The sequence below is a fragment of the Lycium barbarum genome, chromosome 1 (genome assembly GCF_019175385.1).
Source record: "Lycium barbarum isolate Lr01 chromosome 1, ASM1917538v2, whole genome shotgun sequence".
In the NCBI taxonomy this organism is placed as follows: domain Eukaryota; kingdom Viridiplantae; phylum Streptophyta; class Magnoliopsida; order Solanales; family Solanaceae; genus Lycium; species Lycium barbarum.
Window position 1 is genome coordinate 145,197,214 of NC_083337.1, and position 72,089 is coordinate 145,269,302.

At 35.9% G+C, this 72,089-nt stretch overlaps 3 protein-coding genes across 4 annotated transcripts; 1 reads left to right on the forward strand and 2 right to left on the reverse strand.

Annotated features, from left to right (window-relative positions):
* Positions 1 to 15,709: 15,709 nt before the first annotated feature.
* Positions 15,710 to 17,686, reverse strand: LOC132612696 (protein FAR1-RELATED SEQUENCE 5-like). Of its 2 annotated transcripts, XM_060326860.1 has the most exons (3): positions 16,349 to 17,686; positions 16,187 to 16,273; positions 15,710 to 16,092 (listed from the first exon to the last, which is right to left on the reverse strand). In XM_060326860.1, exons 1-3 carry the CDS (start codon positions 17,666 to 17,668, stop codon positions 16,051 to 16,053), a joined length of 1,449 nt encoding a protein of 482 aa, XP_060182843.1. In that variant the 5' UTR covers positions 17,669 to 17,686; the 3' UTR covers positions 15,710 to 16,050. The 2 variants fall into 2 exon arrangements, with proteins under 2 accessions (XP_060182843.1, XP_060182806.1); XM_060326823.1 differs by having other exon boundaries at positions 15,710 to 16,273.
* Positions 17,687 to 17,710: 24 nt separating this feature from the next.
* Positions 17,711 to 19,311, reverse strand: LOC132615646 (protein FAR1-RELATED SEQUENCE 5-like). The gene is made up of 2 exons (XM_060330264.1): positions 18,988 to 19,311; positions 17,711 to 18,554 (listed from the first exon to the last, which is right to left on the reverse strand). The coding sequence occupies exon 2, from the start codon at positions 18,548 to 18,550 to the stop codon at positions 17,711 to 17,713; it is 840 nt and encodes a 279-aa protein (XP_060186247.1). The 5' UTR covers positions 18,551 to 18,554; positions 18,988 to 19,311.
* Positions 19,312 to 20,254: 943 nt separating this feature from the next.
* Positions 20,255 to 33,279, forward strand: LOC132641800 (auxin efflux carrier component 6). Its single transcript, XM_060358895.1, has 7 exons — positions 20,255 to 20,858; positions 21,501 to 22,114; positions 24,791 to 24,992; positions 25,285 to 25,370; positions 25,511 to 25,668; positions 32,233 to 32,309; positions 32,857 to 33,279. The coding sequence occupies exons 1-7, from the start codon at positions 20,434 to 20,436 to the stop codon at positions 32,921 to 32,923; spliced, it is 1,629 nt and encodes a 542-aa protein (XP_060214878.1). The 5' UTR covers positions 20,255 to 20,433; the 3' UTR covers positions 32,924 to 33,279.
* Positions 33,280 to 72,089: the final 38,810 nt, after the last annotated feature.

A 72,089-nucleotide genomic window follows, 5' to 3' on the forward strand; every position in this document is an offset into this window, starting at 1 on the left:
GAATAACATTTCAAAGAGGATAAATACATGTCAGAGTACACCAGTTTACTTAATTAAACGTGTCAACTCTTTTTTCTTTAATCCTAATTTAATTATGATTTTTAATTAATTTTTCAACATACATTACTTGATTTATCCAAACTAAACTTGAATTAATTGCTATATCAATTTGTAGGAACTCTTCTAGTTAAAACAACCAAATATTATTTGCTTATAGTTGGGAGTGAGGTAAAATAATTTGCCTTTGAGCTTTGCGAATGATCCAAATTTGCTATATATTCGTATGGTGACGCGATGCTCTACATGAATCCACATTCGAAGGACATCATACCAAAGTCGTATTATTAGAACCCTAATATGGTTTTATTCTATTTAACGTATCCAATGTTATGTTCGTTTTTGCTCTTTTCGGGCTTCTTCTCATTCTTCTTTAACACCTATGGTAGAGATAAGAGTTATTTGGCCCCCTCGAACTTACAAATGGCCTAAATTTACCCTTTATGATATTGTCGTTAGCCCAAAAGGACAAGATTGAGACATTGTGGTTACGACATGGAAAAAATGAGACACTCTTTTGATGAAGGATAAATTTTCTCTAAATCATATAGTCTACAGATATATTTGACCCCTTGACCTTCTTTATATTTAACTATAGGAAAAATTATTGGATGCATAAATATTAGTAATTATATAATATATAATAAATGAGTTTGGAACTAAAAATGTGGTTAAAATTATTTGCTTAAGTTAGTTAGTAATTATACAATTATAATAACAGAACTACTGAACATTTCAACCAATAAGAAAAAATATTATTGAATATTTGAATTTTTTAAAAGTAACTAGTATTAGTATAAGCATAATTGCAGATAATAATTATAGAATATTAATTATTTTAAAATTATGATTTAACTTCAATTTAAATAAGCAAAAATGTTATTAATGTATTGGTCTATTACAATTTTTAATAACTTAATAATTATCATAAATCTAATTAACATTAACAATTAAGAATTTAGTATAATTAAAATGGGAGCACAAAGACTAACAATATCATAATTCAATATTGAAAAAGTATTACATGTGAGTTTTAGTTATAGTTTAAATAGCTATGTAATTATAGTTATCGATAAATTAGTAGACTTAATCTTTGTTGCTAAATATATACTTTAATTTTTTTTTTTTTGACAAACATATTTCAGAATATCATTTATTTTCATGACAATAGTTAATTGTTCTATTCTATTTAATGTAACGTATATATTTATAACTTTTTTGACTTTTTTATAGGTAATTATTTAGCCATAATTGTTACTAGATATATTTACAGTTATTTAGTACTTGTATATACAAAGTAAATAAAAAACGTAAAAAGCAAATAAAGATATAATACAAGAAAAGGATGCCAATTGGCCCAACCAAAAATCCCCTAAAACCTAGCCTTTCCAGCCGCCACACCCATCCCATTCTTCCCGCTTATGAATAGACAAATAAGCGGTGTAATTTTCCAAATTTCAAAAATAGTCCTAAATAACTTCCCGCTTCAAAGCCCCTCCCTTTTTTATTTTATCTGCACTTTAAAATCCCTCTATTATCAGTTTCTAGAGTCCGGAACCAAAATGCCCAAAAAAAAAAATATTTTGAACCAAAATACCCCAACAACAAAAAAAAGTGACCAAAGTACCTTTAGCGCAGTAAAATACTGCGCTATAGCACTTCACGGAGACGGAGCCGTTAAGTGCTATAACGCAGTATTTTACTGCGCTATACAAAACTTTCTCTCACCTATAACGCAGTAAAATACTGCGCTATAGGAGTCCGTCATTTTCAATAACATCACATTTTCACTTCTCTTTACGTAGTTTATCCTTTTTACGTAGTTTAGCCATATATTAATCATGATTTGAGATTCCGGAACTTCAATATTTTATATAGAACTCTAGTTATATTTGTACAATTAATAAAATAGGCTCAACACATCAAGAATACGCAATACTTTGGATTGTCATTTTAGTGCTTGAAAAGTGCTCGAAGTCCTTTTTTATTTGAAGACTTGTTGTCATTAGCTTTAAGTTATTTATCTTTTAGGGTTTCGTCTTAGTTTTAAATTAATGCTTAACTTTATTTCGAATGTGTCACGTTTTTTTTATTATTAATTTAGGATGTGAAACTATAAACGATAATAAAGACTAAGATAATATTTATAAATATGCAAAAAATATATAATATTTACGATAAATTGTACAACACTAATGTATATACACTATCGAGGATGGGTCCCACATGTAGTATGCCCGAGACTATCCCTAGGCCTCAGGCTCATACCATCCCCACCGCCCTCGCCATCGTCTCCATCGCCCTTTTTCCTCTTAATAACCGGGCGCTCCAAGTGATGATCATCTCTTCTTCCCCTAGCCCTTGCGCCCTTAACTAGAACGTGCTTCTTCTTGGGATCTAGTCCCGCTGGTACGCTCAGAACCTCAGGCTGAGCTGGGTCTGGAAACTCGACCTCTTCCTCGTCGGGAGTCGCCACTGTAGGCGCCAAAGGATGAACCTGAAAAGTATATAAATATTAGTACCATTTCTTATTTATATTGAATACATTAACGTTATTTATTTGATCAGACCTGTGTCTCAACGGGCGCCTGAGTAGGCTCCTGAGATGGGTGTGGTGGTGAATATGAGGTAGTCTCCTGGACGACATGCTGTTCGAAGTCCAAGTAAAGGTTATAAAAATTAAATAAATATTTACCTTATATTGAATAAAATTAGTTTTAAGTAAAAAACTTACATGCGCTTCGGTAGTCTCATGAGAAGACACCTCTGCCTCGGCAGGCTGATGAGAATGCTCCGGAATGGGCAGCTCGTGTGGACCCACTGGCGCCGAATCCTAGAAATGAAAAAAATGAAATAATAAGTACTTTAAATGATCAAATATGTATATTAAATATTGACCTTATATTGAATAAAACTAATTTTAACTAAAAGCTTACATGTGGCTCGACAGTCACATGGGAAGACATCGCTGGCTCGGCAGGCCCATGAGAAAATGCCTGAGTGGGTGGCTCTGGTGGACCCGCTGGCGCCGAATCCTAAAATATAAAATAGTACTAAATAATGAGTAACATATATTTATTTAAAATAAATAATTTAAATGAACAAATAAGTATTTTAAATACTAACCGGGATCAAAAACTCATCGAAGTCAAGAATCCGGGCTCCCTCTAAATTCCTCACAGGCCGCTCATCAGCTAATGAAACGCGTAACGCCGCCCAATCAACGTTATCACGCTCCTCCATGTATGCATTCTGGCTCGGCTGTGATGAAGACCTGGGTATCTCAGCAAGTAAGAGCGCCGACGTAAACGTAAGTGAGTCCCCGGGTGAGCTGCCACCGGCCTGGAACAGCTGCGGATGGACTAGACCGTGAACTCCCTCTGGAATGGGATCGGCCTCGTCCGCCTCATCTACCAGATGGTGTCCTCCACCACCAGGTCCTCTAGCAGCAGCGTCGCGTCCTCTACGCGCACGGCGTCCTCCGGCAACACGGCGTCCTCTGCCAGCACGGCCTCCTCCTCTGGGAGCACCCGGTGCTGCCTGATACTCAGCCTCCGGAACAGGCTCCGCCATGTGCCTAATCTCGCCTGCCTGCCGGATACCATCCTCGGATATCCTAACCATCTCCGCGGCAAGCCCCGCAAGCCCAGGGTAAGGCATATGCTCTAACCCCAAGATGCGTAAACGTTGTACAGCCACCAGCTGCATTTGTGTTTAACAGAAACAAAAAAGTTTATTTTTAAAACGTAACAATTAATGCAATTAGATAAATCTAAATACCATAAGCTTACCAATGCCTCGTACTGCCCCGCGAGTGCTGAGTATCCTACATCCCTAGGGGAACGCAAAGCTAGGTTGCCGATCAATCCGCGTGTAATCTGATGATACCAACGCATGTAATGCTCAATGGGAGTCAAACGGCCGACCACCGCTAAAGTGCCCAACCTGTTCTCCCAACGGTGGAGCTGGACATCCATGAAAGCCAAAAAATCATCATCAACGGTAGCCCGATCTTCCTGCCGGTAGTGTCGAAGCTCATGATGGAGATCAGGGGGTATACTCTGTGTATGCCCAAACTGTCGTAAGACACGCTCGGGCATGTGATCCTCTACGATGTCCAGGTGTATCAGTGGACACCGCGACCTCCAAACCCCCTGACGTGCCCCACAGAAGGGGGCAAACCATCTAATATAGCATCGTACGGCGTCCATATAAATAGCTGCATAACATATAAATACAAATCAGTGATCACCAAGTAGAAAAGACGTTTAATTAAATTATTAATTATAATTGAAATAGTTTTACCGCATTGTCCGTCATGTAATCAAGCTGGTCCCGGAATGGAAGAATATTGTGATGCGTATCGACATCCCTGTCAAACCCGATGTCCACCTCCTCGCATAAGGCATGTAAATCTCGAGGTGATGCCTAGGCACGGGCTGAAAAGGCAGCATCCTCTCCCACGCCCATAACTGTAAGCGATATTAGAAAATAAGATTTTTTTAGTCGTCCTTTCAAGAGGTTTGTTGACATTAAAGGAAGGCACACTTAAAATATTACCTGGGGAAGAGCAATAAATCCACACACATCTCTGACAGCACCAATAGACGCTCAGCACAGGCATCTGTAAAGATATGCCAAAACAGCACCGCCCCAGCTATAGTCTCCCAAGCGGTCCAGATGCTCCAAGAAAACCAAGTAACGTAAACTGACAAAGGCACCCGATGAATTCGGGAACAAGATGCCCCTAAATATAATAAGCAGGTACAAACGGGCATGACGATCAACATCGTCCTGCGGGGTGTCGTCCACAACCGGATCCAGACCCTCCAAATAAGTGCAGAGTGCACTAAGCTGAACCCGACTCTGTCCCGATATCTGGGCCGCGACATCAGGCACGAAGTGGGTGAGCCTAGTCAACTCTGTCATCCACGTCTGACCAGGAGGAGGCTCGTACCGAGTGTACAGTGGCTCTCCATCTACCCGTAATCCAAAGAGGACCTCCATATCCTCAAGTGTAATCGTGGCCTCACCAGTGCGAAGATGGAAGGTATGTGTCTCTGGCCTCGACCGCTCAACCATGGCCGTGATGAGCGTCCAATCATGTTGTACCCGACCAACGGACACGCAACGGTAGTTGCCGCCCCGAAACAATATCTCCAACACGCGAGGGTATGGGGGGTGCTCGCGTAAAAGAGCCCACGCTCTCTGCAGCCTACGGGGACGGAGCCTAGTAGATATCCCTATAGTACCGGCCCATAATAACTCTGATCTATGATTGTCTTGCAAAGACAATATTGATCTATCAACGGGCCCCGGGTGATCATGGGGCCCCGGGTGAGCATCGGGCGCCGGAGGAACATCGGGCCTAGGGGGAACATTCAGATCCATGAAAGAGTCCGGTCTGTACAAACTAAATTAGTCATTATTCTTGAAATGAAAGATAAATTATATTAACTAATTAATAATTTGTATGGAATATGTGAATTATGTAGTATTATATCTTGTGAATAATTAACATGGGATATGCAGTAAATTTAATATGTGATAGTAAGGACACATATGTGATGACAAAGATTTTTAAGTTAATTATTTTTGAATTATGTGATGGCAAAGACTTGTTAAGTTAATTAGTTTGGGAATCGAAATTCAGCAGTAATATTTGTTTGGAACTCTATTTTGAATATGTGATATATTTTTAGTTGACCAAATAGCCAACACAACAACGATAAAATTAAACTAAAAGAGTATATTCGTCGACCACATATTTTCCTACAAACTTTACATTTTTTTTCGTTAGATTATGTATTTATGAAAAGAAGAACTTTAATTATTCTTTTTAAGATAATATTTTTTTTATTTAACATATATATTCACGCTTTTAAAATTATATAGATTAACATTTCATAATCATTTACAACTTGTTTGGATGGTTGTTACCTATTGTATTATATTATGTTGTTAGTTTAAATAAAATGTTTGCTTTGATTGCTACTTTAATTTTATTGTTATGTAACGACGAAAGGTCCTATTTTATGTAACCACTGATTTGGTCCTATACAATACAATACAATACGATAAATGTCAAAACAATACATAACAATCATCCAAACAAAGTGTTAACAACATAATAATTCATTACCAATCAACTTCTTTCAATTCATAAAGAATATTTAACAAATATTCAATTAACAAAATAATAATTCATTAACAATTCATAAATAATTAACCAAATTAACAACTCATAAACATTTAACAAATTAACAATTCATAAACATTTAACAAATTAACAATTCATAAACATTTAACAAATAATGAATTAAACAAAAAAAAAAAAAAAAACGGAACAGTGGCATAAGCCACTGCCCAGCCCGATCAAACAAAAAAAAATGATTTTTTTTTTTTTTGGAAATTAACGACGATTAAATGTTAAACATGCATGCAATATAATGTATATAATAAAATAATAACAAAAGTTCATAGTAGAAAACCTTAATCGAAGATTTTTTGTAGAGTTATTTTAATCGAGTTGTACGTCCCTTTTTCTCAAAATTCGAACTTAGAATCTTGCTCCTTGACTTGAATATACCGAGAATCTAAACTTTCCGGACGAAATTTAATAGAAAACGACGTTTTTTGGATGTGGGGACCACCTTGGCTCGCCTCCAATGGCATTTTCAATTTGTTTTTTGCCACTGGAGGGACCAGTGGTGGAACCCGATGGGGGGTTTTAGTGGGGTGATATAGCGCAGTATTTTACTGCGCTATAGGTGAGAGACAAAGTCCTATAGCGCAGTATTTTACTGCGTTATAGGTGAGAGAAAGTTTTGTATAGCGCAGTAAAATACTGCGTTATAGCACTTTACGGCTCCGTCTCCGTGAAGTGCTATAGTGCAGTATTTTACTGCGCTAAAGGTACTTTGGTAACTTTTTTTTTGTTGGGGTATTTTGGTTCAAAATGTTTTTTTGGGGGGCATTTTGGTTCCGGACTCCAGTTTCTATCATTGTAGTTCTCCCTCTGTTAGTGCCCGAAAAAACCCTAATATTTTGATCAAACAACCGATTATACTAGTGAATTCCACCGTGGTATGTTTCTCACAAAAGTTAATACTTCATAATGTGCCATATATCTATGAAATGCTATAATATCTAGATATTTCTCATGTGCAAATCTAATATTTCTTCTCAGGTTAACATAATCAAGAAGACTGGAGTTGACACAAAGAAAAAAGAAATGGGTAAGTTTAAGAAGATTACGAAATACATTTCTTTACTATATATTATATAGTTATAATTTTTTATTTGTAAACTTTTTGTGCAGCATTTTTGAAGAGAATGAGATCAATTATTGACAACGAAATGCTTGACTTGCGGAGATGTGGTTTCATAAAGCTTTGTTGAAAAACTTATTGTAGAAGAATTTGAATTAGGAGTGATTTTGATGTAGTCAGATGTTGAAACACCATCGTTAATTGTTTAGTTAGGTTTGAATTTTACTTGAGAGAGAACAAATCATTTGATTTGACATTATTTAATTTGTTCTAGGTACTTGTATATTGTTACTTTGTTCTTTGGTTATGGTATAAAAAAGGGTGTTTACTTGACATGTATTTCATGTTTGTAAAGATTGACAATTATAAATGTACAAATTGAATATAAATATGCCAGAATAAAATAAATATAAATTCGGAATATATTAATTGAAATGTTGAAAATTCTAAAGTGACATTTGCAATTTTTTTAAAGAATGTCATTAATTTTTTTGACATTCACGTAAATCTGGATACGACATTTCGTAAATGTAGTAAATTTGTTATATTGATACTGACCAAAATGTCAAATTTTCTTGTGACATTTTACAAAAGGTCACAAGTAAATGTCGTAAAATTTTTACCAACATTAATCTAAATGTCAAAAATTTTAAGTGACATTTTATATATGTCGTAAATAAATGTCAATTATTTCTTACCAACATTTATTTAAATGTCGGAAAATTTAAGTGACATTTTATATATATCATAAAGAAATGTCGTTTATTTCTTACCGACATTTACTTAAGTGTCGGGAAATTCCCGACATTGAAATTTACGACATTTGATGCAAATGTAAATTAAATGTCGGTAAACGAATTTGTGACATTTAAACAGCTTAATACGACATTTATATAATGTCGTCGTATCTCTACTTTCTTGTAGTGGTAGGATATAATACTTTCCTCTGTTTCAATTTATGTGAAATAATATTTTTTTAATTTATTTAGAATAAATATTGTATTTTTTATATTTAATAATTTTTTAAGTTCAATAATCAACGTGATCATATTTAAAATATATGATTTACAAAGTATTTTAGTACATTATACATTTTTGTAGTTTAAGATAATATTTTTTTTAAAAAAAATAGTTACTTTATTAAATTTTTCATAGTCAAACTAAGATACATACTCCCTCTGTTTCAATTTATTTACATGAGGGTTGACCTATTTGGGGAGTCAAACAATTTTTTTTGACTCAACTTCAAACATAGATTTTTCAAGTATTTTATAATAAAATTTACATATTTGAAAGGGAAAAGGGTCAAATATATCCCTCTACTTTAGTTTATTGGCTAATATTGCCCCCCGTTAGCTAAAGTAATCAAATATACCCTTCCCGTTACAAGTTGGGGTCAAATATACCCCTACCGTTAGCAAAATTTCAAACATGTTCCCACATAAGCAAGTCTAGTCATTGGAAATTGGGTGACATGGACGCCACATGACATTTAACTTATTCTATGTGGTGCCTTCGTGACAACTTTTTTTAAAAAAATCTAGAAAAATGATTTTTTTTAAACAAATCTAAAAAAATGATTTTTATGAAAAATCTGAAACTTTTTTGTTTTAATAAAATCCATTTTTTAAAAATATATTCTTGAAAATTGGATATTTTAGTTAGAAAGTATGGAAAATGATTTTTTTAAAATCTGGAAAACTGTAAAGTATTTTTTTTATTTTTTAAATCTGGATTAATTTTAAAAAATCTGAAAAAGTGATTTAAAAAAATCATTTTTCAGATGTTTTAATAAAAAAAAAAATCCAATTTTCAAGAATATCTTTTTTTAAGAAGCTGGTTTTATAAAATTAAAAAAAAAAAATCAGATTTTTAATAAAAGCCATTTTTAACATATTTGTTTCTAGAAAAATCAATTTACCAGCCTGTTTTTAAAAAATTGTCACGTAGGCACCACATAGAATAAGTTAGTTGTCATGTGGCTTCCATATCACTCAATTCCAATGACTAGATTTGTTTATGTGGAAATATGTTAGAAATGAGAGGTATTTTTAAAACTTTGCTAATGGTAGGGGTATATTTGGCCCCAACTTGTAACGAGAGGAGTATGTTGGACTACTTTGACTGACGGAAGGTAAACTTAGCCAATAAACTAAAGTAGAGGAGTATATTTGACCCTTTTCCCTATTTGAAAAGTACATAAAAAATACTGTATAAGCCTGCATAATTAATAATTCACAATATATGAAGGAAGTTGGAGAAAATCATAATAAAGGAAAGAAGTGTTTGACTTTCTAAATAGGTCAACCTTTATATAAATTGAGACAGAGGGAGTAAATAAAACGGAAGAAAAAGGGAGAGAAATGAGAGACGAGACAGTGACAGATGGGTGGGTGCAGCCGAGCAGCATGCGTGACGGTAGTGGTTAAGTGTTTATATCCACTGCAACTATAGGGCCATCATCTGTTTGTTTCACACTTTCACTATCAACACTAAACTTATGTTTCATCATAAAAATACAAACATTGCCGGCTCTTACCCAACATCTCTCCCTATTCCAGCCATTTTGTTTGTACCAATTATTTTTTTAAACATTCTAAGTAGGCGTTTGGCCATGCCATGCTTGGAAACTATGGTTTCAAACTAGCATTTGGACATGCGTTTGAAATCATGGTTTCAATTTTTTTTTAAATATAAAATTTAACTCATAAGTTTATATTTTGTGAAAAAAGACCCATAAGTTAGTAGATATTTTTAACAATTACCCACATCAATCATTTACCAATCTCATTAACTTCCACCAAATTTTATTTATGTCTACCAACCTTTTAATTTTGTAAGAAAAGACCCATAGTTTAATTTTATTTATTGAACTAAAATTTGATCAATTGATGTTGTATTTTTAGAAAGGTCTTCTAGTATTAATTTTGAGTCGGTTGTTATTAATTAGCGTATTAATTTTGTTATGAACTATGACTTGCTCATTTGGTAAGATTGTATAAGAATTGAGAATGTTTTGATAGTTTTTACAACTTGTGGGTTTTTATGTTTATAAGAGAAAATACTCCTTAAAATATCCAAATTGCATGTCCAAACATAATTTCAAACCATGGTTTCAAACTATGTCCAAACGGGGCCTAAAATGTTCGAGGAATTATTTTATCATCTTATGTGATATAATTTTACCTAATTAAATTTGAAAACTCAGATTGTAGAGTATTTGTAATTCGATAACAACGAGAGGCCGGTCTGTTTACCCGAAAAATGATTCAGTTAAATTTGTGTTCGTGATCAATGACACGTGGATCAAAATGATCAGTAAGTAGTGTATTGCGCAAGTAAACTAGATTAAAATGAAATAAGGTAAAGCAAGGTTAAGAATAGCCTGAGCCTCGATTGAGCCCGATGCTAGTGCCTCCGGCCAAACTTGTGATTGGCAACTTAATAAAGCAGAAAAGAACTTAAGAATGAAGCTATTGTATAAGAGTGCTATGTATTCCTCTTGAATTTCATGTGCCTACAATTGGAATGACAATCCCTATTTGTACTAAGAGCTAGGGCCACATATTCAATGTATTATGCCCCTGTCCACAATGAGCATTAATTGACTAATAAGAATGAGCATTAAAGAGGACTATTAAGCCTAATAACACCAAGAGATAACGTTCAACCCAATCTGTAACAGCAGCCCGTTGAGCTCTCCTCCGGAACTATTCCAATAGTCTCCCAAACTAAGCGATCCCTTCGGTATAATGGCATTTATTCTGGTGGTGGCACTAATGTTGACTCATCCTTTGACTTATCCCTCTAGCCACGTGGCTCAACGGTATTGATTCAGCTGTATTGTACGAATTTAGCTTAATACACGATCATGACTTGAGGCTCTATTTTACTCTGCATACTTGGATATTGAGAAAACTCACTGATAGTTTGACTAAAGGACTTTTATCTAATAGTTCTAGAATCCAATATTCGTAATAAGTTGGTGGATCGAAATAGAATTCCATCTAAATATCAACAAGCGGGATTTGATTTTCCTTATACGTGTCGTGATGTAGCGAAAAAGAGTAGCTCGATTAGATATTCCATCTACGGTGAGTACCTTTATATGTATGTGTGCACATATCGTATCATATTTTATGATTATATGTAACTGTATTATCATCATATTTAAATTTTATTAATGGTCGAATACATGTACAACCCCTTAAACTTGTCTCATTTTTTCATTTAGACATCTAAACTAAACTTTGTTTCTATTGAACACTTTATCTTATTAGGAGTTGTACCTATTGAGCACACACTATTGACCTGGCACAACGTGTGTAATAAACTCTCTGAAAGGAGAGTGAAGAACACTATTTTTTAGGCCCCGTTTGTCCATAAAAACCAAAAAAAAAATTACTTTTTTTGAAATTTTGGAGTTGGAGTTAGAGTTGGAGTTCTGTTTGGCCATAGTTTTTGAAATTGTAGTTTGTGGTGAAATGTAGTTGTAAAAAAGTGAATTTTTTTAAAAAATAAGTTTTTTGAGTTTTTGGTATTCCGGAATATAACTTCAAGTTGTATTCAGAATTTTCATGGCCAAATGCCGATTCTGAAAAAAAGTGAATTTTTTTTTCGAAATAAAGTGAATAATTCTTATGGCCAAACGGGGGGTTATTTTAACTTTAAGCTCTTTCAACCTCAATTTGCTGCCACCATCTCTACCACGCCGTCACACCAATCCACTTCAAATTCGTCATAACCCACCACCATCCACTCCTCACTCCTTAGCCACCATTATCATCTCCAAAAACAATATACAGAAAAAGTCATCAGCCATAAAAGTTCACAAGACCATTAAAAAAAAAAAAACATTATCCATGAATTTGACTGCAACTAAATAGTTTGATGGGGGATAAGAACAATAAGAGAGGAAAATATCACACATTCAGCTTCAACAGTCGAACACTATCAACTAACCAACGTCTTCTTTGATTTTCTGGTTAATAGCAATCTATAATTTTGAATCAATTTATTATTTCTCATATTGTTAAATACTCTCAATTTGGACTTAGTGAATCTAGATTCAAGTTCATTAACATAAACCAAGAAGTCCTAAAACCACTAACGAACACATCCCAAATCAAACAAAGAGAAAAATTAATGGATAATAGCTATGCATTTTTTTTTAAATTTAGTAATTTTATAATTCCAACCGAAATAGATAGCAATTTGTTGGGCTAAAACGGCCCAAAGATACTCTTAACATGATGTCATATTGTCCGCTTTGGGCCAAGCCCTCACGGTTTTCCCCAAAAGGCCTCACATCATAAAGAGTATCCAACACCTTATAAAGGGTATGTATGCGCCTTCAAAGCTATGAGTAAATGTTGTAAACCAGCCCATAGACGGGCAAGGGCACTAAGCTGGGCCCCACGCCACACTCCGTCATCTTCATACTCGTCCCGCCAAACAATTGGCGCTAATACCAGTTTTTGGGCTAAACGGTCCAAAGTTACTCTTAACATGATATGATATTGTCCACTTTGGGCCAAACTCGCACGGTTTTACCCAAAAGGCCTCACATCATTAAAAGTATCCAACATCTTATAAGTAACTTTTTTTTTCTTTTCAGCTACCAATATAGTACTTTATTCGCACACTTAACAATTTTCTATATACTTAAGATGTTCAATAGGTACAACTTTTAGTTTAGGTGTATAAATGAAAAATTTGAACAAGTTTAAGGGGCCACCTATGTATTCAGCCTTTATTAATCAAATGTATGACTTACCACTAATCAAGTAGGGTTGAGTCTTCCAAATATGCTGATTTCAATGGGAAGTATAATCACCTTGTGCTGTCTTTATGCCTCCCGTATTTTCTCAAACATCATTCACAAATTTCATTGACTTTTACGTGCTATAGCTAAAATTCGAACTATATAAAAATCTTTCTAGCTCTGTGCTGTAGGTGCATTTGCAAGATTATATTTAGCAGTTAGCAGGTCTTGGAGTACTGATATAACGTCATTGAGACTGAATTTGCAGTCCACCTTTTCCCCATACTCTGTGTGATCTCATAGACCAACTGAAGTGAAAATATCCTTGCTTTCATGGTCTAATAGGGGTGTTTATATGATTCATTAGTTATTTCATAGGTGTGGTATTGATAGAAAAGAAAAAAACGAGAACCACTATTGTGTTTTCTACATCATGTATGACTATATGTGTACTAAATGTAACTTATACCGTGTCACAAAATTTTAAAAAGAAAAGAAAAACAATAAAAGAAGGAAAGAATAAGATAGTGCGTGGAAAAGCTCTGCGTCGTGTTAGAAGAAAAGATTGACCTAAAAGATGGTGATCACAATTGATAGGTTGAAGGGCTAAGGAGTCATTTGGTACACAGACTAATTATTTTAGGATTATAATTTCGAGACTAATTTATTTCATTTGTGAAATGAGATAAAATAATCCCAAGATTAATGAGATATGGTGGATATCTCATCCTTAAGTTGATAGAAGAAATATCCCAACTTATACCGTGTACCAAACTGACCCCTAAAAGTGTAACAAAAGTTCTACGAGTCTCAAAATCAAAATTACCTCCCATAATAAGAAAAAACAAAAAATGAAAAATCCAAAAAGATAATGAGTTGATTGATATCAGTCAGTACTTTCTGTTTGTTTTGGTTGTATTCTCTTCTTTTTTCCAGATTAATTTATCTACTTAGAAATTATAATACCATGTAATACTTTTCAAATTCTCCTTCTGACTTCAAATTAAAGATCAGTTAGTAGTATATAACCTTTTTTCTTTTTCTTTTTCTAGATATTATTCAAATCTTGCAATTTTCAGATTTGGATTTGGAAACTTAGGTTGAGCACTCTTTCTCTAATATTAGCGCTACGTTGACTATTCAAATTATTTCTGTCGCTTAAAAGGCTTATTCAAGATTCTAACATGTGTGCTTAATTTTTCTTTATGAATCAAATAAGTGATTCCTCTCCACTCCCCCACCCCACCCCCTTTTTGCGTTTTGGGTGACCATGAAATTTAAACTCAACATCTCTTGCTTAGTCTAGTTCTATGTTGAAGTGTACGATCATATTTCATCTAATACTTAAACGGTAGGGAAACTAACACTTTCAATTAATTAGTTATGCTACATTCTATTGTCATAGCTAGCTACAGTTCTAATATATATATAACATTTAAATTTGATGAACATAGAGACAAGTAAACGTGAACAGAAGAAGTATGTTTTCCCACCTGAAAAATTATCGAACATATATGAATGAGGAAATGTATTATCCCAATGTGCCTCTTAAGTATTCTGATGGCCAGTTTGTCGGCCGGAGAGCCATTTATAAGAACTATTCAAGAATGAAGCACTGATTTAAGTTTCGTGATGAGTGAATTTGGCTATTAATTTCCTGTAAGAAAGCAAATTAAAGTGCACGACCAGAAAACAAGGAATGGATTAGAGGAATCTAAGGCACATGATTAAGGACTTGGCTCCGCTCCAGTATAGGGACTGTCCAGTTTGTCAAGTAGACCTTTAATCTGCTGACATCTGGACACTTACAGATCTAAGGGTCATTAATTGTTCAACCAAAAAAGCATCTTAAACCATGGTTAGGCCACACACTAGTTAATATTTAATATTTTCTTATCAGCAACATTATTATAGGCGAGAATCATGCTACTTTTCAGTCTTCTGATTTTCTTTATTCCCAACAAAAATTGAAGATATCTCATTTCATGATTTTTTTAAAATTTTTATTTTCATGATCTTTCTTTTAAGTGTCTGTTATTTACACTACCAGGTCTCCAAATATTGTTAAATTTCCGCCCAAAATTTCAACCTCTTTCAAATTTAACGCGCCATTATTTTCATAGATTGTCCAGAACTCATAAACTAAAAATATTGCATCCGCGTATGTCCGCTCCACACTTTATTGGATGCTAATATAATCTTAAGTATTCGTTTTTTCTGTTATTACTACTCCAACTATCCGAAAAGCATGATCTTCTAGTATTCATTTCTCAAAATAATCAACCAAACTACTAGCCACCCCACGTTTCAAACACAATATAAAAATGTAGTAAAAAAGGGGACGGTATTGTTAACAGTGTAACATATAAAAAAAAAATGTCTTAACATAATCTTCCTTGGTTAAACATCTTGAAAGGTGTTACTGAAGCATGAAAACAAAAATCTAGAATTCTATCACCTTGTTTCATTTCAACTGTATTTGCAGTCAGAATTCCCATGAAATAAAAATCCCAAACTAGTCTTGCTGATGAAATCCAAGCACACGAAGCACCTTTCTCTTTCCAAATATATTTGTCTTGATTGCATTGGCAATTGCCTTTTCTCTTGCTACCAAAAAACAGGGTAAATATCATGCAACAAATGATTCAATGCAGTTGCACAACCAAATAAGCATCAAAAACATTACTTTATTGTAGTTTCAAAGTTGAAGATTGTTCAGATCTTCGATATAAGGGAAATTGGAATTGAGAAGAGTAAACTCAAAACATACTTCTATAAGGGACAAACAAATTCCAACATCCACAGGTGGGTTACAACCTTGACATGAAAAAAAAAAAAAAGGCTCAATTCACATTGGCGAATGTCAATTGCACACTAGTAAAAAACCTATGAACGGAAACAAGCTACTATGCCGGACACGATCACCATGTAACCTCTGCGTTCACGAATTTGCCATAATCAATGTTGAGAATACTTGTTTAAATCATGAAATGAAACATCCTGCAATAGATATAAAAAGACAGTTTGTGATAAATAATAGTACTTATTAGAAAAATATATACGTATGTGAAGTATTAAAAAATTGTTCACTAACTCTTAAGAGTTGAGTCAAACTTCCATTAGATGACCCTTGAGACAACTGTGGAGGGCACAATGGAGGAAAACTTCCTTCTGTCACACCCTATTATTTAAACGATTGCATGAGTTTTTAAGTTATAATAATAAATAAGGAAAAACATTAGATGTCGTGAGGTACCATATCATTTGATGTATCTGATAAAGGTGTACATGGGACTTGAAGACAGGGAAGGTGATCTAACTGCTGCTTAGTTTGGCATTGAAGAGATTTTGGCAACGAAGTCCTACCTTTCTTCTTGGACTTTTCCGTAAAACTCTTTGGCCGAGTATTAGAGCGACGAGTTGGTTCCTTTCTTTTTAACCCGGTCACCTTTGTGACATTTGTGTTGTCAATAAATATTATTTCACTCGGTTCGTTCTGAATACTCTTGCTTGGAGCCAACTTTTCAGGCGATTCATTTCTCTTCTTGATATCCTTTAACTTGGCAATTATCTCATTCGCACCTTTTGCGGCCAATTCATACCCTTCTATGGATTCTGAAGCTTCACTTGAAATTTGAACAAAAGTATGGCATAAATGTCTGTACCTTGCAGTAACTTCAACTTTTGGATCACTATCTTTTTCTACTAGATCGATATCTACCTCGTTCATGTTAGAAGCATCTTTTGTCCACCGCTTTAATATATAATGTACCGGAATCATATCCTTCACATTTAGTAAATCCAGAATCTTTAAAGCATGTCTACATAGTATACCCAAAAATTCAAACAATTTGCAGCTACAAGAAACTTGAGTTACTGATTGCTTAACAGTTACAGCATGCTCCTTAACACTTCCAAGAGTGCTAACATTATAGGTACATAATTCTCCTTCACTATAAGAGTCCTTTATGGAAACCAGTAGTGATCTTTCCCATTCATTTTGGAACATATCAAATATAGTTGGGGTGTATACTTCCCTAGCATGAATCAATAAAGGAAGTTTAACCTTTAAAATAGGTATTCTTTGAGTCATGTCAAAATTTGACTTATTCTCATTGGCACGCTTATCATCAACTGATCTTTGAAAATGCTTAAAAAATTGAACAATATCCAAATCAGATTTTAAATATCCCCTTAAAGATCCATTAAAACTCTCACTTAATTGTGTACTTCGCATACCTGCTGAGAATGTATGTCTTCCGTATGTCATGGACCATTTCTCTCTTACAACAAATGTGTTTTTCAACCAACTATTATCCTCAAGGTCATATTTCTCAAGCATTTCCTGCCATGCACTTAAAAAATCCTCCTCATACTCATAATCATAAAGCAATTTGCTAAAATCTCTTGGAAATGATTCATTAGCTCTAAAGATATGATTAAGATGTTTAAATGCATTCTTTTCCAAGTGCCATACACAAAGGCGATGATATGTTTTGGGCATTACAAATGATATAGCAGCAGATATAGCGGGATCTTGATCAGTGAAAAATGTTTGTGGTTTATCCGCAGACATAATCTTAAAGAATGCATTAAAAAGCCATACAAATGATTCAGTTTACTCTTCGTATAGAAGGGCTGCACCAAATATAACCATTTCCCTATGGTTATTTAAACCAACAAACAACGCCAAGGGTCGATACTCTTTATTTGTTCTATATGTTGTATCAAAGGACACAACATCTCCATAAATCTTAAAATCTCTTATCATCTTTCCATCAGCCCATAATACATTAGTTATCAAACCATCGTCATCTAGATCTAAAGAATACCGAAAAGCAGGATCTTCTAGTATTTGTTTCTCAAAATAATCAACCAAACTACGAGCCACCCCATGTTTCAAACTATCTTTTCTTTTATCCCGAAGATAATTCTTCTGATCTCTCCTTGTGTAACCTAGAAAAGATTGTCCTCCAACTTGACGAGCAGCATAATCAAATGAAGCTTTAGGGCATATTCCTGAATCATCTAATAAGTCAATTTCATATGCTTGAGCAACTTTTATCTTTCTTTGTGAGGGTAACATATGAGCCAAAGAAGAAGGAACAAGAGGATGATTATGTTTCTCTTCAAATGAAGTGATGCGAAACATTCCATTTGATTGACGACTAACACTAAAATGAGCTAAGCACCCCGTCCTAGTTTCATTTCTATGTTTTTGAACCATCGTATCTCGTTTGTGTTTATCTCTATAACCTTCTTTATAACATACCAATTTTCTTGAAGTCACGTACCCTCGGACTTTATTTTTGTTAGCATATTCTCTCCTTACGCTAAAACCAATTACACCAGCGTATTTATTGTAATATTCATATGCATGCTCATCTGACTCAAATTCCATCCCAAGTTTTATGAGCACATTACATCCACTTTGAGACTGACTAGATCCAATCTCCATAAATCTAAAATACAAAGAATATAAATAAGATAAATAATCAGTAATCTTAAAATTTTACGAGTTCATTATCAAAAAAAGCATACACAGTGATGTAAACAACCAAAATACATAGTAGCAGCAACATGTCACTTCCAAAGCAAGCTTAATTTCATAAGGCATAGTACAGTGGTGATTTTTCAGCAACTTCAAGGTGTAAGTCTACAAGGACTATTTGTGTGATATAGTTTTGAACTTTATTCAATTTATGATGTGTGCAAAAATTCTCACATTTTTGTTATTCATATTTACTAAGTAATATTCTCAAAAGGTTCTGGTTGAGACATTTTATCAAATACATTGTTGACACTTTTTCACATTGACAATTGTACCAACAAAAAGTAAAAGGCTTTCACATTGACAATTGCAACAAGAAGAGGAGTGTAAGAGCAATGAATAACCTGTATTTGTGTCGTCACTTCTTCTCAAGAAAAAGAATTGTTCATCAACTGATTTTCTTTTTCTTTCGGATCTTTTGTTGTTGTGCCTTGCAAATGATTTAATTTTCTCTGTTTGCTGAGTCTTACATCGTCCCTCTCTTGAGCATATAATTTCCATGGTAAGAAAATCTTTTTCCCAACAAGAAGGAAATTCCTACAGCAATTTTGTCGGATATCTTGCAACCAGCTCCGAAAATTTTGAAGCGGGATTTTAGGATTTTCTTTTATCTGCGTTTAACCATGGTTTAAGAGGCTTTTTTGGTTGAACAATTAATGACCCTTAGATCTGTAAGTGTCCAAATGTCAGCAGATTAAAGGTCCACTTGACAAACTGGACAGTCCCTATACTGGAGCGGAGCCAAGTCCCATGATTAATGAAAGGAAAGCTACATACAATATCCTCATGCTTATAAAAAACTTTTTAATTAATTGACTTGGCTAATAAATGACATTTTATAATTTCTTAACTACCGCATACACACAAACACATGTTTGGTAGTATTAAATAAACTTATACTATTAAACACCCAGTACATTCAAAAGATTAACATATTCTTTTACATGGACAGTATCTGCATAGAACCAAGTGCTTTCACTTTCTACACACTGCCACTATCATCTCCGACTTATCGAATGACTTTCAACTTTGAAAATTAAAAAGGAGACCACATTAAGTCAAAAAGAAAAAGAAAAAAGTACCAGAAAGGTTAATTAAACTTTCATCTTAGTTTGACTCTTGAGGGTTTATAATGCCTAGACAGAGTGAGTTGAATGTGTACTACCTTTTATTCCGAAAATAAGATTTTCAAATTTCGGAATTATAGGAAGATGTTTTACTTTTAGACTTTTTTTGTTCAGAAGCTTTTGCGTTTCCAAAGAATACAATTTGTTTTTCAAATCATCGTTCTAAGATTCGTTTAAAACTTATAATTGCGCAATTTTTAATCATTACGTACAATAACAATGTTATTTCACTTGTCAGCGTACTACATATAATTCTCATTTAATCAAGATTACTCACGTCACTATATATAATTCACTTAACCTTTATAAATTGATATAAGTAATTTGGCGTAAATATTCGGTGCCAGTTTGAATTAACTCGATACCATTAAAGAGTTTTAAAAGCTTTATAGTACATCGTTTCTTTTGTTGTTTGAAAAGCAAAATAAAACACTTGCCGCCTTATAAGAAAATTTCTCCATCTAATATGTTAAAGAACCAATCATTGAATCTACCAACCACTAATCCCAGTGCAAAGTAGTAATTTAAGAATCTCATTAACGTACATCCAAAGTTTCAAAATAGGCAATTTAGTCTTCAGTATTCTATATAAGCTCATTTCACTTTCCTTGCTATTACACCCAAAGGGGAAAATAGAGAAGAGACATACTTATAATTTAGAAGATGATAGGTGCAAATGATTTTTACAAAGTAATGTGTGCAATGGTGCCATTATACTTTGCTATGCTGGTAGCATATGGTTCAGTGAAATGGTGGAAGATATTCTCACCAGAGCAATGCTCCGGCATCAACCGTTTCGTCGCGGTATTTGCCGTTCCGGTGCTATCCTTCCACTTCATATCTCAGAACAATCCTTACCAAATGGATACGAAGTTTATATTGGCTGATACTTTGTCAAAGATTTTGGTTCTTGTGTTGTTGTCACTTTGGGCTATTTGTAAAGGGCAGTTGGATTGGTTGATCACTCTCTTCTCTGTCTCAACTTTGCCTAACACTTTGGTTATGGGCATTCCTTTGCTTAATGCTATGTATGGTGATTTCACTCAAAGCCTCATGGTTCAGCTTGTTGTCCTTCAATGCATTATCTGGTACTAAAAATCCATCTCGATCCACTTTATATATGTTCTTCTTTACCTCTTTCTAGTTAATTTTCTTATTTTTTGGGGTAAATTTCATGTCTAGTCAGTCTCGTCTTTAGGGAAAGTAATACTCCTACTAAGTTTGGCCAAACTTCTAGGAAGCCAAATTTTTCTTTAAGAAAGTGTATTTTAGAAAGTTAAGGTTCAGATTAAGCTTTTACGAAAAAAACGAGTGTTTTTGAGTACTTTTGAAATCTTAGCCAGCACAAATTGCAGCTATAGTATTGACAAAGTGTTTCTCAAATTTATTAATCAAACACAAATTGCAACTTTCCAAAAGTATTTTTTTAAAAAACACTTCGGACAAAAAATATTTTCAAAATAAAGGTCCTACACGAAGTGTCTGAGGATATGATGATTAATGCATCGTGGAAAAAAATATGTAATGGAATTAATGTCATAAACTCTTCGAATCACAAGGATTAATTCCTTTTTCTGAAAGAGTTTTAGATTATTTCCTCTATACCGTTTTATACTAGCTAGTACATCTATGCATGTAGTAGTATCTTCTCTTGGATCCTTTTATTCCTTCACTTGTTTTAAATTTGATTAAAGAAAATTAACATTCCACCCTTTGGTGGTTTCATGCAGGTATACTTTACTGTTATTCCTGTTTGAATATAGAGCTGCCACCATACTAATCAAGAACCAATTCCCTGGCAATGCTGCCGCGGCCATAACCAAATTCGAGATCGACAACGATATCATCTCACTAGACGGCCGTAGTCCCCTTTGTACAGAATCAGAAATCGACAGAAACGGACGTATCCATGTCCGTATCCGTCGATCAACATCCTCCGCACCAGAATCCGCATTTTCATCCTCCATAGGCATCACACCTAGGGCATCAAATCTCTCCAATGCCGAAATCTTCTCCGTTCACACGCCTTTACAGGATATCCCGTTCGGACACGGGGACCTGGGCGTCGGGTTTCGTGCACCGAGTAGTCCTAGGTTGTCCGGCGGCTACGCGTCGTCAGACCCCTGCTACTCGCTGCAGCCGACGCCAAGGGCGTCCAATTTCAACGAGTTGGACACGACTACGTGTACAACAACGGGGAATACCCCGATGTGGGTGATGTCCCCGGTGGCGGGGAAGGTGCTCAGGCAGCCGTCTCCATCAGCTAAAATGGCCGCGTGGGAGTCGCCAGGGAAGTCATGTCTAAATGGAGTCTCCAGACAAGGGTACAGAGATGATGTTGGAGGTACGCTACCGTGTTGTCAAATTATTTTTGTTTTGGTCTCTGGCATTGCTTTTTTTTGCATGACTCATGCAGGTGGTTTTCTTTTGTTATTCGATACCGCATTATGGTCCCTACCAATCAGGATTTGTGTCGCACGTTAAAAGAGAAAATGCTTTCTCTTAATTTTTTTTTTCTATATACAAAACTCGAATTTGAAATTTCTAATTAAAAATGAAGAGATTCAGTCTATCACACTATAATCTTTATTACTGGTGAATCATTCGGATTGTAGTCATTAGCAAACTTTTCGTTTATTAACACTAACAATACATCCATGTAACACAAAAAGAATGTGTCTTAGTTCCCTTTTCGATAATTTACTTAATTAATAGTACATGAAAATTCCAAAAAAAAAAAAATGTAAAATAAAATAATCTTGTGTTGTTTTAAAATCTTTAAATCTTGTATTATATATAAGTATATATCACTTTTTTTCTAAAACTAATAACAATGATTAGGAAAAATTATGCAGGTACTCCCTCAGTTCTAGTTTGTGATAGTTCCTTTACAATTTGTTCAGAAAAGAAAGAGCGTTTTCTAAATTTGAGAACGAGTTAACTTAATATTTTATTCGTTATGATAAATTTTTATAATTACACAAACCTTTATGAGATATTTAAGACTTGAAGCTTCAAAATTGAAACAGAGAGAATACTATTTTTAGAGCATCTCTTCAAAAGAAGTATACATAGCAGTAATATTAATTATAACCACGTGACTAATTACTTTTAAGGAGGAAGAACGAAGAATATGAACAAAAATGAAGCATGCTGATCCCAAGAATGCAATTTTTTTTTTTTTAAAGAATGTCGCTTAGGCAAATATATTAAATCAAGATTCAAGGGTTCCCTTTGACTGGCCAAAATATATAACATAGATGTGTTGCTTTCTTGTTTGCATGCCTAGAATAAAGTTGTCCCCATATTCTCAGATGTTGTCTCGTTCTCACTCTCTCATATTTCTTACTCTGTCCACCAGACATATCACCTCTGACCTGACCTATCAATACAACAAATTGGCTGATTCTTATTATGAGTCAAAAATCTTTAATAGATTCCACCTGTCAAAGTACCTGAATTATTATACTACTCTGTTTTCTTTTTTAATTAAATAGAATTTACCAAATTGAATTTGTATATTATTGTTTCAAACTTTCAATATAATCCGTGCATAGTATTTATATGTCAGATAAAATTGCTATTCCCAATATGTTGTATACTTTAATTGGTTGGTCCCATCCCTCAAAATTTTCACTTTTCCCGTCTCAATAAATATGTGATACTATTAGTCTGGACAAAGTTTAAGAAAAAGTGAAATTTCGAAACTTTTCATCGAAAACAATCTTTAAACATTTACATGACGTTAGATCATCTTATTAATGAAATAATGACAATACAAGGGAGACGCCTCCTCAAGGCTAAATACATAAGAAAAAGTATTGAATATTACACTAAAGGTAAAATGAAAATTTTAAAATTAGCTTATTTTTAAATATAGAACTGTATATAATATTTTCTCTTTGGGACGACATGTAGGAATAATTGAAAAAAGTCCAAATTAGTTGGTGAACTTAGTAATAGGAGACTAATATCTAGCTTGGTTTGGGAGTATGTTAAATATGTAATTTCTCAAAGCACTGAGTTAATAATATAGTGATGATATAAGTATCTAGGCCCCCTTCTATTGAGAAGTGGTAACTCGAAGAGTTTCTTACTTGAACCATTGATACAAATGTACAAGGCTAATTTTCACGTGTCACTTTTTCTATTTTTCCCAAACAGGGACTTGTCTGTCCTGAAAACAGTGCAATACTGCAACCAATAGAATCGATTTTTTTTTTTTTAAAATAAACTATGGATATAAGTAAAAGAAAATATAAAATGGAAAAAGCTAAAAGGGAAATGAGTCGACAATTAATTGCCCAAATAATTTCCTCTTAAAGATATAATGGGCAAATAATAATTGGACCAGACTTCAATATATAGACAATATCATTACTTTAAAGCACGTGTGTTTTGATGGAGAGACTTATTTGATAGAGCGCACTTGCAATCTCCTACTACTAAAACACTTTGATGAATGATGATCTCTCCACTCCAATATTGTTGCCGGCCTTTTCTTACTCTTTCTAATTACCTGCTTCGTTTTTTCAACTATACTTACGTTTTGGGTTAACATATATAAGTAATAGTACTATTGTGTTGCTTTTAATAATTTGATAAAATTATCTTGTGTAGCCATCAAGGGTTATAATGGGATGGATGAATTTTTGTACACTTTTAATTCAATTCGGGTTTGACCGTTTGAGCCCGAGAATAAAGAATTTTCTAGTAGGGAGCACTCCTCCTTGTCCGTGAGGGCACAATTGGAGGAAAAAGATCCAGAAATAGCTACTTTTTAGCGTTTGTAAAATTAGTTATTACCGTGAAGTTTTAAATTCCACAAGTGAAACTTCATGACGTTTTTGGTGTTTTACTTGTGGATTTGAAACTCCTAGTGGCTACATTTTAAAGATGAAAGTGGCAATGAGTACTATTCTACGAATTTGGATTAGTCAGGCCAATAAAGCATACGAGATATAGTTACACAAAAAAAATTGTTTATCACTAACAGCTACTTATGATTTGTTTAATCCAGAAAAGGAAATTAGCTTCAGAGATATTTCAAATTTCCCAGTGCAAGGAGGAGATGTAGATTCAGCAAATAACATTAAACAAGAAATGCCAAATGCTTTAGTCATGCTAAGGCTCATTATTGTTATGGTTGGGAGAAAGCTTTCACGTAATCCAAATACTTACTCCAGTATTATAGGACTTCTCTGGTCTCTTATCTCATTCAGGTAAGTTCGTTAAACTCCCTTGTACAGTTGTTGTACTAGTATGTAATATAAAAACTTAATAATAAAGGTCATTTAATATTTTTACATAAATTATTTTTCAGTTAAATTGCTTGTTTGGCATGGTATTCAATAAAGGGTCATTTTCAGTTTCCATGATGTCAAAGTTCAAATGATGGTTCTACCTGTTCAGAAGTCAAATAGAGGAACTAAATTTTAGTGTAATCAGAAAAGAAAAGAAAAAGTCTTTTACTTTTCCTTGAATCATAACAAAGTTATCTAACTTTTTGAGCAGATGGAATGTGGGGATGCCAAGTTTGGTGAAATATTCCATTAAAATAATTTCAGATGCAGGTCTTGGAATGGCAATGTTCAGCTTAGGTATGTCACATAATTACCAAAGTTTACGTCAATATATCCCAACCTTTTGTGATTAGTAACTTGGTATTTAATGACATTTTTGAACAACTATTTTATAAAATGTGATAAGAATATTCAACATGGCTATGAAATTTTTATAGGGTTGTTCATGGCACTTCAACCTCGAATAATTGCGTGTGGCACGAAAATGGCAGCAATAGGGATGGCCATAAGATTTATAGGTGGACCTGTAGTAATGTCAGCTGCTTCTGTAGTCGTTGGCCTTAGAGGAGTTCGACTTCATACTGCAATTGTACAGGTATATTATAACTATGACTTTAATTTATATACATCAACCGATAGTGTATATGATTTTTTACATTATCAAGTCACTCAAAAGATATTTATGGGAACCTTTCATAAAAAGTAAAATTTGTATTTTCGAAATAAGACAAGTTACCTACTACAATAGATGAATGTGATCTGATAATGTAAAAACTTTTAAATTATTGGTGTTGAGTTCGCTCTAAGTTGAACATTGATAATTGACTTAAATGGTTAGAATTGGATACTTTTCATTATGCATAAGCTATACAATATATAGGATTACAAAGATATGGGAAGATATTTACAATCCCAAAGAATATGCTACTACAATCACATAGAATATTCTAATTGATTTATACTTAAAAACAGATCTACACCTAAAAGGAAAGCCAACTAATTTCCCTAAATAATGCTAACACTCCCCCTCAAGATGGAGCATAAATGTCATGTATGCCCATCTTGACAAGTGAGTAATTAAAGGCTTGTCTGGATACAACTTTAGTTAGAACATCAGCCAACCGCTCTAAGGTCTTCACATATGGAACTTCAATTGTTTTATCCTCAAACTTCTCATATATGAAATTACGGCCAATCTATACATGTTTAGTGCGATCATGTTGAATTGAGTTTTCTGCAATTTTAATAGCTGACTGGTTGTCGCAAAACAGTTTCATAGGTTCATCGAGCGAAAAACCAAACTCCCCCATAAGTCGTTTCAACCACAGTAATTCTTAGATACCTTTGACCATTACTCTGTATTCAGCTTCCACACTAGACAATGAGACAACCTTTTGTTTTTTGCTCTTCCAAGTAACTAGGTTACCTCCGACGAAAGTGAAATACCCGGTTGTTGAGCGTCGCCTTTCTCCTTTTGCACCCAATCCGAATCATAATAACCCATAATTTTTGTATGGTGATTCTTAGAAAACATGAGGCCTCTTCCTGGTGCTAATTTCAAGTACCGCATCATTCTAATAACTGCATTCATATGAACGTCACTTGGATTATGCACAAACCGACTTACCACACTAACCGTGTAAGCAATATCTGGTCGTGTGTGTGATAAGTATATCAAGCGTCCCACTAATCTTTGATATCTCCCTTTGTTCGTAGGAACTTGATCAGGAAGTTCCTCTAAGTTATGATTTTGTTCAATCGGTGTATCAATAGGTTGACAACCTAACATACCAGCCTCCTTTAACAAATCAAGAACATATTTGCGCTGAGATAAAAATATTCCTTGTTTGGACCTAATAACTTCAATACCCAAGAAATACTTTAATCTGCCTAGAACTTTCATATCAAACTCATTGGACAAGCCAGTCTTCAATTTTTTCATCTCACCAACATCATCACCAGTAACAATCATGTCATCAACATAGATGATAAGAAAGTTATCTTACCATTTTGTCTCTTCAAAAATAAGGAATGATCCGCGTTGCTCTGAGTATAACCGTATTTATTCATCGCTAGTCAGAACCTTCCAAACCATGCTCTAGGCGATTGCTTCAAACCATGCAATGCCTTTTTTAGCTTGCACACTAAATTTGTATTGCCCAAAGTGTTGTAACCAGGAGGTATGCTTATATAAACTTCTTTCTATAAATCTCCATGCAGAAATGCGTTCTTCACATCATATTGCTGTAAAGGCCAATCAAGATTAGCAGCTATAGATAATAGAACACGAACAATACTTATCTTTACCACGGGCGCAAAAGTCTCCTAATAATCAACACCATAAGTTTGGGTAAAGCCACGAGCAACTAGTCTTGCTTTGAATCTATCAATTGAACCATCCAGCTTGTGTTTCACTGAAAAAACCTATTTGCATCCGACTGGTTTCTTCCCTTCTGGTAACGTCACGATATCCCATGTATGGTTTTTCGCTAGTGCTCGCATCTCCTCAGTCATGGATTCTGCCCATTTGGGGTCTTTCAATGCTTCTTCAAATCTTGTAGGGATTTTAACCGATGACATCTGATTCACAAAGCCTTAGATAACACTTGGTAAGTGTCCACTAGAAACATAATGAGCAATAGGATATTTGACTTCCTTTGGATTATCAGGGGAGTGTCTCTCTGGTGCTTTCTCTCGATTGGTCCGAGGAGGTAACTGATACCCATTCCTGTTATCATCACTAGAAACCACTGGTGGAGTGTCATCAATTAAATTGTTAGTATTAATTTCCTCAGAATTAACATATACCTCAGGAACACCATCAACAGGAACATCATTGGGGGGGGGGGGGGGGGGGGGGCGCTATAGGTACTGCAGAGAAGGATTCTTCACTCTCTTGTTGGTACTGCTTGGCCAAGAATGCCAAGGTCCGGAGTTGTTGAGCTAAGCCATAAATCATCTAAAGTTGTACCACCGTTATCAGGTAGTAACACCATCCAATTATGCTCTTCAACCTTATTCTCCCCCTGAAGAGAAGAATTGGATATCTCCGGAGAGAAATACATCTCTGTCTCAGAAAAAGTAACATCCATAGTCACGTACAACCTTTTGGTAGGGGGATGATAACATTTGTAGCCCTTTTTATGAGGTAAATATCCAACAAAGACACATCGTAATGCACATGGATCAAGCTTTGTACGTTTGTGTTTAGGGAGATGAACACAAACAACACAACCAAAAATTCGAGGTTCCAAGTTTAAGGTAGATGAGAGGTTAACAAAACTGGAGAGATGATTTAAGGGAGTCTTAAATCGGAGAACACTTCTAGGTACACGATTTATTAAATAAACAACATAAAAATTGCATCCTCCCAAGATGCAGGTTGCATATGAGAACTAATCAAACATGCACATGTGACTTTCAATATATGAAGTTTTTTCTCTCTGCTACGCCATTTTGCTGAGGTGTAAAAGAGCATGTTGTTTCATGAATGATGCCATGATTTTGGAGATAAGATTGCAAAACTTGATTAACAAATTCTCCACCATTATTTGACCTAAGAACTTTTATTTTGGCCGAAAATTGAGTTTGTATCGTCTTATGAAATGAGCGAAAGTATTCAGAACCACCACTTTTATTCTTCATTAGATAAAGCCATGTCATTCGACTAAAATCATCAACAAAGATTACAAACCACCGATATCCAGATGAAGTAGGAATTAGAGAAGGACCCCACACATCAGAGTGAACCAATGCAAATGGCTCAGTCACCTTACTAGATTATTTAATTGTTGAGTTACTTGAGACACAAACAATAGATTATTTGATACTGCAACAACAACAACAACAACAACAAGAAGCCCAGTATAATCCCACCATGTGGGGTCTGGGGAGGGTAGAGTGTACGCATACCTAACCCCCACCTTGAAAGGTAGGGTGGTTGTTTCCGAAAGACCCTCGGCTCAAGAGAGGAGAACAAGAGAGGAAAAACAAGACAAAAGGTCAGATAGGACCAAGCATATCGAAAACAATATGAAAACAAGGAATAACAAAAGCGAGAAAGTCATGGTAGAACAGTCCGGAAAGAAAGGAGCATTAACTACTATAGATAAATAAGATAACCAAAGTACAATGGCCCAACAAATATAAGCAACAATCAAATGCAGAAATCAAATGGCAATAACAAATGAGCAAAACTACAACTACTATGGTGAAAGGATAAGCCACCTAGCCTTCTATCCTAATCTGAGTCCTCCACAACCTCCTATCTAAGGTCATGTCCTCGGTGAGCTGAAACTGTGCCATATCCTGTCTAATCACCTCTCCCCAATACTTTTTCGGCCTCCCTTTGCCTCTCCTGAAACCGTCCATAGCCAACCTCCGCACTGGGCATCTGTGTCTCTCCTCTTCACATGCCCAAACCATCTCAGCCTCGCTTCTCGCATCTTGTCCTTCACCGATGTCACTCCCATCTTGTCTCGGATATCTTCATTCCTAATTCTATCCCCCCTAGTGTGCCCACACATCCACCGCAGCATTCGCATTTCCACGACTTTCATCTTCTGAACGTGAAATTTCTTGACTGGCCAACACTCCTCTCCGTACAATAAAGTCGGTCTAACCACCACTTTGCAGAACTTGCCTTTAAGTTTTGGTGGTACTTTCTTATCACACAGCACTCCAGAGGCGAGCCTCCATTTCATCCACCTTGCACCAATACGATGTGAAACATCGTCGTCGATATCCCCATCTCCCTGTATAATAGACCCAAGATACTTGAAACTTCCTTTCTTTTGAATAGCCTGGGTACCAAGCTTCACTTCCTCGTCAGCCTCACGCGGTAGGCCACTGAACCTGCACTCCAAGTATTCTGTCTTGGTCCTACTCAATTTAAATCCTTTAGACTCCAACGTCTGTCTCCAGCCCTCCAGCTTATCGTTAACTCAGTTGCGAGTCTCGTCAATCAGGACTATGTCATCCGCGAACAACATACACCAAGGCACCTCACTTTGTATTTGTCGCGTCAATTCATCCATCACCAGGGCGAATAGAAACGGGCTAAGAGTTGATCCCTGATGCAACCCCATCATAATAGGGAAGTGCTCTGAGTCTCCTCCTACCGTCCTTACCCTGGTCTTAGCTCAATCATACATGTCCTTCATCGCTCTAATGTACACCACAGGTACACCTTTAGCCTCCAAGCATCTCCATAGGACCTCTCTTGGCACTTTGTTGTAGGCCTTTTCTAGGTCAATAAATACCATGTGCAAGTCCCTCTTTCGCTCCCTATACTGCTCCACCAATCTCCTTACAATATGAATGGCTTCTGTAGTCGAGCGCCCCGGCATGAATCCAAACTGGTTCTCTGAAATAGACACACCTCTTATCACCCTCATTTCCACCACCCTTTCCCATACTTTTATAGTGTGACTTAGCTGCTTGATACCTCTATAGTGAAGAACATATACTGTATGCTCTAAAGATAAGGAGGGTGTCAAAACAACAGTTCCAGCACTAGTAACCAGAGATGATACACCATTTTCATTGGACACATGTGAACGATATGGTTTATTAGGAGCCTGTAGAAGCGACTGATCAAAGGTCAATCACCCATCCCGTGTCTTTGTCAGAATCCATATTAATGTGAGCTGATCCAATATTACCTGATGAGTGGCTGACTATATGTAAATCAGAATCACCAGTTTTAGTTGAAACCAAAGCCGTTCCAGCAGTTGGCAATGATGTGCTAGATGAAACCATTACAACAACTTTTCAGTCATATTTGTTACTATCCTTTCGTCGTTCCAGAGACTTATTTTCATTTAAACCATCCCACTAATCTGGATATCTATGTAATATAAAATAATATTCAGCAACATGTTTAGGATTGCCACAATGAGTACAACCCTTTTCACCATTGCTATGAGCTTTTGAATGGTAATTTCCATTATGGGTCAAAGAATTAACTTTTGCTGCCATAGCCATGATGGGATTTGTATTATTGTTTAACATAGTGTTCCTCCGTTGTTCTTCACTTCGAACCATAGCAAAAGCAGATTCTGAATTGGGAAAAGGATCTGTGCAAAGAATATCACTTCGAACACGATCATCAATATCATCCAGACCAGCCAAGAAGATATACAGACGTTCTTCTTCAATTTCCTTCAGGCAGCCTTAACAACATCAGGTTGTGTGAAAGAGATTGGCTTACGATGATCCAATTCTTGCCATATTTTGCGCAAATCTGCAAAGTATGTGGAAACTTATTTTCCCTCTTGTTTCATACGCATTTTTTGACAAGATAGATCATAAATAACTGATTTATCAGCCCCTTCATAATAGGTTTGAGACACGGTGTCCCAAATATTCTTGGCCGTCAGAAGACGAACAAATAAACTCATAATGTCAGGTTCCATGGCACCGATGGGCCAACTTTTAACAATAGCATTATCCATATTCCACTTTTCATACGTGGCATCACTGGTGGGAGGCTCTTTAATATTTCCCGACAAATATCCCAATTTTCCATGACTTGCAACAAACATCTCAACAACTTGAGACCCAAGAGAATAATTTTTGCCATTGAGTTTCACACCAAAAGGAATGGCTTGTAATATATTTAGGATACAAAAGGATAATATCAGAGAATAAACAGTTGCTACTGATACTAACTTAAATGGTTAGAATTGGATACTTTTCATTATGCATAAGCTGTACAATATATAGGATTACGAAGATATATATGGGAAGATATTTACAATCTCAAAGAATATGCTACTACAATCCCACATAATATTCTAATTGATTTATACTTTAAAAACAGATCTACACCTAAAAGGAAAGCCAACTAATTTCCCTAAATAATGCTAACAAATTGCGTTATCAAATTTAATTTAAACAGTCATGACATAGAAGTTTGGACATTTATGTTTAATAAATGTACGTGCTACATGTTTGTTTCCGTGATCATATGGATGATCAGTGATGACTTTTACTTTGTTATTTGTTCAAACCTCAAGGCTTTTAGTTATTGTCGCCCAACTGTAGAGAAATTTTCACTAGAAGAACTTTGCAAATATCATAAGTTTAAATAAATGAAGGTAAATTGCATATAATAAAACTCTAATACAAATCTAATTTTCTACCAAATATTGATCAGGCAGCTCTTCCCCAAGGTATCGTTCCATTTGTCTTCGCAAGAGAATATGGATTGCATCCCGACATACTAAGTACTGGGTAAGTTGATCTTATTTATTATTTAGAAAATTAAAAGAAGATAATATTAACAATGTGTTCTTATATTTCAAACTACTAATTGTAAAGAAAACCTTTTTGACAACTGGAAGAAACTATATTAATTAGGCAGCATCATTTAATTAAGGGTAGTTTAGTCTAAATACCTATATTTTTTCTAGAAGTTAATATTTCTTAAGGGGTATGCAAAAAGCTAAATGAACACTTATTTTGAACCGGAGTTTCATTTTTCACTCGTTTTCTCCTACTCTAGTTAATTGCCATGTCTCTAGCCTGTGGTAGATTTAAATATATTCTTAATTAATACGGTAAAGTTAAGATAAATTTATCTTTTGAAAATAAATTAAAATTTGGTGAATGGGAGATCTATAAATGCGAATTTCTTCATGACATTTTTCGCATCTCAATATAAGAAAGGAAAAATCTTAGTCATATTTTAGCATATGATTAACCAAAGAGAATTAAAAAGTGATAATTTCTTCGGAAAAGAATTATAATTTTGAAATGACTTAATTCTCTTCTTTTACAGGGTTATATTTGGGATGCTGGTTTCATTACCAGTAACCCTCCTTTATTATATACTTTTAGGGCTATGAAGGAAAATGTGAAGAAAATCAAGAAAATCTTTGCTCCCCATGCGGATAATGATTGTGTATTACTTTGACCTAACCAGCACTTTGACAAGTAGTACTAATTATTTAGAGTACTCATACATCGATCAAGTTCCTTTTGTTGGGTTCCGATTTTGTAAAAGCTATGGAGATTGACTTATTAAAAATCATCACTATTACCCATTATTACTGTCGACTTAGATAGTGATAGCAAAATTATGTAAAAGATCTTTTTGGCCAAGAAAATTACTTCTGTTTTCTCTAGTGCAATATAGGTTAGTGGTAACCGAAAGGGAATAAATTATTATTATGTTCTTGTAAGCATAATTATTTCTCTCTGATATTCTGTGTCTTTTTGAATGGCTTGATTATGTTGCGTACAATGATGAAACGCTCGTTCAAATATTCGGACAAAGAAGTTTCAAAGGCGTATTTTTTTCTAATAAACAAGTAGCTCATGCTTGACATGACGGCCTGCTGTAATTAAAGTTAGTTGTTATAGCATATTAGTCACTTCAATTACTGTTGTTGCATTGTTTTTTTCTTTTTTCTTTTTAATTTCAAAAAAGTTATTTTTATTACACAAGGCGGGTGGGGGAATGGAAAATGGAGAGAGAATTACAACGCGGGAAATCAAACCCTTACCAATAAGGTGAACGTTCAGGAAGCCAAATAACTGAGCTACTAAAATCCTCTTGTTGTTGCATTGTTTGCTTGTGCTATAAGCTCAAAGGTTTTGTATTAGATTTCTACAGAAAAATAACCAAAAATCTTTTGTTAAAACGGCAAGCATGTCCTATGCTTTGTATATGGATTTGGGGGCATTTTTGTAATAACAATAAATGGATCAGTTTTATTGGTGATAGACATATAGTAGCTTGGTAAAAACTTACCCACACTGGGAGTACACCAAATCAATTGGGTGTCTTAACGAATTTGACCCTTTTACGACCATCAACTTTCTTTTCCCTTGTTATAGCATGTTTATCCAAGCTTTTGATAGTAAAAGTGTTTATTTTTCTAAAAAAGAAAAGTAAAAGATACTTATTTTAGAGAATGGAGGTGTTTGCTATGTTATACTGGTGAAAAATAAGTGATTTTTGAGTAATGGTAAAAGTCGTTAATATAATTATCAGCTTTTAAGTAGAAGTTGCCAAAAATAGTTTATTCCAAATATAGGTGCTTTTGAATTTTTTTTTTTAGGACAAGATTACTCATATAAAAATTCAATTTTTCCAAATTAATTAGTAGTGTTAACTTTTTTCGTAGTTTAACACTTAAAAGCACTTTGAAAATACTAGTCAAACACATATTAATTATAACAAAAGCACTTCTCAAATGATTTAGAAAAACACTTAAAAAATATTAGCCAAATACAAACAAACTAGTTAATATGTCCGCGCTTCGCGCGGTCGTATAAGACATCTTTAAATCTACAAAATATATCAATTTGTGAAAATAGTCGAGATAGAAAAAATAAAGTTTTCAGCAGATTTTGACTTTGAGAAGACATAAAAGCATGATACGTAGCCATAGATGATATCTTAGAGCTTTAGACGATCTGTTGGAAGGTATGATCCCTGAACTTCTTTACAATGCAAGTGACCAAATTGGAGCTAATTCATTTGCAACCAATATCAGAGAAATATAAACATTGTTCACTTTACCCAGTGAGTTCAATGCTTACTGTAAATAAAAATTGAAAATGAACATATTCTTTTGGAGGTGTTACTAAAGAATAATGCATTCACTTATCAAATAATAATGACACACATTTGTTTGGATTACTTGATGTGTGTACATAAGCTTTTCTCACAATACCTGCGTCACTTTAGTACTCACTGAGCTTGTTCAATGGCAATAAATGAGCTTATCTTTTAATAACAGTTGCAAGACTTCTTTGTTACTCGACACACTTTTTTGTAAACCTTTCATAATATGTGTAACTTTTTCCTGTAGGACTATTACCCATTTCACGGTGTCTCATATTTGCAATCTTTTGTAGTTGCATTGGAGGGTTATAACTTGAATGTACAGCTGTACCTGCACTAGAATCATAATTGTATTATTACTAAGAGGCACTAACTTCATACTTGTAAGACTACAATACAAATATGCTGTACATCCATATTCGAAACAACAAATGGAAAATCAAAAGATGTTTTATACTTCAATATTGAGTGCAGAATATTTTACACCAAGATTAATAAGACATAGTTAAGGTAAGAGAAAGATTCTCAATCATCATATCCAATTCAAGGAAAACCTTGTCAAAATATAAAAAGTGAGTAGAACCTAGCACAATTTACAAATGCATATCAAATGAAAAGTTGATATGGTTTTCCCGGAAGCACCTGCACTCTAGTTGATCAGATACTTGTGCTATAGGCACCCAAAACCGGAAGCAGGCTGCTGGAGCGACATGTCTTGTGTGTCTCTTGTGTCATGTTGCTGATAAATGAACTTAAAAGATTTCTATTGGGGTGTTGACGGAATAAAATGATCTTCACAATCCGAACCTATTAGGAAAAATTAAAAAAAGTAAATGCAACATGCTAGCATCTTTTGTTCCAGCAACAAAGTTTAAAATTCTTATAATCTTGTTCCACCGCCTTAAGCAATCGCTCCTTCCATATATGCTCATCTCCAAATATATGGTATTGACACGTCTGTCTTCAACTTCAAAGAACACAATTAATTATCAAGTACTGCACAAATATTAAACAAAGAACTCTAAGCAAGGAATCACAATTTTTTTGCCTGAAAATTTTTCAAACTTTTGAGTTCAAGTTCAACCCTTATTTTAAACATGAAATCAATATAAGGCTGGAACCAGACCAATTAGACTGATCATCCATCAACCAATCTAGTGGATATCTAAATCTTATATATGGATAGAGCTACTAATAGTTTTTATTACTCGTGTGCCTAATAAGTCCAATTCTCAAGACTCTGCAATATTTTTTTTTGGTTCAGACATGCAAACTCAATGCATGCACTTTGATATAATATCTGCATTTAAATACCTTGTCCGCTATTCCCCTTTGCAGTTCTAAGTGAATTGATTGACTAATAAATTTGGCAAGGTATCTCCAAGGCAATGGCAACCAATAGAAAGAAACATAAAAGCAGTTTTTCCCAAATTCACTCTTAGCTTTTGACGAACTAAGAATCTTAAACAGATAAAAAAGATTTTTCTTTTAGGATTTTCCCAAAAGGTTTGTACTTTTATTTGAACTCTCAAATTGTGACACTCCTAACAAAGGTGAAAGATCAGATCAGACAACTTCGGAAAATAACAATTTCATATATAGTTCTGTTTCTACAATAAAGATCAGATCAGACCCGTATGATATAATTACTTAAAAATGAAAAATCAGATCAAACAACTTCAGAAAATATTTTTTTTTATAACATATAGCTCTGTATGTCAGCTTTGAGGAATCAAAAGAAACTACTACCGTGAGAATTTGTACAAACTAACAATGGGTAGGGGAATAAGAATCCAATAAAATTAGCAAAGAAAGGTAAAACTTAAGAGCAGAATTGAACCTTTTGATAATCCGAAACCTTCTTGAGTTATTACACACAGAATTTTCAGAGAATTAAACAATGTTGGTAAGCATTTAAAGTGGTAGTTTCATGCTGTATTTCCTGTCATCAGAAATAGTAGATAAACATATAATATAGCAATTGTTTAATCATTTTATAGACTTTAACCTTGTAGTCAAGTCATTGTGAAAGTTAACAGACATGCTTCTAATCAGTTTATGTTTTTTTTTCCTCCTTCAAAGAGTCATTTTTTAAATCATAATGAGAAGTAATGAAAGAAAAATGACCTCACAATCATCAGATGTATAGACATTTTTCTAGGTCAAATCCTCTCATTTAAAGGAGACCCCTTTTCAAAAACATGTAAAAGCTTTCTGCCTTTTGCTCCAGTGACTATGAATAAAGAGAAAGAGGAAAAGTTAGAAATACAGGCATACAAAGATGCCCAAACTCCAAGGCCGGCTAGGAGTAACATATTGTCACGACCCAATTTCACAAGGTCGCGCAGGCACCCACCTATCCTACCTTGGTAGGCGAACCCTTAATTAAACATTCACAAATCCAGTATATCTATATAGCGGAAGAAAATAAAGCAACGAAGCCTGTCATTTGTATATATAATAAATGTGGAAGTAATCATAAACCACCCCAGTATCTAATCTGGTCATACAAGAGCACTAACTAAATACTACAAGTCTGAAGATGAAAAAATCTCATAATACAATTGTCTCGAAATAAGAGTAAGACAAGTAAGTAAGGAAAAGAACATGCGGGCAGCGGCCGTCATCGTGCTCACCTTGGAATGACTCTATAGCAACCTCGCCGATCAGCTGCGAGGGAAAAGAGTGAACCTGTCTAATACTCTGCATCCATAAAAGAATGCAGCAAGCGTAGTCAGTACAAAACAACGGTACTGGTAGGTATCATAGGCCGACTAAGACTAGTTGGCATATATAAAGACAATAAGGTAAACGAAAACAAGTAAACGATAGAGTACAAGTCATGCTTTTCCACGTAATCACCGTTCATATCCAACCCTATGTGATAGCCACTAATCTCAATTGTCCCAACTATTCACCTATATCAAACAAGTCTACCAGTACGAGCCAACCAACGTAGTCTAACTCATAAACAACCAAGAAGTATAACCAACACCATAACCAAGTCATTGTCAACCAAGAAGTATAATCAAAGCAATGTCATATGTGGTATGAATGCAATGTGATGCAATGCAATGCCTCTACTCTTGTACTCCGAAGGCAGAATACCTCCACGCCTCAGCAGCACAATCCATGGGGGACCCGCGAAGTCCAAGCACTGTCTCTCCGCACACAGCTCAGAGGACCAAATATCCAAAGTCTCATAATATCGGTGTTCCATATCAGTCACTCCGCACACAGCTCAGAGGTGACTCAGTATTCAATATGTCTCAGAAAATATAGGTCACTCCGCACACAACCCAGAGATGACTCAGTATCTAATGCAATAATGTATGCAGTATGAATATGATGCAAGTACAGTATCAATGAATCATGTTAGCCAACTGTGCCACACAGAGGTGCACAAGTAATATCATCATCAAGGCAACAAGATAAACCACAATGGAGTCACAATTCTCAATTCTACTAATAATCAAGTCTCACAATAACATAGTCATCAATGTTTCCTTCTCATTTCTATGATCAGTACCAATCACAAAGCCTAACAATTTAGTATCAGTATTTCCATCTCGGTCATTTCGTATCACACAGCCTAGAATGGCCTGTCATCCCGTGTCACAAGCCTAGGATGACTCAATAATCTATTTGCTATGAATATGAGTAGGAATATGGGACCATGCAAGTACAATCCGTGAATAATATCAAGTACAAGACGTTCCAAACATAGTGCACCAATATAAAAAATGATACACAACCGTGTTGTCAAAGCGCACCAATATCATCAGTAATGATCCACACAGTAATCATAATGAATATCCAATTTCCATAACAATAAGGGCCAAATATCCCAAGATTGCTATACCAATAACAAGGCGTACACTAAGTACTAGTATCAATATCAAGAATATCATTCTTCCGTTTGACTGCCAATCACAAACAATCCACCAATTAATACACAACATACCAAACAAGGTCCTATGGAGTCTACAGGCCACAAGTCCGATCAAATAAGTCACAAGCAATACCAAACCCTAAGGCAACATCCAACCCAAACTTAATACCCGAAGGTTTACATGAATCTCCGACAATATTATCTAAATATATGCTTCGCTAGTCGAAGTCTCACCACAAAGGTAAGCCGTAACCTACCTGGCAGGCCGAGCAGCAATCTCGAGTTAAACTTGTGCCCTTCCTTTATGTTGAGCCTCAAGATAATCAAAGTCTACCATATTCGAATGTGGAATTAGAAACAAGAAGAAGACATTTAATAAACTTAACTCTTATTAAATCCCCAAATTCCAACCCATAAACTAGGGTTCATAAACTAATAAAGTAAAAATAATAATCTAAAGCTCTCACCATGGAATTAGTATTCTAAATGTTCAATTCCCATTAATAATCAACTAATTTAGTTAACAATTACTCAAAATTCGGATTATATAGAAAACCCCCAAATTTGGGTATAAACCCTAGCCTTTAATTCACAAATTAAGCCTTCGAAATGGAAGATTCAAGTTACTATAGCTATTATCCATCAATTTCATGCTTAATGAAGCTAACCCAACCAATAATATAAGATTTCAAAGCCAAAAACTCATTAGGAGGAAAAACCCATAAAAACCCCTCTTTTAATCTTAAGCTTTTTATGGAAAATATGAATCTAGCTAGTTTGTTCCCAACATATTCAAGCATATTCAACATTAATCTTACTATTTAGGAAGATTCTAGGAACCAAAACGGATTTAGAGCTTAACTCAAGAACCCATTGAACACCCATTAGATTTTATGAATTCTAGGTTATGTTAGATGATTAAGAGAGGTTAATGGAATCACAATAAGGTAGGAATGTTACCTTAAGGAAGAAATCACTTTAAAACCCTCCAATTCGCCTCTACAAAGCTCTCAAGTCGGGATAGAAAAATGACTAGGGTTTTGGGGTTTTAAACTTATAAAATAAGGTCAATCTTAGTCAACACCGCTACAGCGATCATATAGCCGCTCCAGCGGCTGCGCAGACCGCTACGACGGTCCTGGCCAAAATACATACTGCCGCTACAGCAACTATCCCACCGCTACAGCGATGCCACTGCAACGGTGCTAGTGCCGCCCCAGTGGACACCAGACACCAGAATTTCCCAACTTCCACAATTTCATCGCGAAATCTGGCATTCACCCGAGACCCAAAACATACAAACCAAATATGCAGATATACATAAAAATGCGCTACGAACACACTAGCCTCAAAATTTCCATCACAGGTCTCGTTGACCGAGTCAACCCCCGATATCTCAAAACTAACTTTCTAACCCAAGTCCCAAAATGCACCCGACTGCATTGGGAATCAATATGAATATGCACATAAGTTCTAAACGACCATCCGGACCTCTCGGAATCGACAGATTCCCAAAAAGGTTCGTTTTCTCAAAAGTCAATTTTGAGTCAACTCATTTTTGCTTAAAACCCAATTTTTCTAGAAAACATTCTAAGGCCCACAACGATTCCTAGAAAGTCATGCCAACTATATCCTCAGGTCAAAATAGTTCTAACGAGACTCGGGAATGGGTCAACGAAGGCAAAAACAGAATAATCACGATAATGACAGAACGGGTCATTACACAGACACACAAGATAAACAATATTTCCTTTATTAATATATTCAGTTTTAATACTTCCTAAGCAAGTAAAGACATGCTTGTGTTAGCAATATGTTAGTTTCAGAGATTTTACATTTCAGAAGGAGTAGAATTTATTATATTGTTATAGAATAAGCAGGGCTAAAATGCCTCCTCTCTTTCCAAGCTAGCTCCGATGCAACTGCTGTTGGAAGGAGGCCTTCTTCGCCTTCCAACTAAGCTGTGCAGGAAAGGCCCATCTCTTTTCCATTCAAGAGTTCTTATGCATTTCCACGCCCCTTTGAGACCGAGCTGCATGAAAAGTGGACAAGAAATCTTTGGTAGCTGCAAGTTGGATCCTAGGGTAGATTCTTGTTGTTGAATGGTCGACTAGCGTGGAGACCTGGAGGGTCAGAAACCTCAACGGAAATGCTCAGCATGTACATCACTTACAGTGATCTTTCAGAAATTATCATTCATCCAATAGGCCTATTAGTTTGTAGAATTTTGAATCTTTATCCATAGTTACAGACATTATGATCAGTATCAAATATGTGAGACTCCCGTTATTCTATAATTTCTAAAATATCACTGTAAAAAATATGTCACGACCCAATTTCACTATGTCATGAGGGCACCTACCTTTCCCACCTCGGTAGGTGAACCCTTAACGCAATATTTCTTAAACACATAAATAGATAATAAACAAGAGGAAGAAAATAGAATAACGGGAGTCTCACAGTAATAGTATAAGGAAGCAGAAACAAAAGAATAACATCCAGTATCTGATCTGGTCATACAAGAGCATCTAACTAAATACTACAAGTCTGAACAATAAAATACATCAATAGTCTCAAAACATATGTCTTAGAACAGAAATAAAGACAGAGTAGATAGAGGAATCTTCGAGCAGCGAACGTCCCCATGCTCACCCTGAAAGACTCGAATCAGTAAATCCTCGAACAGTCAGCCAGAAGGAGTACAAGTCAATCCCTCCTGATACTCTGCATTCATAAAAGAATGCATCAAGTGCAGGCCAGTAAAAATAACAAGTACTGGTAGGTATCATAAGCCGACTAAGACTAGCTAACGTATATAAAGACAACAAAGCAAGATAAACACATAAACCAACAAGTACAAGTCAACAATAAGCCATATCCAAAGTACAAGTCATCACCTATGTTGTAGCATCTAAACCCAAATGTACCAAGTCTCAGTATAGCAATCTGAATCAGTACATCACAATAGTATCACAACAATCGACAATAATCAAGATACAATGCAATGCAATAATGTGTGTAGGATGAATGCAATGCATATGTAGCTTTGTACAACATGTCCTGGACGGAATGACTCCACGTCTCGACGATCATGACCCATCGGGGACCCACGAAGTCCATGTACCACTCGCTCCGGAATGTGACCTCGGATCACGAGCACACTCTCACAATCCCAGCAAAGACCTTGGGCATCAGACCCTTCATCGTTCCCAGCAAGAAACCTCGGGCAACGAACACTCATCTCTTTTTTATGCTCTCTAGCAAAAACCTCGTAGGCTATACTCTCTCACATATCATCATCAGTACCAGAACCATACATATGTCAGTATATCATGGAAATACGTATGAATATGATGAAATGTGACATCAGCAACCAAATCTATCTGAAACAGTACCACACATGGCACTCAAGTAGTATCAATAATAAGGCTACACAACAAGCCATAATGGAATCACCATTCTTAACAGTACCTCCCAGGGCACACAAGTAATATCTATGATAAGGCTACAATAAGCCACAATGAAATCACAATTCTCTAATCACCAATATCCGATGTCTCAACGTGGCAATGAGCCAATAAGTAGATAGAACAAGATAAGTCAATAACGCAATGGGGTGGTTAGCCCCCAAATCACACAACAAGGACCACCCTAAGACAATATCCAACCCAACTTCATACGTGAAGGTTTACATGAATTCTCCGATAATATCATCTAAATATATGCTTCGTTAATCGAAGTCTCTATTACACCTCGAAAATTATCGCGTCAGTTGCGTCGTAAGTAAACTAACGTAAGCCCGGAGAGGTCATGGAACCCTTATAAGGTTAAGGAATACTTTTAATAAGTGATAATAAAGTGTTTAAAGGTTTCGATATCAAGTGAATCGAAGAAATTAAGTTTGTTGAAAAGTACGGGATAAAGTACGGACCGTACAAAAGGACGTACATTTTGGACGTACCTTACCTGAAATTTCTAGAAAGTTGAAAGTCGGTGGATTTTTTTTCCTAAGCCTATAAATAGATGTTTCCACGACTAGGGCCTCATTTTCTCCCCAAAATAAATCCCTAATGTCTCTCTAAGCTTCCCGTAACATCCATAAACACTCCAAATCATTCCAAATCAAAATCAAGAGAAGATCAACCTTGTAAACCTAAGTTAATTTATGGAAGTTGGATGTTCTTGTTTTCACTTGGAGTTGTGGGGATTAAGTCTTGGAGCAAGTTGTGTGAGTTGAAATTCTTCAAATACAAGGTATGTTCTTCATCTTATCTCTTATGTTAAGTTGATTTGAAGGTTTAGCAAGTCTTAAAAGTGGAAAAAGTTGTGGGGAAAAGTCATAAAGTGTTGTGTTGTAGTTGTTGGCTATGAATTGAATTTGAAAAGAATTTTGCGGGATTTTAGTCTAGTTTGAATGTAATTTCTTGGGTATGATATTATTGATGTTGTTTGATAATTATGCAATTTGATTGAAGAAAGAAAAGGTGAAGAGAAGTCCAAACATGAGTTAGGAACTATGTTGAGTTCAAGGACTATTTTGAGCATCTTGTGGCTATATTTTTAAGTTAATTTCCATGAATATGAGCAGTATCTAATGTTGTTGATGTGATGATGAGATTATACTCCTTGGTTGGGAAGAAAGGAAGTCGGGGTGGGCGTTCGGTTCTTCGGTTCGATTTTTTCAAAGTTCGGTTCGGTTTTTTGAAAGTTGACACTGAACACCGCACCGAATTAGTTTGGTTCGATTCGGTTCTAATTTTTCTAATTTGGTTTTTTAAAACACCGAAAACCGCACAGAATTAGTAGACCATATTCTTGTATGCTTTATTTTATTTTCCTCTTAAAAGTATTATTTGTCTGATAATCATTTATACACATTCAGCTATAGGCCACGAGTATTATTGAAGACAAATTTATTTATCCAATTTAAAACTATAGATCTTCTAAATTGTACATCTCACGTCCAAATTTTAATCTGATGAACCAAACATCCGACAATAAACAAAATCTTTTTGTGATTATTATCAATTGTCTTCTATTTTGCATTATAATCTCTGAATAATTTATTCCATTCTTGTAGGCCCTTTTGATTGTTGAATGAAAATTTTTCCAGTTAAATCTTTGATGGCTTTTGGAATTTCATTAATTTGGGCCTGAGAGAGTGGATTGAGTGTTGTAAAAAAAATTGTATTCATGTAGTAAATCTTCCAAAAAAAAAAACAAAAAAAAACTTCGGTTAAACCGAAATACCGAAGAACCGTTGACCCGGAACCGAACACCGAATTTGTCATAAAAAAAAATCGAAACCGAACCGAAACACCAAAACATTGAAACCGAAAAACCGAATTAATTCGGTTCGGTCTGATTTTTCGATTTGCGGTGTTTATGCCCAGCCCTAAAAGGAAGTTTATATTTTTATTATATATTGGTATACTTTGGGTTGTTTGGAGTGTATTCTTTAGATGGACAGTGAAATGAGTATTTAAGGACTTTTGGTAGCTTGTTGTTATCGTGGGACTGTTGTACTTGTTGAGGTGATTGAAGAGTAAGGGGAAATGCTGCCTGATTTATTTTAGAACCAAGTTATCGTGGGTATACGTGATATGCTAGCGCCATCTAAGCTTGCATATATATTGCTTGTTATAAGATTGGCATGCTAGTTGCAATTAGCTTGATTCTTGGATTGCTTGGACGACAAGGTATGTTAAGGCTAACCCTTTCTTTCTTAAGGCATGATTCCTTTGTTGTGAACCTACACACGATATCCATAATATTCTTATTCCTAAAAATGCTAGAAACTCATGATTCTCAAGGTTCTTATGATATTATTGATAAGTGTTCTCCATGATGATGATGATGATCCCATTTCTAGAGATACTAAAGCTTATAGTTTTTTATGTTCTTATGATATTATTGAGCTTGTTTCATGATTATTGATGTTATTCATTGATCTTATGATTTTGTTCTTTCAAGGTGAGATATGTTCATGATGATAGTTCCATAATGATAATTGGAGGTTTACTAACCTTACGTCACTCCGATAGAGTTATAGCTTTTATTTGGGCTCTGATGCATGCTTTATATATATGTATGTATTTTCTCACACCGCGCCGTGCTATAGTCGGTCGGGCAGGCACGTAGATGTGCACACCATTACAGTAGGCAGGTTATGATTTACCCCGGACGTGGGATGCCCCGGATGCGGGATGATATGATATATGGACCGGGCTGCACATTCAGCAACAATATATATATATATGAAAAATGTTTCTTTAAAAGCTAAGCATGCACGACATCCGCCTCAAGAGACAATCAGATGTACATGTTATCTCTCTTATCTCATACTACTTTCTATATCTTTATTATGTTGTTATTCATGCCTTACATACTCAGTACATTATTCGTACTGATGTCCTTTTGTTGGTGGACGTTACGTTCATGCCCGCAAGTAGGCAGGGAGACGGATCAGATCTTTAGGTGCTTCATCAGCGACTTCTCAGGAGCGCTCCATTTGCTTCGGAGCTGCGGTCTAGTGGTACTATTTTTTTTTGTGTACATACCTGGGCATGGCGGGGTCTTGTCCCATATTTATGATGTTATGCACCCCTTATCGAGGCTCATAGACATATGTGTATAGTAGATGCTCCGTAACCTTACCGGTTTATACTTTTGTATATCATTTTTGGCAAGCCTTGTCAGCTTGTATATATATATATGGGCATAGTTGGTGATGATCATATAGATGAGCTATTATTTTGTGGATTCATGCCCTTATAGATTATATTATTCATAAGTTATCTTTCATGGTCCACCTAGAACGATAATGAGAAGCATGTTAAGAGGTGCTCGGTAGGATAGCTTCGGGTGCCCGTCATGGCCCTCCGGTTAGATCGTGACAGTCTCACCATAAGGTAAACCATAACTTACTTGGAAGGCTGAACAAGTATCCAACAATCACACCTTATCCTTCCCTTCTCTTTGAGCCTCGAGATAATGAAAGTCTAACCATATTCGAATCATGAAATTAGAATCACGGAGAACATCATTCAAACCCTACTTCTATTCAAGACCCAAATTCCCAACCCATGCAATAGGGTTTATGAACTAGAAAGGTGAAATTAGGAATCTAAATGTCTCAACATTAAATTAAAGCTCTAGGTGATCAATTCCCATCAATATCAAGCTAGAAGAACCAAAAATTTATTCAAATTCAGAGCCTAGGAAAAATCCCCAAATTTGGGTATAAACCCTAACTCCAAATCCCATAATTTAGCCACTAATTAGGAAAAATCATGCAATAATAGGTTCTAATCATCAATTCCATTCTTACTAGAGCTAACCCAATCAATAAATCAAGATTTAGAAGCCTAGAAAGAAGAACTCATTGAACCTTCTTTTAAATCATCAAATACTTAATGAACTATCATGATAAAGGAATTCTAAGGTGATTATGGAAAGAGATAGAAGAACTTACCACCAAGAATCACCTTGAAAAGCTCTCAAAAACTCCAAAGTCGTAATAATAAAGAATGAGGGACTTAGGGCTTTTAATGCTCAGTTAATGAAATAATCATACTGATACCGTCTCCACGACAACGGGACCTTGGTGGCGATCCTGCCTTGACGATCTCTCAGACCGCAGCGACGGTCATCCAACATTGCACTAGGTCGCTGTGGCGACAAGCCCACCACTATAGCGGTGCCACTGATGATGTACTGGTGCCCGCTATAACCAAAATTGCCCAAATAATCACAATCTCCATTTCGAAATCCTGACTATCACCCGAGGCCATCTGTACACATACCACATATATAGACACATATAAAAACACACTACGAACGCACTCGTGGCCTCGAAATTCCTAACGGAGGTATCGTTGACCGAGTCAATCCCCGATACCTCAAAATCAACTTCCCAATGAAAGTCCCAAAATGCACCCGAGTGCATTGGGAACCGAACCGAATATACACACAAGTTCTAAAAGACCCTCCGGACCTCTTGGAATCGACGGATTCCTAAAAAAGGTTCGTTTATCCAAAATCAACTATGAGTCAAATGGTTTTCACTTAAGAGCCAAATTTCTCTAAAACTTACCCAAATCAAGTCTGATGACCTCAGGAAGCATGCCAACTATCCCCGCTGGTCAAATATGAGCTAATAAAGCTCGGAAGGGATCAAAAGGGCCGGGAACGCAATAACGACCAAATGGGTCATTACAAAATACCTGCAGAGTTGTTAATGAATAATTTTTAGTGATTGCGTCTCAAAGAAACCAGAGATGAACAATGACTCTGTTAGTAGTAGATCATCAGACAGAAGCAACAAAAATGATAGTTGAACATATGAGCTAACGTGGTATCGCACCGAAAGTGTTTTTAACCATTTTCATAAGACATGCAGCAAAAGTGGATGCAACTACATCCAAAGCACCAGCGAAGATGCACACAAGCAGTACCAAGAGTAGTATCAAGTGTATTAAAAAAGCCAACCATATTGCAAAACAGTAGCGGATCTTTTACTGGCAACAAATCCAGAAATAGTAGTCGGTTAGATTCCGCGCAGTGTATCGAATGTGACAACAGAACATGTACATAGATAGAAAACACAATTCAATTGTAAAAGGTTTTCAGCAGGTAATCTGGTAACTGAACGAACATAATAAAATACAATTATGTTCAGAAGCAGTCATTTTAGTATGAAATCCAAGTTGTAACTACACACAAATTACAAAAGACCAGGGAGAAATCTCCATAGAAGTTCAGAAGTAATATGAAATTTAGGTACGTATTGACATGTACCCTTGGGACAACACAATCATCTTCCAGGAAAAAAGAAGTTCAAAACTACCTTTCTTGCAAAAAGCCCCTACCCTTACCAATTTGCCTCGAAGGCTTAGAAAATTCCACAAAATGTCAATATATGATTGGTCAAATACTAAAACTGGGATCTTTTTCCAGTATCAACAAGGCTAAACAGTTCAGAAGTTACAAATTTGAGTGATCAAAGTCCAAAAACAAAAACCAGATAAAGGTTTTTAGTAAGGAATACTTAGTTTAGAGTCTATATCAAGAGGAATAGAAGTTTGTGTAGAGTAAAAACTGAGGAGCATCAATCAGATTTTATAGGCTATGGAGAAGCGAAAAGTTGCAAGAATATGAAAACCGAGAGATATGTAACTTGTCTAGGCTACCACAAATTCCACAAAATCAGAACCAGATTGACACTAACACACTAGAGAGTAATAAATTTAAGATGTGCAACTCCTCATGCTCAATTTTCTTTATTTCCTTTCACCAGTTTGTAGGAAATACTCTAGGGAGTAAGGATATACTATTTTAAAATGTGCAACTCTTGCATACCCAATTTTTTTCATATTCCTTCACCATTTTGTTTGAAAAACTCTTTTCTCCCTCCATACCAAAAACAATCACTACTGACATTTAAAAATTTGTAGGGACTGAGCATCCTCGAGTTCTTTTTATTTACTTGATCACTTTTAGTAGTGGATAATAACTATGCCCTTGATATACTTAATAAAATTAAGTAATTAAAACGTGTTCCATCGATACTTAAGCTCACATTTCTACATGGTATTAGAGTAGGCAGAGGTCTTGTATTCGAATCTCACCTATCCAACATAATAATAGGGGTTCCTAGCAGTAAACAGAGGGATATTATCATATGCATTCTGTTGACACTTAATTTTCACCTCATAAAACGTATATTTTTAATTTCCATATTTCTCGAGTCCAAGACGGGGGAAGGATGCTCTTAAAAAATTAAAAAATTTAAAACCTCGAGAAAATTGCAAAATTGACGTTTAATTACTATTCTCTGAAAAATTGACTATTATATGAAATTAAGAGTTATTTATTTTCATAAATGTAAGTCAAAAAATAAATAATACACACCCCGTTCCATTTAACTCGAGCAAATTGTTAATTAAAACAACGTACGAGTTACGGTTCATTCTGACCGCATTGTTTCACATACTTAAATATTATCCAGAACTAAGTCAATATTAGGCTCGTATTAAAGCTCGTATTTTAAAATGACATATTCTAAAGTCTGTTATATTGAAAAGCGGGTTTATATAAGGGTTTTTAGGCGAATACGTATTTTCATATAATTGTGTATTTAGTTTTTTAATTATATACAGGGCCTTATTAAAATACGTTCTAAACTACATGAGCCTTTTTAAACTTTTCGGAAAAGTTTTGGGGGAGGACTATAAGTAAAAGAGGGACCAAAGTTGTCATAGGACAACTTCAGACCCATTTTTCATAATTTTGGCCATCTCTCTCTTCTCTCTCACTGAAGCTCGTTAATGGTGATTTTTGTTTTGGGTTTTTATCGCTATCTCTATCCAAGGCCATTCCATAGCCATTCTCGCAAAATTCTTTAGGGGTTTTGTTCCCCTCATCCTCCTAATGTCAATGGCAGGTTTTAATTTCAATTTTAGTTAAGTGTTAATGTTCAATTTTAAACCCTAATATTGGGAGTTACTCTTATTCTTCTCCGTGTCATGGGAGACATGGACAGAGGCCTCGAGCCTGCTGTTATCTTTGTTTGTACTATGTGAACGTTATTGGTACTATTTTTTGGCTATTTGTGTGACTCACTTTACTTTACCTAGAATTTAGGAATTTTTGTGTGTAAAAATAGTACTATACGTCGGGAATTATTCTGATGTTTTAAAAAATTGGCTGAAATTGGATAAGGATAGTACGGGTAGTACAATTCGGTTAGAAATTGGATTTGTCTTGACTTGTTTTTGAATTTTAAGATTGCATGTGGGAATTAGGGGGGAAATTCGGTTGGGAATGAGTTTCCAAATTTGTCCCTAGAACCCTAATTCTTCCCTATAAATAGAAGGCATTTCTGCCATTCGAGAGGATCCTCTTTTCGGGGCTAAAAATCCTAAGTATTTAAGAAATCCTATAAGTCTTATATACTATCATATACCACTAATATACCATTATATACCACCTATATACTATAAAACACTACTAATATACTACTATAAAAACCTTACAAATATTATACTCTACTTACACTGCTCTTATATACATATAATATACAAAAAATTCAAGAAGAAAAGGTTGTTTCAAGGATTTTAAATGTTGGTGTAAAAAGTTGATTCAATCTCTCCAATTTCATCGTTTGGTTGCCTCAAAAAGAGGTAATAACCTATTCAATCTACTATCATATATTTTTAATATTGTTTCAATGTAATTTTTGTAATATATGTGTCTATTCTTCACTTGTTATTACTTTGCTTAGTTCATATTTGTGCTTGTCTACTGAAACTGTGATGATCTTGTGGCTGAATTGATATTAGTTACTGTTTTTATTGAAGGCAATGTGCCTGTGTTCTCCTAAAATGAAGTAAGATATGAAGAGATGAACTTGTTATAACTAAAACTAAGTAAAAAATGAAGTTTTCAAACTGGTTTAAGGATTTTCATAACTTTAGGATGAAAATGAGCTTAAAGGGTAGCTTAAGTTAACAACCTGCAGTTCCTCTATGTATCCTGTCTAGAATATGTGTTGTTTTAGTTAAAAATAAGTAAGATTAAGGGTGTGTTAAGGATGTTTAGGTGACAATTGGTCCAAAATAGGATTGAAATAAGTAAAATTAGAGGTTGTTTGGTTCCTTGTGTGATTTCTGTGCCCTTTCAAACTTCGTAATGTCCTTTTATGCTAGCAGTTCACATGTTTGTTAAGTTCAAAGGGTTTTGAGTCTTGTTCTGTGTATTTGTGATGATCATCTCTTGGCTTTTGAGGTTTCTATCAAGTCAAGTCATGTTCAAGATAAAACAAAATAATGCTAGTACAAGTATAGAGTATAGTGCAGGCTTTAAAATCTGTTTTTTCTCATGTGTTCTGATGTTGTACATGTCGAGTTAATGGGCTAATGGAACTTCTGAACCTTAGAACTTCATCAGAAGACTGTCCTCTTCGTCTATGTCAAATTTGTGTGTCCATTTGCCTTAAAATCTACTTATACTACCTTTTCACCTTATCATGATTAAAATTAAGTCAAAAACTACATGTCTAAGCCTTTGAATGCTTGAAAAGGGGGGCCTATATTGTCTTAAAAGCTAAAAAAAAGTGTTGTAAGTTTTTGCAGTCAAGTATATGACATTGAAAATGGTTTAAGTATAGTATAAATGCCCTTATGATATCTGTTTTTACCCAACTTGTACATTCAGATCCTCTATGAGCCTTTTATAACTCTGAATAAAAATGAAGATCTGAGTTTGTTTGAGGTGTTGGTTATCTGGAAAGTTTTAAAAGATTTTAGGTTTTGGGGAGCCTTATGTCTGTCTGCTATCTTACCTGAGGTGTGCTGAGTGATTAATGATTTCCCTCTGTCTGTGTATCATGATTAAATTTTTCTCTTGTCTGATGTGATCATTTAAAAAAACTAAAACTGAATTTCTTGATGTCTAAAACTAGTACTTCTTGACTTGGATCCCATTTGGTTGAGTTAAACTGTTGATGCTTAAAATTGTCTATCAACTTTGGTATTCCTGAATTCCTACATACTTGTGTTTAACTGAACTTGCTTGTCTCTGATGGATTCCTCTTTAAGTATCATATCTATGCTTGTCTTAGTAGTTGACTCATATTTAGCTATAGCTGACTGTCTAAGATTATCCTATGTGAATTGTTGTTTTTCCCTAGACATTTGTCTCATTCTATACCATTTAACATCAGAACTTGCATGAACTGTACCATTTGACACTTTTTCTAAAACCTGTCATTTGGAGATTGTGGCTATTGATGGCTCAGCGGACTAAAAGCTGTAGAAAAGGCATCTATTTTTTATCTTGAGAATGTTAAACTGTCCCTACATACACTAGCTTCAGGTGGAAATTAATAACCTTAAAATTGATTAGAATGGACTGTTGAACTTGGTTCCTGAACTTATAGACCTGTAGGAGTGCAAATGATTTGCCCTTGAGCCTAGGATGAGTGTAATGTACCTTTTTCAACTCCTTTTTGGACTACTTGAACCTGCCCTGATTGTTTCCAATTTGGGAACTTCCTTTTGTTGTGACTTGTAGTAACCATGTGTGGCCCTTACTGATGATTACAGCTTATCTGTGTTTCTGGGGAACAAAACTGTGATTAAGTTATCATCTTTGAGAATTATTTTGAGTATTAACTTGAACAACCTGAACTTGAAACTTGTTTTGACTTTAATTAGTGAAATTTGGAATCAGGGACTATGTTGAATCTGTACTTGCATTATTTGACACCTTGATCTCATTTTAAGCTAATCCTAGATTAAAAAGGCTTCCTATGCTTGTAATTGTTTTCTATGACCCTTTTGTTTGGTAAATTTAAGGCTAAAAAATGAGTTCTGAACTTGCTTAACTTGTTGATAACTTTAAAATCCACCTACTTGACCTTGCTTGACTCTTTCGGATAGCCATTTGGGGCTTGACAAACTCTACACCTCATTATAAAAGACTTAGGACAAGTACCAGGCACCATTTTGATCATTCTGTCTAAATTGGTTCCTTGTAAAAGCATTTCTAATTGTGCACTTGCCTCTATGTGTCCCTCTCAATCATTTTGACACTACCACTATGTCACTCATTCACCTAAATTGTGTTAAATTCTGCATATGTACACTTCATCCACCTTAACTTGTTACTCTGGATCTGCATAAGTTTCACTTCCTCCTCTAAAGTATCCAAGTTGTTTTGATTACCTGTGTGGCCATGTAGTTGGCTCACTTTCACCATTTGTTGATTGCTTGCTGCTTATCATGCAACATCACTGGTTCACAGTGTTCTCTATAGCATTTTGACATTACAAACATGCCATTTGATTACTCTACTAAGTTAAACTTGCCTTACACTCATCTCATGATATCCATGTTGGTTCACAGTTATATGCATTAAGTTATTCTTGTGTCTTTAACTGCCATTATGTGTTTGTGACTGTCTTGTGTTGGTTCTGTGTGTTACTTAAAGTATTGTATGTTTAACTCGAAGTATATGGAGGGTATGCCCCCAATTTTGGGTGGTTTTTCTCTTGTATACCCACGTATATTTTGGTATATTTGATGAATAATGGGGTTCCCACACTTAGAAATTTTAAAGGAAATTTGAGGGGGGTATACTAACTGTATACCGTGTATATTCAGAATCCACACTTAGAATAATTCTGAGAAAAGGAAGTTCGGGCCTCCTACTTGGACCTGAACACTGCCTAGCTAACTCTAGCTCTTCTCTTGCGAAATCTGGGCCTGTTTGTGCATTTGGGCCACTGTTTAGTCATGTTGGTATGGGTTCGACCCGAGTGTGATAATGTAATTTAATTTTTGGCCTTGCAATAGTAATTAGGAGTTTGATTTTCAGCATTTTAATATTAATCATTGAATATCTACTAATGTATGTATACCCACTTGTATTTCTACCCCAAAATCTGTTGGTGGGCTTCCACGAGATCCACTAACACCACTAGATCGAGTCAACCTCAAATATGGACGGGCAATGCATTTGGAGCATACGTTGGATTTAAACTTGCATTTTATTTCCTTCTCTTGGGCTTGGTCGGCCCAAGTCCCCTATCTTTACAATTCATGTTTTAATTCTCACTTTGTGCTTTACAAATTCAAAATTAGAACATTTATGATTAAATCTACGTATTAGAGTTGCTAAAATAACCCTTTTATAAATTATTAACGTTAAATATGGCATAAAACTGAAAATGGACTGTTTCGGACTGATTGAGGACGATAACTGCTGAAATTGATAAAGTTTTGGACTGATTTTGACATTCTTAGACCTGTACAAAAACTTGTATAAAAACGGATTAAAATGGGATAAAAGTTGGAATAAAAATTGGATAACTTAGTATAAATAACTTGGTGTAATTACGATTTATACATGATTATTATACCAAAGATTATCTTTCGTATAAAATTATTTTCTATACTTAAACGCTTTTCAAAAACCTTTTTGGGTGGACTTACGTGGAGTCCTACTTAGGCTAAGAACCTTCAGGTATTAGCCTAGGTGTTCTAGTTCGACACCCTACGCCCAATTTTGGGCAAAATTATACTTCTCCCGTTTCTTGAAAAGCATATTTTTGCATGAAAGGACTGACTCTTTATTGCGGAAATTTGAAACTTTAGCAATTGTATCAAAACAATTTATAACGCTAAAAGCATGCTATTAGAACCCGTAGGTAAACCGTAATTGAGTGAATCCTTAATGCCGGGGTGCCTAACACCTTCTCCGGGGGATCACCAGAACCCTTACCCAGACTTTGCTAGATTAGGTTTCTTTTAAATAATAGTTTTAAATGAACCCTTTTCGAATCGGTTTTGCTAATTTCCTAAAAATTAGGTGGCGACTCTAAAATGTATCCTTTAGAGCACCATTAAGTAGTTGGTGGGTTTTTTTTACTTTTCCGGTACGATTGACAACCGTACTTTTCCGGGACACCTCCCTCCTTTTATGAGGTATGTGCGAGTCGTTAAAACTTTAAAATCCCAATGCCCGCTACACATTCTTTCAAAATAATACAACTTATAGTGTAGGTAAAAGAATTACTTGAAGTTTGGAAGTTGGAAACACTGATGGATAAATGTATATAGCCAAGTTCATTCTTTAAACAGGAAAAGGAAGCAATCAAGAGAATGACATTGATTAAGCACCTAATCATTTGAATGTTAACTTTTAATACATTTGGGAGTAGTTGATTCCCACCATCATTGTAGGTCCTCATAATCAACATACGATGAAAGAAAAAGAAAGAAGCTCATGCTGACCATAAACATATATAGCCACTAATACTACAAAAGATGCAGCACCTGTACTTATAACCAAAATCATAGATTTATAACAAGCCGTAACATTAATCTTGCTATGTGTACTATATTCATAATACTAATATCAAACAAGCAATTATTGAGCATTTTTGGTTCTCTTAGATATGCAAGCAATGCTTTCTATTGAGCTGAGGGTCTTTCGGAAACAGCCGTCCTACCTTAGTAGGAGTAAGGTCTGCGTACACTCTACCCTCCCTAGACCTCACGTTATGGGATTTCACTGGGTTGTTGTTGTTGTTAGATATGCAAGCAATCTATTGAGATAATTAGTTTTTTTTTTTTTTTTTTGCATAATATTAGTTGAAGTGTCAAAGAAGTATCTAGAAGTTTTAGTGGTTTCACCAAATAAAGTGGATCCAACAAAAAAAAAAGTTCTTCCCAATGTGACTGCTAGATCAATGTTTGAACAAAAGGCATAGAAGGGTGCTCAACTTTTGTTTCAGGACTTAAAGGGTGCTCAATTTTTGTTTCGAGACCTACTTTTTTTTATTTCTGGAGGTTTTGGCAGGGAAGAAAAGATCATAGGGGCAATGTTTTCAAACAGCATAATAAGCATTGAAAACTCCAGCACCGAGCTAACACAGTATACTTGAAGTTCAATGTGTATTTAAAGTAACTTTTGAAAAAGAAATATTTCGCATGGATAATTATGTTATATTGTCTTCTTATTTGACGAAGATATATTCGCATTAGGTTTATCTCTGTACTTACTTCTCGTTCAAGAATTATGGTTGGTAAGATATTTTAAGAGAGGGAGATTTACACACACAAAAGATTCTGTAACAAAGCAAAGTGCCAAATTCTTTGCCAAGGCACCATATAAGTGAAAGAAATCTGAATAATTGAACAGTATATTGAATGTTCTCTGCCATTCATTACCCTCTGCCTAGTGCTCCATTCAGCTTTGTTTGCTCGTTAGCGCTCCAAGAGCGCGGCTTTTTATGGGATTGCATCGTCTGGCCTTTTTGTCAGCACATACTTTTTCAAAATTTTGATTCATTTTATCATTTTTTGCTTTGACATTTTCACTACACCTTTCTATTCCCTAAATATGAGAGATAAATTACATCTTCATTTTGTCCTTCTTACTACTTGTTCCTACCGTAATAATAACTAAAAGAAAACACAGTAGCCGAGCAAAAACACTCCATACAGTCGGACAATAAGAAATTGCACGGATAAAGGAAGAGCAGGTATATGCACGACAAGGAAAACCCAGATGAAGGAAAGTAGAAAAAGAAGGGGCGAAAATAATGGAAAGCGGCACATACCTGCAGTTTCAACGCCGATGAAATCAATACGGAAACCTTAGTTTAATACTCTAGATCAGAATTAGAAAACTCCAATCAATATAATCAGGCAAAACAAATTCCACGAATTGAAGAACATGAAGTCGTGAAATTCAAACATTATTAGGCATTGTTTATTAAGTTGGATTTGTAGACGAATTGAACAAAGAGAACTAAGAATCTCTTAGTTCGTGAAGAGAGAGAAACAGAGAAAGGAGAGAGAAATTCTTATTTCATTGATAATATTTCTGTAATTACATACTAAAATAAAATGTACAAGGTCTTTTTATATTTACAATCATTGACCCGGGTAAATGGAAAATGGGCCAACTTAAAACTAAAGACTATTACAATTCTTCTAACTATTGGGCCTTGGTAATTCTGACCTAACTCTAACACCCCCCCCCCCCCCACCTCAAGCTGGAGGGATTATGCACCCCAAGCTTGCCAAATATAGTGTGATGTAGAGGACTTGGCAAGGACTTGGGTCATGATGTTTGCCAGTTGACTTGTAGTAGCAACAAAACGTAAAGAAATCAGGCCAGAGTTTAAACAATCTCGAACATAATGGCAGTCAATCTCGATATGTTTGGTGCTCTCATGAAAGACAGGGTTCTTGGCAATGTGCAAAGCAGCCTGGCTGTCACAAAATATAGGAACAGGTTGAGTAGTGGGTACACCAAGATCACCAAGAATGCGCATAAGCCAAGATATTTTAGCAACAGTCTTCTTTAAGGCCCTGTATTCAGCTTTAGCTGTTGAGAGAGACATTGTAGGTTTCTTTTTACTCTTCCAAGAGACAGGGCAAAAACCAAGTGTAATGAAGTAGCCAGTGACTGATCTTCTTGATTGAGCACAAGCAGCCCAATCAGAGTCTGAGTGGGCAACCAAAGAAAAATCAAATGAACCAGATAAAAAGATACCCTAATCAAAGGCATTCATAAGATACCTCAAGACATAAATTGCAACCATCGTGTGAGGCACCTGAGGAGCTTGAAGAAACTGGCTGAGATGTTGCACTGAAAAAGCTATATCGGGCCTAGTATGTTGGAGGAAATTGAGTTTTTCCAACTAACCTCCTATATGTACTAACATCAGAGAGAGGTGCCCCCATATTAGCAATTAACTTAACAGAAAAATCGAGTGGTGCCACTACTGGAGTAAAGTGGTCACAATGGAATTCTTACAACAAGTCAAGTGGAAACTTGGGTTGACTCATAAGATAACCATCATGGGCCTTAGTAACCTCCAAACCCAAAAAATAATGAATATGCCCCAGCCTTTATTTTGAACTGATTATCCAGGAAAACCTTCAAACTATCTAACTCAAAAACATCATCCCAAGCAAGGAGGATGTTATCAACATACACATCTAAAATTGCCAAGAAAGCACCAGAAGTCTTGGTAAAAAGGAGTAATCATTTTTACTAGAGTTGTACCCCCTAGACAACAGTGCCATAGACAGTTTAGAGAACCACTATCTAGAGGCCCGTTTAAGGCCATATAATGATATCTTCAATCTGCATACTAAAGGAGTAGAGGAGGAAGCAGAAGTAGAAGATGAAAATTGAAGACCAGGGGGGAGGGGGCCTTCATATACACTTCTTCATGGAGATCCCCATGAGAAATGCATTATTCACATCAAGTTTTAAATGGTCCAGATTTTTTTAGTAGCAATGGAAATTAAACACTTAATGGTGGTAAACTTGATAACTGGGGGGAAGGTTTCTGTGTAATCAATACCTTCTTTTTTAGTGTAACCTCTAATGACTATCCTTGCCTTATATCTTTCAATGAACCCATCAAACTTCTGTTTTACTTTGTACACCCATTTGTAAGAGATTGGCTTTTTATGGGAAGGCAAAGGAACAATCTCCCATGTATCATTTGTTTTAAGGGTTGTATACTCTTTTAATATTGCATACTGCCATGCAGGATGTGAAGCATCCCGTTGATATGACTGAGGTTCAAGCATATGATTCTCAATTGTAGATATCTTAGAATTAGATGGAGAAGGATCAGAGAAAAGCGCAGAATTACATATATAGTCATATAAATGAGAGGGTCTGGTATGTTTTCTGGAGGATTGTCTAGTTGGTTGTGTAGTGTTAGATGTAGTAGTGACTAGAGGTGAAGGATTTATAGAAGATGTGTTGACACCCAATTTTGTCCCGCCTCTCCCCCGAAATACCTATTTATACCTCTGGTATTTTGAGAAATTAAAAAATATGCATTTTTAATTTTACTATAATTATTAGTCTTTTATTAACGCCCCGTTTTATTATTCCACTGCAGTTATTATTATTATTATTATTATTATTATTATTATTATTCTTAAATTATCATTTATTACTAATTATCATTAATTATTATTATTCTTGTTATTTCCATTATTATTATTATTATTATTGTTATTATTATTATTAATTACTAATCATTATTATCAGCGTCATTTTTGTTATTAATTATTAATCATCATTATCATCGTTATTTTTTTTTAATTCTTATCATTGTTTTATCAATAATTGTTATTTATCATTATTAATTATTATCATTGTTTTATCAATAACTGTTATTTATTATTATTATTATCATCATTATTATTTCTTATTATTATCATTATTATTTTATTATTACCACTATTACTGTTATTATTATTAATTTATTATCATTTTTTGTTATTATCAATAATTGTCATTTTTTTTATTTATTAATTACTACCATATTTATTATTATTATTATTATTAATTATTATCATTATTCTTATTATTATTTGTTATTAATTATCAATATTTGTTATTTACTATTATTTTTTTTTATCACCATTATCATCAGCATTATCATTATTACCATTATCATTATTGTTATCATTATTAGCAGTATTACTACCACTATTTATTTGCTGCTATTATTTAGTATTATTGAAACTTGCATTTCTCAATGTTCTACCAACTGGCGCATACACATCGCATTTATTTCGCACATTTTAATGATAGCGTTTGTTATTAAATATTATTGCACGGTCATTGCAACATCATATAATTTTATTATCCGGATCTTTTATTTCCGTATTAGGTGATATTCTGGCACCCTTAGTACATCGTTAATCAAAATGGGTCTTTTATTCAAATTTAGAGGCCAAACTATTTCTTGCACTTAGTCCGTATATTGACTTACCGGACCCCAAATCAAAGTCCGATTAGTTCCTAATATTTTTGGACTAGACCATATTTTTTATCTCAATTTTTAGATCAGTCCATGTTTAATTTAATAGTCCATTCTTTTAAATACCCAGTCTAAAATTTGACCCGGTCCACAAATGGACCGGGTCCAATTCATTTCAGCAAAATAAGGGAAACCCTAGGGTTTCCCTTCATTTCTTTTCCCTCATTCTTCCGTCGCTCTCACCTTTCCTCTCCCCTTCTCCTTCGTCTCCTCTCTTCTCCCTTTCCCGCCTCTCGCCGCCGCTCCCACTCTCCCTTGTTCCCTCCTTCTTCTCCGTTTCCCACTCACCCTTGTCCCCCACTTTCCTCTCTCTCCCGCTCCTCCTTCCCTTTTTTTCAGTACAAAACGACGAAAACAAAAACCTATAAAGGACGAAAACAACAACAAGGAGAAGGGAAAAAAAAAAGGGGATAGAAGAAGTTTCAAACATCGAACCTCCAAAACTAAGAAGTTTTCAGCCATAGAATTTCTATCGAGTCCATCTTTTTTTTTTATCTTAATTTCTCTGTTTCCGTTTTCGTTCCGTTTAAGTGAGTCGAAACCTTAGAAACGAAGGTTCGACTTCATTATAGACGAAAATCGCACTTAAAAGGGATCCTGGTATCTTGAGAATTCGAGCGTAGATCAGAGATTCAAAATCCCATTTCGCTGCATCTGCAAAAGGTCAGTAAATCCCATTTATTTCCTTGTATTTCAGTTTAATATGTTTGTGTGCTGATACGGTTGAGTTTGATGTTATCTTAGTTATTGTGATTAAATGAGTCATTATTACGTTTTGGCTTAGCTTGAAATCTTGTCGGTTTGCTGTTGTTACTTAGTTTAAGATGTTCGTCTTAGTCTGAATGTCGTTTGTTTGCATGCTGAGAATTCAATCTGGTAAATGGTATAGATTTAGTTTGTAGTCTGCTAATTTGATTAGTTCTATATTTTAGTTTGTAGTCTGCTAATTATGTGTATGTGCCTGCCTTTTTAGTTGTTCTGCAGTGGCTCATTTTATGTCTTGTTTTGGTTAGCCATAGGTTATTTAGCTTATAGCAGCTTAAGCATGTTTTTGTTTGCTCAATGATGATTGGTCACAGAATAGTTCAACTGCTTAGTTGTGCCATACATGTCCAGCTTTGACTGGTTGGGCATCAGTTAACCTGTGGTTTTGCTTGACTATATCTTTATGTGATATCATATGTTGGTTAGGTTTAGGATTATTCCCCATACTAGTTTAGCAGAAGTCCTGTTGATACAATTGCATATGTTTATTTAGATGTTTTAGCAGTTCAATAAAAAATGTGAATGTTGTTTCAGTTTAGTGTCTCCTTCATATTAGCTCGGCATAATCATATTTACCTTTTGTGCCTCTGTAGTTGTTGGTTGGATCTGAACCTTGTTTGGCAGTTGTGTCATGGTAACCTCACTCAAAATATGACAATGGCCTTCCTTATTTGACTAGGATATGTTGTTGAGGTCAGCTGGTAATAAAAGAAAAAGAATGAGTTTCAACATGTTAGATTAAGTCATAAAATCTATATTCTGAATCTCATCTGTCTACACTAGAAATGCCAGCTTTTGGTTTTGTATTATTTGAATCTCCTGGGCATGAGGTCATCCACTAAGGTCCCTGCTTGTTCTATGGGAATTTGGATAAACGTTTAGCCTTAACATAAGTTCATTCTGATCTGCTTAGCTGAGTGGGTATTAGTTCAAGTTAAACATCAACCTGTTTCCTTCTTTTTGCCATTCTTAGTTTGGTTGCTGTTGTAATCTATATCCAGTCTAGATAGTAGCATATGGTATAACTTTAAAATGGTTTTGAAGCTACTGCTGAGACTTCAAACTGATGACAGTTTTAAAGGTGCAACTTTGGTTTCAATATAGTTTGTCTAAGTTTCTAGTTTGTAGCTGTTTCCTGGCAAGAACCTGCACTGCTATTGTTAATCTCCAGATCAGCCCTTAGTTGGACTTTAGGATCCATGATCATATATTGCATCTCTGCCATGCATTTGTAGGTCATACTAGCCTTATCATCATCATTGACTAGTCTATCCTCTTGGAACACCATGTTAGCTTCATCATGACTGGCTTATGACCTCTGTGCATGTCACCATTTGCATTGTACCTACACTGTTCTGATTAATCCCCTATGTGTTGATGTTGACATATCTTCCTTCCTTGCTATCCTGCCTCTCATCATAAGCATCCTCTTCATCTCTGTGTATGCTTCCATATAGTTCACAACCTACTTGTATCTCTTTGCATCAATTCCCCTTGCCTTGTTATGTCCTCCTATGTGTGATTATGTATCTCCCCTGCCTCCTTTTTCTTGCATCTCAGCTTGCCTGCCCATGCATACTTGCTTATCTTGTGCAACACCTCATCTGAAACAACTCTCAACATGCATTTAATCATCTACACTGTAATTTATCAAGCCTCCCTCCTGTTTCAACTTAAAATACAAAACTATTTGGTAAGCATGACCTCTTGCTGTGGATAAGGTGTCTATATAGGTTAACCATTATGTTAGCTATGCCTGCATCCCATGTATGCCTCTTGTTTGAAATCAGTTCTGCCTTCTCTTTGAACTGCGACCTTACTTGAAGGATTTTTGTATATCTGGCTTACTTAGTGTTGCATTAGGTGTATAATCATATAGTGTTGATTCTATTCTAGCTTAAACAATGAGCTTGGTGCACTATTAGTATGACTGTTAGTTAGCTCAATTCCCTTAGTTAAAGTGTAAGCTACTTATAGATTTCTTTTAGTTCAAATGTTATTTGTGTGGTATAACTGTATAAGTGTTTGTTATGGACCAGTAGCTTAATGAATCTCAGCTTAATAGGCATTGTTTGGATTAGTTTGCTTTAGTATCATTTCTTGCTTAAAATGAAGATGATTTAATTAAGTATGACTTGGTGGTTTAGAGATCATTTAAGTTTGGATATCAAGGTATGATTAAAAGGACTATGGTCCAATGTGCCTATGCACCTAAATGATCATTTAGTGGTTAGCTAAACTTATGAAGAACTATTTCATTTAGTAGCAACAATCATGCCTTGAAGAGTCTGCTACTAGTTTAAAAGATGAGTTCTGTCCAGTTCTGGGTTTGCGTGATGCATTCGAAATAATAATCTCATCATTTTAGAATTGGTTTGGTCTAAAATATATGTGTGTGCTAACTGCTGTTGGGTTTTGACATTGCTGGCCCCCTTGGTAGAAATTTGGACAGCCATTGCATCATTTAAGACTTCGAATTTCCTGTTATATGTCGCAAACTGATAAGGGCTGCTGAGCCTCCTATTGCTATGGTTTTTTTTATGCCAAATGTTATCATGAACATATTGCTTCTGCGTTGCTGAGATTCTAAGATTTCAGAATGTCCTATCTTGATTACCTATTCGTTTGTTAACCGTAGCTAAGCCACATTGAGTAAAGGGGAAATGCATAAAGTTTGGGGATTGCTGATTCAACCTTTGAAAGCTTGAGTGTTAGAAATGAAATGCTAGGTATCCTGTCATGGTCAATGGCTATCACTATTTGGGAAACATTGGGTCTGAGTCATTACATAGAACCAAGCCTCTGGTTTCCTTTGAATTCCTTAAGGACCATTTGTTTTTTTTTCTTTTTTTTTTCTTTTAGGAGATGTAACTAAGTCCTTGAAGTCTATTTCACTGTTAACATACTGTAGGAATTTCATAAATGTGTGTTGGCTGAATTGTGTGTATTTTATATGTTTAGTCATATTTATTGATTAGATACTAATTCTTTCCTTTCATTTTATGCATGACCATCGCACACGAGTCTGAGGGACTCGTTCTTCTCCGCATTCGGAGTTGGGCTAAAAGCCCAACGAAATCCTTCCGAGTCATTCCCTATCAATCCTGTCCGCAGCGAAAAAAAAAATAGAATTTATTGGGCCGAAGCCCAATAGCAGGCAGATCCGCGGCATAAAAAAAAAAGAGTGGGCTGAGCCCATTCTCACCAACAGCAGCAGCAGCAGTCCTTCAAACATGGGCTGGGCCCACTGAATTTTATTTCAGCCCCTATTTTTGTTTCATGCATTTAATTTGTATTATTTGACTAACCCTTACTTTGTTGTTTTCCTAGCTTAGATGAATTTTAGTAAAATTTAGTGGGTTAGCTTTAGTATAATGGGTAGAATTTAAGAAAGAAACTCGCCATTAGTCCCATACATTTTTTTTTATGTTGAACCATTTATAGCATATATAATATTTATTTTTATTGGAATAATTGATTTGCAAAATAGCATGCCTATATATTTTGGGTTAAAGGAACCATTTTTGTTCTTACTATCTTAGGAATTTCAGAATTTCACTAATACACAAATATAAATTCAAGTATATTTTATAAATAACTCTTCAAGTTTGAATCAATCATGCATATTTTTAGCTAAGCATAATTAATAAGAGATAATGAGAAGGAGAAAGAAAATTCGCACCTTGTCTATATTCCTAAATTGCAAAATCAATTAATATCTCGCCGTTTGAGTTGTTTCAAATATTAAAACGCTGCAACCCGCACTCTTTTCCATTTATATGTAAATTATTATATTCTGCAAATCTTATTTTTTTAAAAATAGCATTTTTTAAAGCCATAGCAATATTTATAAGATTATTTCCTATAGCATTATTATATTTTCACTTAAAGCTTTAGCAACATTCTTAAGTTTATTTTAAATAGCTTTATTATTTAAAGCCCTAATAATATTTACAAGTGTTATTTTAAATAGCTTATATTTTCCTTTTAAAACATTAGCAACATTGTAAGCCAATTTCTTAAAATTTAAATGCTACATTTACATCTTTAACTTTAATTAATTAACCTAAGTTTGGCCGGATAACCGTAGTTAACGGATTCTAAAGGATGCCTGACACCTTCCCTTTAGGATAATATAGAACCCTTACCTAGAATCACACTGGTTAAGCAGACTATTAACAGAGGTTTAGTTTTTAAACTTTACCCTAGTTAACATTTAGGTGTCCTAATTCACCGTTAAATTAATTAGGTGGCGACTCCTTAAAACAAAACAAAAGAGGAATCTCCAATATGTTGTACTCCGCTTCAACCCGGGTTAAAATGGGGTGCGACAGCTTGGCGACTCCGCTGGGGAACTTTAGGTTCTTAACCATAACAACTTAGGTTAATAATTAATTTGTTGGATGTTTGGTTGTTTTTCTTTATTTTTTCCTTATTGTCGCTTTGTTTGTTTCTCTTATGTTCTTTTGAGTGATTGTTTTATTATGTGAAACTTTTAATATGTTATTGCTTTCCTTAAATTGGCATTCCGCTCATATTTCTTCCACTCCTGGAAAACTCACACATATTCACACACTTAAAGCGGCTTCGCAGTTTGCGCCCGTGCACTACTAAATTACCCCTTTAGTTGGATTAGTCTAGTGGATTTAGTCGATCAGCGGTGCAGTCGACGGCCACGGACTTTCCACTCCCAAGTTGTCCGCTTGGGGGAACCTTGTGTCATAGGAAGCCAACTCTTAGTCAGCCTAAGATAGAGCTAAACCAACACCTTTTATTAAGAGCATACATTTCATGACTTAGGAGGTTTAATACCCTTGGTGTATTAAATTCATTAGATGACTTTACCCAAAACGTCCAAGCGGGTTCGCGACCCCGAGTGACACCAATCATAATTGTGCCTAAATATTGACTATTTGCTCTAATTAATTAAACTTTAGGAGGGAGGGCATGATTAATATTTCTATGACAGGTATGGATTTGCATTGGAGTACAACGAATGATGAAGATCAAAGACAGCACAAATGGAGCTAGAAGTTAGACATAGGAAACTGTATTTACTTTACTTAAATTAGGAAACACTTTATGTTGTATTCATTTAACATGTAATAAATATTGCATTATCTTGTACTTTATTTGAGAAATATAATCTGTCTAATTAATCAAAGCAACGGGATGACATATTATGGCACACTTTACCCTTCAAACGACGATAGGCCTACCTCTGGCACAAAGAGGTCACATGCATATTAGGACGCGTTACTGTTTGATATACTTGTTTGACAATTTGTTTGACTTTATTTGATGAATTATTTGCTACACGTCTTACTTGACTTTACATGTTCATGACTTTACCTAGATATGTTCACGAGACTAACATCATTTATACTTTATGTTTCTTTTATCTTATTCCCAAAAAAAAAAAAGTTGATTCGTGTTGACACTCAATGGCCGACCATCCTTACATCACAAGGTCAAAGACATCATCGTTACCTCAACGCAGCTGGGTTGTTCAAGGAAAATCAAATATTACGTCTGATCCAGCCGCATCTATTTCAACTAGCCCGGAAAGCATCATGGTTTCTAATGACCCTCCCGAGATTTTTGAACACGGAACTACTATTCAACGGGATGAACATATCGCCTGCCTGACTCAAGAGATTGAGGATCTACGTGGAGAGCTAAATCGGGTTAGAAACATGACCAACTTATCCATTACACTCCAAAGTCCACCTCCTGAACCTAGGAGTGTCGCACCAAACCCGCCTCATTTTCCATCACTTGAACCTTTAGTTCCAGAACATCTTCCTCCACAAAATAATGCACCTACCAACAACAACTTACCTCCAATCACCTCCGCAAATCCACCAAATCAATCACTAGGTAACACTCCTTACATTGCTTTACCCACCAACACTAACCCACCACCTACAATTACTCCTCTAAACCCACTAAACCAAGTCCTTACGTACTTTGGCCATCCGCAACAACCTTTCTACCCTTACCATTACGTTGAACCCTACCAAGCTCCACTATTCCCTTACCCTGTCTATAGTACTCGACCAAATTACTACCAACCCCGAGCACCTCAATATCAAAACTTACGTCCATACCAATTTGCCCAAATTTCCACCCACCGAAATCGACCACATACCACACATAGAGCCCGTCCAAACCCTGTCATAAAAAACACCCGTGATTACACTCAGTTCGCTGAACCTTTGTCTCAACTATTTGAAAGACTGAAAGCGGCAGGCGTGGTACAACCTATTGAAGGGAAAATTCTCAATCCTATCCCAAAATGGTTTGATAGTTCCAAGCATTGCGCATATCATTCTGGAGTTCCGGGGCATGCCACTGAGGATTGCTATGGCTTCAAAAGCAAAATCGAAACCTTGATTAAGGAAGGAACAATCCAGCTCACTGGAGCTCAACTCGATATGGATCGCCATCCCTTTTCCTACTCACGAAAACGCCAACGTGAACATGATAATTATCGAAAAGTTAAGAATCGGAAGGAGGCTGTTACGCCAATTGGAAAAGATGGAGAGAGGCGTGTCATCAACGTTCGTTGCGCCTAGAGGGATGATCCGAAAACAAGTGCCAGTGAAGATGGCTGCAACAACTACTGAGACACCAACCATCCAGGGTACAGAACCAGGAGAGACTCTGAAGAACTGGACTTGTACTCCGTCCCTGATTCGCCGGGAGCCTTGGTGGCATGAACATGTAGTGAACTTGTTTTCTTTTATTGATGCTTGAACCGTACCCAAAATTTTGTTTGTTTTGCTTCACCTTGTGGAAGCTTGAATTGCAAAACTATGAAGGCATTTCGGATTTTCCTTAATCATTTATTTTCTACTTTACTTATCAAATCTGCCAACTCTACGATTGTGACATGAACGAATAGACAAATCCTGAAAGAGTAACAAAGAAACTAGGGGACAAGACAAGATTCCACTCGAGAAATTGAAATAGCCGATAGGTGACAACATAAGCCTAAAAGCTGGCAATTCAAGAAGAAATCAAAGTACGCCATTAGGTTAGACAACCTGGTTTGCAACATTTCCTTTAGTTACGAACTACGCTTGACCTGATTCCTCGGTGGATACGTAGGCAGCCCACATAGGGACTCGGTCATACTAGGTTAGAATTTTTGCCATTCACATGCGTACGAACTACGTTCTGACCTGATTCCCGAGGTGGGATACGTAGGCAACCCACATAGGGTTCAGTTGCTTTATAACAAAAATCCAAAATATTTTATGTGTCACGAACTACGTTCAGACCTGATTCCTTGGTGGATACGTAGGCAACCTATACAAGGTTCGGTCACAACATATCATAGGTTTAGTATACCCTCCAGAATCAAAACTGGGGCATATTTTGGAAGATTAGACCAGAGAAAAGTTGGACATCGACGCTATTAAGGCCACTAGACAAGAATAGTACACACAAACGACCTTTCAAAGTTCTCGGAAGTGTCGCAATCGAAAGTTAGCAGGAATATCTTACAACTTGTATACATATATTTTCATATATATCTTTCCTTACATACATACACTTACGTATATATTTTTCGAATGGAAGGCTTTCTTTCAAATTATTTCACTACTGTTCATCTACCGAGGCTTTAAACGGAGGCCGCAAGATCCAAACAAACAGGATGAATGGGGCGCCAACAAAGTCAAGCTTCGAGTCAACACGAATCAACTTTCCCCCTCCCAAACTGAGAATTTTTCTTTGAATGCAGGAACTTAAAATCGCGAGATCAACAATCAAGTCTACCAATCAGGGCCATTGTGGCCTCGCCTCAAAAGCCATGCAACTTTACTTTCAGCCTTATCTTTTAATTTATTCTTATCAATATAATTCTATAACTTTATACACCTGTTTTTTGAAGGTTGACGAGATTAAAGACAGATCAAATCAGGATTACGTGCCATCAATTCAGCCTGTCACGATACCGTCAGACTACAAATTCTAGAGCTTCTTGTGTCCTTCTTTTACGGGTTATCTGGCATTGAACATTGTTTTGGCTGCGAATCTGCATTAAGGACGAGATACAATGGCAAAAAGATTTGAGTCATTCAACACCGGTGTGGGGTTGGTGCAAGCGCAAAATGAGGATGGCGAGAAGAATGTAGTACAAAGAAGCGTGTTGGTCAATTTGGGAAATACCCTCAGCCTTCTTCCTAACACAAGTTCAGCTTCCAGCTCTACCCAAAACATTTCCTTCACTATTTCTCCTCACCCAGCTCCTACAAATATACCGCCAAGATACTCTATTAAACCAGAAGCTTTGCAAGTCACATTGATACCTAATGTCCAAAAGCCTGCACTTGCAGCGCCCTTCACAGAAAACCAGCAAAATCAGCTAGCGGTATACCCACACAAGAGATTGAGAAATGAAGAGAACGCAATCAATCAGAATGACTCGGATAGAGAGCTTCACAATTTGAGGAGAATTGTCGAAGAAGAGATGCGGGCAAGAAATGTCCAAAGCTTAAGATATGAAAGTTTGTGCATACTTCCAAATGTTGAGTTGCCGCCAGGATTCAAAGTGCCAAAATTCAACACCTTTAATGGCAGAGGAAATCCTATTACGCACTTGAAGGACTATTGTAGCAGATTAATGGGAATTGGACAAGATGAAGCCATAAGAATGAAATTGTTCATTCTGAGCCTATCAGGGTTGGCGTTAGATTGGTACACAGAACAAGACTTTCGCAAATGGTACACATGGGAGGACATGGCCCGCGACTTTGTAGAACATTTCAAATTTAACATCGGGGTTAGTCCAAATCTGTATGATATGCTTGAGATAGAAAGGATGCCACATGAGTCTTTTCAGGAATATGCTATCCGATGGAGATTGGAAGCTTCAAAAATACGTCCTCCGTTGCCTGAGAATGAGTTGATTTCAACTTTCATCCAAATACAAAAGGGCATATATTATGAAAAGTTGTTATGTGCGCGGTTGCGCGACTTTGCTGATCTAATTCAAATTGGAAAGCAAGTAGAAGCGGGCATTCGAGCAGGAAGAATTGTTGACAGTTCATCAGTACAAGCAACTTTTCAAGTCGAGACATTCAACAATTTGCAAGGCAAAAACAGAGAAACCGACTCAGCTATCAGGTCTACACATCAGCCGCAATCACGGCAGAACTATCAATGTTCGCGTGATCATATATACCTTCATCAACGAGGCATTCAATATCAACCCGATCCAGCACAGTCTAGCTTACGACGGTCAGAGCACGCAAAACTCCGCACTTTTACTCCTCTTGAAGAGTCGTTAACCAGCATATTTGAGAAAATGAAAGCCAAGGGACTCCTGAAGCCAAAGAAAGGATGGATCCCTAAAAGCCTACCGCCAGATTTTGATTGGTCCAAGAGTTGTGCTTACCACTCTAATATTCCAGGTCATGACACAGAAAATTGCCCGGCCCTTAAGCATAAGATCCAGAACATGATCGAAAAGGATAAGATAAGTGTGCAACAAAATAAATTGTGCGACAATGATGGCCCTTCGTTTGCAAATGCAATTATTGTTACCGGTGATCTGTCAAAATTGGCACCGAGACATTTGAAAAGGAAGCATGGAACTAAGTAAGACGATTGAAAGGATCTACCGTCACTAGCGTTCTCCACCCACTTGCCTCATGATCAACTTTCCTTTTTATAATTTTTGCTAGAGCTTGTTATGAACTACTTTCGACCTGATTCCTTCGGGATAAGTAGGCAGTCCATTCTCGGACACGGTCTTAATATAGTGAAAATTCCATCTTCCCCATAAAGCAACACTGGGGCAGCTTTGCAAATGGCCTATCATTATTCGACAAAAAAAACATGAATCGAAATCTCGAACAATATATCAGCGTCACCAGATTGTTGCAATGCCATCACCTCAAGAAATGCAGATTCAACGCCAAAGCTTTGGTGTTCAATGCAAGGCAACCATGTTATTTTACACTAACAAAATTTTCTTTGAGTAATGCAGGGACATATTTTAGCTATTCTTGAAGGACATCGCACAGTATCAAATCGGCAATTGCAAGATTCAGATACAACAAAGGGCAAAGTCAACTTGATACTAATTAATTTTGAAACTTACAAATTTCTTTGAGTGCAGGAACCTTTTAGTTGCAAATTTTGGCAGGGTAGAAAGTCCCCAAATCTTCGGCATTGCATCATGAATATTTGTTGCCGCAAATTACGCACTGCGTCGAGACACGTCTCACCGTATATGAATCAAGCATCGCAAAGGCTCTTCGCTCCGCAATAATTTTGGTAACCATAAATCAAGCAGGTCATTTCGGGCTCATTCCGCCTTTATGCGTTGTATGGGCTGTGCACCGCCCTTTGAATTTTTCGCATAAGGCTGAGCACAGCCCCCTTGAAATGCCTGCATAAAGCATTTACACTGCACTAGCATTGCTTTATTATTTGCAAATGCCCCGCATCGCACCGCACCCGCATTACATTATCACTTTCAAATGCCCTGCAAAGACGCAACATCATTGTTCGCAAAAGCACCGACATTTTAGGCTCGTCCGCCTTTAATTGGGCATTTTAGGCTCGTCCGCCTTTAATTGGACATTTTAGGCTCGTCCGCCTTTAATTGGACATTTTAGGATCGTCCGCCTTTAATTGGACATTTAGGCTCGTCCGCCTTTAATTGGACATTTTAGGCTAGTCCGCCTTTAATAGGATGTTTAAGGCTGAGCACCGCCTTTTATATGTTGCATGGGATGTGCGCCGCCCCTTTGAAATTTCTGCAAAGGCTAAGCGCCGCCTTCTATCTGTCGCATGGTCTTAGCACCGCCCTCTTGATGCTTTTGCATAAAGTCGAGCGCCGCTTTCCATCTCAATTTCATTCTGCTTTGTAACCTGAACTACGCTCGACCCGATTCCCTCAGTGGGATTCGTCGTCTGCGAAAAGCTCAATATCCTTCCGTGCCAGAAACTGGGACAAATTTTAAAGGCGTCATCGCAGCCCAACATCCTCCTGCGCCAAAACTGGGACAAATTTTTTAGGGCATCATCGCAAGCGATATCGAGAAAAATGAAGGAGTATATGGCCAACAGAGTCATCAGGCAAAAGGAAACTTTGGAAAAGGACGCTCTTCACAGTGCGTCACAGTCCCAGTTAGCCAAGACTCAGAAATAGGCGGAGTTTACAAGTCCAGACAAAGTTGGAAGCATAAAGCGTCGAGAACCAAATCTTCAGAGTCAACGCGAACCAAAGCGCTGCATATGCACTAAATACCATATGAAAGCACTGCATCATTGCCCGCATTGCACCGCACTCGCATGGCTTTATTATTTTCAAATGCCCCTGTGTATGCGCAGCCGCATCGCATCGCACCTGCATTACATTATCACCTTCAAATGCCCTGCAAAGACGCAACATCATTGTTCGCAAAAGCACCGACATTTTAGGCTCGTCCACCTTTAATTGGACATTTTAGGCTCGTCCGCCTTTAATTGGACATTTTAGGCTCGTCCGCCTTTAATTGGACATTTTAGGCTCGTCCGCCTTTAATTGGACATTTTAGGCTCGTCCGCCTTTAATAGGACATTTAAGGCTGTGCACCGCCTTTTATATGATGCATGGGTTGTGCACCACCCTTTGCATCGCTTTCATATATTGCCCGGGCCATGCACCGCCCTTTTAAATCTCTGCATAAGGCTGTGCACCGCCTTTCATATGATGCATGGGTTGTGCACCGCCCTTTGCATCGTTTCCATATATTGCCTGTGCCATGCACCGCCCTTTTAATTTTCTGCATAAAGCCATGCACCGCCCTTTTAAATTTCTGCATAAAGCTGTGCACCGCATTTCAATATGATGCATGGGTTGTGCACCGCCCTTTGCATCGCTTTCATATATTGCCTAGGCCATAAACCGCCCTTTCAAACTTCCGCATAAGACTGAGCACCACCTTTAAATTTTATGCATAAAGCCGTACACCGCCCTTTGCATCGCTTTCATATATTGCTTGGGCCATGCACCGCCCTTTTAATTTTCTGCATAAAGCCGAGCACCGCCCTTGCATCTCTTTCGTATATCACGTGAGCCATGCACCGCCTTTCTAAATCTCCGCATAAAGACATTGCACCACACCTGCCTTGTTTTATTATTATTTTGTTGATGCCCTGCATATGCTCGCAGCAGTATTGCACCGCGCTTGCATCGCTGTATTTCAATATTTATTCTTACTGACTATTTTTATCTAGTTTTTAGTTTCGCAGGAGCTTTTAGCGCAACGTGGAACTATTTCTTCGGCAGCGAACTGGGGCAATACGTCGGGAAGGACGAGCAAACTTCTCGACAAGGGTCAAAGATCTACCTCGAACACTCGGCTTCAAATTCAAATTTCCCGTTCACATTCCAGCACAATCAATTTT

Excerpts from the sequence above, each read along its gene's own strand:
- LOC132612696 (XM_060326823.1), bottom strand. The coding sequence starts at position 17,668 with ATGTCTGCGGATAAACCACAAACATTTTTCACTGATCAAGATCCCGCT. Across the intron at positions 16,274-16,348 it reads CAGATACATCAAATGATATG|GGTGTGACAGAAGGAAGTTT; the intron begins GTACCTCACGAC and ends TTTAAATAATAG.
- LOC132641800 (XM_060358895.1), top strand. The coding sequence starts at position 20,434 with ATGATAGGTGCAAATGATTTTTACAAAGTAATGTGTGCAATGGTGCCA. Across the intron at positions 24,993-25,284 it reads TGGTCTCTTATCTCATTCAG|ATGGAATGTGGGGATGCCAA; the intron begins GTAAGTTCGTTA and ends CTTTTTGAGCAG. Across the intron at positions 32,310-32,856 it reads CCCGACATACTAAGTACTGG|GGTTATATTTGGGATGCTGG; the intron begins GTAAGTTGATCT and ends CTTCTTTTACAG.
- LOC132615646 (XM_060330264.1), bottom strand. The coding sequence starts at position 18,550 with ATGGAGATTGGATCTAGTCAGTCTCAAAGTGGATGTAATGTGCTCATA.